This window comes from Cannabis sativa, chromosome 8 (assembly GCF_029168945.1).
Source record: "Cannabis sativa cultivar Pink pepper isolate KNU-18-1 chromosome 8, ASM2916894v1, whole genome shotgun sequence".
In the NCBI taxonomy this organism is placed as follows: Eukaryota; Viridiplantae; Streptophyta; class Magnoliopsida; order Rosales; family Cannabaceae; genus Cannabis; species Cannabis sativa.
Window position 1 is genome coordinate 14548781 of NC_083608.1, and position 71448 is coordinate 14620228.

Sequence of the window (71448 nt, forward strand, 5' to 3'; positions counted from 1 at the left end):
TATATATATATATTATAATATTATTGACTTACTGTTAGAACAATAAGGAGGAGTTCGGTGCTGTTAAGGTTTAGCTTCCAAGCATTTAAGTCTGTTTCGAAGATTAGGGCTGAAAGTAAAGCAGATTGGAGTGTTCCAATGGTGCTGTAAAACGATGCCACTTTCATCACTTGTGGGTATTGTTTCACAGTTCCAGCCTGATCACACCATTTTAATATATTATTATTATTATTATTATTATTATTATTATTAATCTTCATTATTTCTAGCTGTATATATATATATATATATATATATATATATATTATGAGTAATATATTGATACATAAATTTATAGAATAATATATATAGTCTACATAACCCTTAAAAGGTTACATATTTGACATTTAGAAGAGTTTATAAGACTGTTTAATTTATACAAGAAAATAGTTGCACGCATAGTTAGTTCAATATTTGAAGCTTATACCAACACTGTAAACATTTTTTACATTTTTAAAAATTTACTAAACAATATCATAAAAAAAAATTCTTAGATATATAGGGGTACGTATATTATTATGTGTTTTTCTAAATTTATATATATACACATCAAAATATACTCCATGTTATTTTAGAAAGTAATTTGCGGCATATATAAATACTTAAATTTAATTCTCAGTTGCAAATAAATACTTAAGTTTAATTTTTTTTTTTTTGTAATAATACTTAGGTTATAATTTTGGAACTTCTGTAGGTATCTGGTTAAATAAATTGCTACGTGTCCCTAATTGGTCCAAGTCATTAAATTTTTATTATTTAAACAAATTAGTTCAAATATACTAATAAAAAAATGACACGTGGATATAATGGCTTAACATATAACGGTTAGGTACCTACAGAGTTTCAGAAATATAATAGGTATTATTACCGCTAAAAATTAAACGTAGATATTTATAATTTGCAACTGAGAGTTAGACCTAAATATTTATGTCGCAAATTACTCTATTTTAGTTGTAAACATACTTTTCAGTCATCTAATTAATAAGACGCGCGATATTCAGAGTTTAAAAAAAGATAAATTTTGAAAAATATCAGTAGTGTCTAATACTTCTTAAAATGTCATGTATTGACACAATTAAATATTAAGTCTTATGTAATATAATATAATATCTTTATGAAATATCACTAACAAATTGGCAAGGCATCATTTCTAGGTGGTGTTTTTGTCTAATAATAATACTCTTTAAAAAATATTATGATTTTTTAATAATGTTTTGGTACCTGAAGAGTGTTCCAAAAGGCAACACATAAATTAGCAGCTGCCAGTAAAAGGCCACCAAGAAGCCAATACTGTGGATTATTTGTGGAAAAGATTAAAAATTTCTTGGCTGCAGAGAGCATAGGTAGATGGAGAGATGATGAAGAGTTTTTAATAAGTGGACCCTTGTACAATTCCACCATTGTTGCTCCAACCAATGATACTATTGTACCACATACTTTTGTTTGGAAGCTCCTACTTCTCCAATCTACTTTTGTTGTTCTGTATAATAATATTAATTAAATCACATAAATATACTATGTAAATAAATGACCTCATTGATTATAACAAAAACTAACTTTGATATATATATTTAATCTAGTTTATTATTTAATTGGGGAAAAATATAAATATATACCTGAGGAGTATAGAGAGTAAGAAAGACAAAGATGGAAAGGTGAGACCCATGGCACAAACAACAATTGGAGAACTGTAAGATAGGCCCAAAAATGCCAGGTTTTGAGGTATAGTGATCCTACAAATTAACAAAACACACACACACAAAAAATATTAGTGTAATATATAATATTTGGAAAATATATTTATATTTACTTGAAATTAAGTATTGTGTGTTAAAAAAAATAAGAATGGTTATATGTGATATATGTTGAAAAAACAAATTAACAAAACAACAAAAATATCATTAGCTAGGTCGTAAACGACAAAAAGAAAAGAAGGAAAAAAAAAAACCAATAATTAAAAGAAAATCTTATTGTTTGAATAATTGATTCACCTTTGTGTGTGATTATGTAAATATTAATTTAATAATTATTATTTTTTTAAAGAAAATGGAGATATATAAATTAATAAAACAAAGTCTATTTACATATATAATTATATACAGGGCCGGCCCTGAAAATATATGGGCCCAAGACGAATTAAATTTTGGGGCCCTCAAAAATATATAAAAAAAAAATTAAAAGAAGAGTGTCATAGGATTTGAACTCATGACCTTGGACTTTATGCCATCCACCTCAACCAACTAAGCTATAAATATTTATTGCTTATAATACACTTAAATTTTACTTAAATAAAAGCCTAATAATTTTTTTTATTTTTTTATTTCGGGCCCCTGGAAAGTGTGGGCCCTAGGCACGGGCCTAGCCCGCCTATGCCTAGGGCCGGCCCTGATTATATAGCAGAATTAATAAGAATGAAATCCTAATAGCACATTTACGGGGCATTATACTTACCGTTACTATGAAATGACGTCATATAAATAACAATGTGTATTAATCTTAATTAACTCGTGTGGTCCCTTCCTAATAATATAAATAACTAATTTTATACATGTGTATTATAAGATTGTGAAATTGAAATTTAAATATGTATCTAACATTACTTATATAAATATTAAGGTTGGTTAATATTGATCTAAATTGTTAGTAAAATATATATACATATAAAAAAGGGAAAATATCTATTTAACTTTAATTTTACACCTAGATCTAGATGTAATATTTTATTTTGATACGTTTTTGTCCTCATTTATAAGAAAAAAAAAAAGCATAAATCTATCGATGGTGATTAATTTACTCAGCTAAATATAAAAATCATTAATCGATGGCATGGGTCCAAAGGTTCACGATATCACTTGATATAAATATACCAGAATATTCATAAGTAATTAAGATCTTAATGGAATCCAATCCACTAGACTATAGCAAATATATATTACTGGAATAATAATCACATGTATTATGTATATTCTCTATCTAATTATGCCACTATTCCATGAACGGGGCCGCCAAAGAATAATAAAACAAAGTGTTCTACTCAAATTGATCAAAAAAAAGCTCTATATAATTATGTATTAACGTCAATTTAATTTGTACAGGTTAATTTATTTTCATCATCACATTATTTCACGTTTAATTTCCTCCCATTAATTATATTACTATGCTAGCTGATTTTCAGTTCATGATGATTTATAGTGCATGCATGAAATCTAGCTAGCTAGAGAGCTAGCTAGCTTACGTGCATGAATACAGTATATATATATATATATATATATATATATATAACTAACCCTGTTAATCCGAGAAGGAAGATTCTCAGAAAGAAGTTTAAGTTGAATATTGGCTCTTCATCAGTTCTGCACAAAATTATTAACAAACAATTAACAATAATACATGAATAATATATAAAACAATTACAATATATATATATATATAGAGAGAGAGAGAGAGAGATAATAAGAGGTAATACGTACTTGTCGTTGCGATGGTAAAAGAAAGAAAAAGGTAAGAGGAAAATAGAAGAAAGAGCATGTGTGTAAACCACAAAAACGAATGGACTCATCCCATTAGTGATAACTGTCTTAGCCCAAATGGTTAAGATGATAGTGCAACCCTCCATTGTCACCATTGCTCCAAATGGTATACATTCCAACAACTTTTTAATAAAATTATTACCACCTTTAATATTCCCCAACACCACCATCTTCAATAATAATATATATATATATATAATCTTATATATTCAGAAAATAGAGAGAATGATATTGTAATAAGTGGAGTTTCTGATCTAGATTTATATAACTCTCTCTATTGATTTTATTTTTTTGTGTCTTAAAGTTTATGTGTCAAACTTATTCCCTTTTATATAAATGGGTAAAGGTAGGTGAAGCTAGGAAACGTTGGTTTATGAGTACCAAAAGGGCAACCCTTCGTTATATGGGGAAGCTATTTTTTGATTTTTGAGTTTTGAGTTTTTGAGTTTTTGAGTGGATGTGGCTACTTGGATTCAACCTCTCCATCTATATAAAACAATTATATCTATTACTATGCACAAGCCTATGTAGCTATGACGTTTTCATTTTAATAATTAATAATCAGATTCTTCTGTTTCTTTTATAATATATGCATGCCAATGCCATTAGGTAGAGAATTTGTTATTTGCTATAAATCAGTGTAGTACTACCAGTCCAACACCATAATAATAAGGCGGCAATAGTATTAGTACTAATTAGTTGTTTTCTATAATAATTTACTGATTAAAATGTATGAAACCCCATGATTATACAATTATTATAGGAACACCTGTTAGACTTTTTATTTGGGCTTACATTAAATTTTATTGGTTTTATTAAAACTTGGGTTGATTGGATAGTTCTTTGCTGTGTTAGCCCATGTTGTTGGTGATCAATTGTTAATGGGCTTAGCATCTGTGAGTAAAGTCTAGGTGAAGCAGAAGTGTGGGCTTTTCTAGTTGACTGAAGCCTTTGATGAGCGAGCCCGGCCAACTAGGGTTTTGTAGCTAAGTCCCCTCCCTAACTCTATAAATACATATTGTCTCATCACAATTGTATACCTTTTGATAATCAGAGAAAATAAACTGCTTCTGATTTAGAGATCTAGGGAGGAAGACTTAGTTGATAGTATTGCACTATCAAATTGGAGTAACTGCTGTGGATCAATCAGAGATAATTGCTATGGATCAATCAGGTACACATACCTAATTATTATATCTTATTATTGTGTTCTATGTTATATACAAATAGATCTTGGGTTAATTGTTAATTTAATTTTTGAATTTTTTCAGTCTCCTTTTCTGTGAACAACAATAATGCTTCCATCCATATTTTGAATGCTTCCAACTACAAGACATGGAAACGAGATGTGGAATTTACTTTAGGCATAATGGATTTGGACTTGTGCCTACGAGAAGAAAAACCTGTCGATCTTGCGACTCCGGTACCGCCGAGAGAACTCATCATGCACAATGGGAAAAGTCAAGTCGTCTTAGTCTTCTTACTATGAAAAGATCCATTCACGAACATCTATTGAGTGGTTTGCCGGAGACTACAAATGCCAAAGAGTTTTTCAATGCTTGTAGAAAAATTATACGACAACGGTGAAAACGGCGAAGAAATTTGGACATCTTATGGATGAAATGACAACCATTAAGTATGATGAATTAAAAGGAGTGCGAGATTTTATTCTGAAATTGGTGAATATTCAGTCCAAGTTGAAAGATCATAATATTCCTCTTCCTGACTCTTTCATTATTCATCGAGCTCTTCATGCTCTTCCTGCCTCTTTCAGCCTTATCAAGACAGCCTACAACACTTACAATCAAACATGGACTATCAGCGATCTAATTTCTCAGTGTGTAGCTGAAGAAAGCAAGCTTAAAAGGGAGAAGAATGAATCTGCTAACTATGTTTCTCACCTCAAGCCCAACAAAGGAAAAGGAAAATTCAAGAATAAAAATGATGGTGCTACTAAACAGAATGGTAATGGTAAGGAGCATAAGAATAAACAGAAGAATAACAACAGAAAGTCCAAATACTCTAACGTAAAGTGTTACTTTTGTGAAAAATTGGGGCATCGGAGAACAGACTGTCACAAATTTAAGACTTGGTTAGAAAAGAAGCAAGCACAATCAGGTAATCCATTGGCATGTGTTTGTTTTGAATCTAATCTAGTTGATGTTCCTATTGATTCTTGGTGGTTAGACGGTGGTGCTCTTGTTCATGTTTCGCTTCCTTACGGGGGCTAAGGGATCTCAGGAAGCCAAGTGAGAGGGAGTCCAAGCTTAAAGTGGGCAATGATGTTGGAGTTGACGTTATCTATGTTGGAACATTTATTCTTGAATTACAGTCTCGTGATAAGATTATTCTGAACAATATTTTTTATGTTCCTACTTTTAAAAGGAATTTAGTTTCGCTTCCGCTTTTGGTTAAACAAGGATATTCTTTTCATTTTGCAAATGATAATGTTGACATTATGCTTGACTCTCGAATTATTGGAAATTGCTTTTATTCTGATGGTCTTTACAAGTTGTCATTGGCTCCTTTAGATTCCTCTTTTAATGTTGTGAATACGTGGGTAAAAGACCTCATATTAAGGAAACATCCTTATTGTTATGGCACAAAAGATTGGGTCATATTTCCGGAGAAAGGGTTGATCGTTTAATTAAATACGAAATACTTCCTCCTCTTGATGCTTCGATTGGGATACTTGTGTTGATTGTACTCGTGGAAAATTGACTAAAACAAGAAAGAACGCAAATCGCGATCAATCTTTATTGGAAATTATCCACACAGACATCAGTGGTCCTTATTCCACCACGTTGTGCATAAATAAGTATTTTATCACTTTTATCGATGATTTTTCTCGTTATGGATTCACCTATTTAATTAAAGAAAAATCTGACGCCCTTGATAAACTCAAAATTTTTCGAAATGAGGTTGAGAAACAATTAGGAAGAGTCATCAAAGTTGTTCATTCTGATCGTGGAGGAGAATACTATGGTCGTTATACAGAATCTGGACAACACATGGGGCTTTTTGCTGAGTACTTACAAGAAAATGGTATAGTTGCTCAATACACTATGCACAGTTCACACGAGCAAAATGGCGTTCTTTGAAAGGAGAAATCGCACTCTCATGGATATGGTTAGAAGTATGATGAGTAGAACAAATCTTCCCGAGTTTTTATGGGGTGAAGCACTTATGATTTGCAACTTATATTTTAAATCGTGTTCCCGGTAAATCTGTTCCCAAGACCCCTTTTGAGTTATGGGTAGGCGGAAGCCTAGTCTTAATCATCTTCGAGTATGGGGTTGTCCAGCTGAAGTAAAGATTTATGATCCTAATTTGAAAAAGTTAGATCCGAGAACAAATCGCTGTTATTTCATTGGTTATCCAATGCGCTCAAAAGGCTATCGCTTTTACTGTCCCACTCGTGGTACGCGAATTGTTGAATCTCAGACTGCTAAATTTCTGGAATTTGATGTTGCTGAGAAAATTCCTTCAACATCTCTTGAAATGGGGGAGTCCTCTAAAGGAATTTGTATTCCTATATCATTTTCAAGAGATGATAATAGTAGTCTCCATCCTACTCCAGTTGGTAATGCTCCCATTGTTGATGAATACATTGCTCCCGATATCGAAGATGATGAAGGTCCTATTATTGATGAAGGGCCTATTAATGATGAAGCTCCTATTGTTAATGAGAATCCTGTTATTGAAGAAATTCCAGTTGTGGAAGATGTTATTCAAAACAATGATCAACAAAGAGAAGTCATTCCAGAAGTACCTCCTCTAAGAAGATCTCAGAGACAAAAGAAGTCAACAAAGTGTCATGATAATTTTGTTTATCTTGGAGAAGGAGAATATGATATTGATCATTTTGTGGATCCTGTCACTTTTAGTGAAGCACTTAATAGTCCACAATCTTCAAAATGGTTAGCAACTACGGATGATGAGATCGACTCCATGAAGAAAAATGGTGTATGGGAGCTAGTTTTATTACCTGATGGTTTTAAACCAATAGGTTGTAAGTGGATTTTAAAGGCTAAAAGGGATAAAAAGGGATGATTGAAAGGTTTAAAGCGCGTTTAGTGGCTAAAGGCTTTACTCAAAGAGAAGGTATTGATTACACTGAAATTTTCTCACCTGTTTCCACTAAAGATTCATTCAGAATTATTATGGCTTTAGTTGCGCATTTTGATTTAGAGTTGCATCAAATGGATGTTAAAACTGCTTTTCTGAATGGAGAATTGAATGAGGAAGTATATATGTCTCAACCTGAAGGCTACAAGGAGAAAGGAAAAGAACACTTAGTTTGCAAGTTGAAACGATCGATTTATGGTCTCAAACAGGCATCTCGCCAGTGGTACTTGAAGTTTGACAAGGTTGTGACATCGTTTGGTTTCGTAGAGAACAAGTTTGATCAGTGTATTTATATGAAGATCAGTGGGAGTCGTTATATTTTTCTTGTTCTTTACGTAGATGACATTTTACTTGCCAGCAGTGATTTGTCACTACTAAATGAGACCAAAAATTTTCTGTCTTCCAATTTTGATATGAAAGATCTTGGAGAGGCATCCTATGTTTTGGGGATTGAGATCCATCGTGACAGGAATCGAAAAGTTCTTGGCTTATCTCAAGAAGCTTACATTACTCGTGTGCTCAAAAGGTTCAACATGGATTTGTGTAAAGCTGGTTCGTTCCTATTACGAAAGGGGACAAGTTCACTAAGCGGCAATGTCCTAAGAACGACTTGGACAGAGGAGCAATGAAGAACATCCCTTATGCAAGTGTAGTAGGGAGTTTGATGTATGCTCGGGTTTGCACTCGACACGACATAGCTTTCGTAGTCAATGTTCTTGGGAGATATTTATCGATCTGGTCTTGATCATTGGGTTGCGGCCAAGAAAGTTTTGAGATATTTGCAAAGAACGAAGAGTTTTATGCTTGTGTATAAGCATGTTGACAATCTTCGAGTTGTTGGTTATTCGAGATTCGGATTTTGGTGGTTGTGTAGATGATTTAAAGTCAACTTCGGCTATATTTTCACCTTGGCGAGTCTGCTATTTCTTGGAAGAGTATCAAACAGACTTTGATCACATCATCTACTATGTATGTTGAGTTTGTTGCATGTTATGGGGCATCTTTGCAAGCTTTGTGGCTGAAGAATTTTATTTCGGAGATACGAGTGGTTGATTCTATTTCCACACCTATGCTAATCTATTGTGATAATGATGCTGCTGTTTTCTTTTCAAAGAATAACAAGATTAGTAGTGCTTCTAAACATATGGAAATAAAGTATCTCAGCATCGAGAGACTTGGTCAAGAAAGGAGACATTGTTATTGAAAATTGCAAGACCGAGTCGATGTTAGGCGATCCTCTAACCAAAGGGTTAAGTGCCGTCTTGTTTAATAAACATGTTGTTAATATGGGCATTTTAGAATCTTTTGATCTTTTGGGTTAGTGGGAGTTTTGTTTTCTGTTTGTTTTTAGAAATTATTATTTATAATTTTCTGAATAAAGTTATGAACTACATTTTATGTTTCAATATTTTTTATTATTGAATGGATATGTTTTCAATTATGTTTTGTTATATTCTCGAGAATGATTGAATTGAAAGCATGTGGTTCATATTGTTGTGATCATTGTCTTTTAAATTTATTTGCTTATTGACAATGATATGTTGTTGGCTTAATTATTTAAGCAAGTTTAGTGACAACTTACTTATTTTAAGTGGTGTATGTTTAATTTCACTGGCTTATTTATTAAGCATCACGGTATCAGTAAAATTGAGGACTGATAAGGATATTATGTTATTTTAAATTGATCACATGTTGAACATAATTCCTTACCACACTACTAGACTTATTGACCATGTCGATTTAATACTTTGGTATTTGTGATTATGAATGTCTTTTGTTGAGCTAAAAACAATATGACTGTCATAGTTCATTATCAAAGGTTAAATTGGACCGGTATGTTGAGATGCTTTATCGAGAGAACTATCGGTTTTTAAAGTGGCCACAAATGTTTTCCTGTTGTTCAACCCATGAGTCGTTTTCAAACAAAATTATTTTGATATATAATATATATATGTATTAAAATCAATGTAGCCCAAGTGGGAGAATGTTAGACTTTTTATTTGGGCTTACATTAAATTTTATTGGTTTTATTAAAACTTGGGTTGATTGGATAGTTCTTTGCTGTGTTAGCCCATGTTGTTGGTGATCAATTGTTAATGGGCTTAGCATCTGTGAGTAAAGTCTAGGTGAAGCAGAAGTGTGTGCTTTTCTAGTTGACTGAAGCCTTTGATGAGCAGGCCCAGCCCAACTAGGGTTTTGTAGCTAAGTCCCCTCCCTAACTCTATAAATACATATTGTCTCATCACAATTGTATACCTTTTGATAATCAGAGAAAATAAGCGCTTCGATTTAGAGATCTAGGGAGGAAGACTTAGTTGATAGTATTGCACTATCAAATTGGAGTAACTGCTGTGGATCAATCAGAGATAATTGCTATGGATCAATCAGGTACACATACCTAATTATTATATCTTATTATTGTGTTCTATGTTATATACAAATAGATCTTGGGTTAATTGTTAATTTATCTAACAACACCTACTATTTGGGGGCCAAAGTACAAAAAAAAAAAATAGGAGTAATTTTAATTACAAATTTTGAAAGAAAACCCATGAAAATTATAAAAATCACACTCTATATATAATTTCATTATAAATCAAAAATTTGAGAGGTGCCAAAGTCCTAATTAACCATGTCTTGTCATCTTACTATTAGTTAACTATTATTTTTTATATCACTTATGATTAATTAAAGAGATTTTTAATTATTATACTTCAAAATATATATTTTCTTTTTACATTTTTACAAAAATTCACAGTACAATCAACAGAAAATTTAAATTGCTATTAAAATTTGCGTAGCAACCCACATAGTAGGGGTGGCAATTCGTGATTGTAGATCGTACATGTTTGTATCATATGTTGAGACCTATATATATCAGGTTTATGCTCGACTCAAGCACGATCTATTTAATAATTGTATCAAAAAAATGAAACCCAAACACGACCCATGACTTAACACGATCCGTATAATCCGTTTATAAACATATTTTGTTTAAACATATATGTCAACTAATAACACGTTTATGAAGTATTCAACACGTACATTTATAATTCATTTATGGTATATGGTAATTAAAGTATACTAAAATAACTTTAAATAGGTTATTAACAAAGTTAATTTCGTGTTAGCTGTGTCAATCTGAACATGACCCGTTTATTAAACGGGTTAGACGAGTCAATCCGAACACGACTTGAACCCATTTAATACAAATTCAAACTCGCTAATTCTCGTGCAGGTTTCGAGTCGTGTTATCGTGTCTGACACATTTAACCGGCCCACACAAAAATCACCGAAATAACTCAAACTATAAATTAAAAAAAAAAAGTTAAAAGATAATATTTAAAATAATTCCCCTTAATTAAAATATACAAAACTCCATACTAAATTACATCAATAATAATAACGTATAAAACATTTTTTAAAATGATTTAATAACTCTCATTCGATATATAAAAGATTAAAAAATTTGCAATGCGGTTTGTTTTTTGTATGAGAAATAATGAATAAGTGCGCGTGCTTTCATGTCATTCGTCTCTTTGTTATATAATAATTGTGATTTTATTAAACTAAGCTTAATTAGGTTTAATTAGTGTATATTTTAGTATAATAGCTAGTCATTAACTTTGTCTTTAGTTTGAGATTAATTTTTTTTCCTACGCAACACGCACAGTTTTCTACTTATTATTATTTTCCTAAACCAAAATGATTGTTGAAGCTAGCATTAATGTGGTCCACCAATTCCTTGGGTTGAATCAAAAAATATAATTATAATTGGATTCTAATATTAATGTGTGTGGTTCTCTTGTTAACTCATCAAGTCTCATATAAAAATAATGGGGTCCATTTTCTTGCTTAGCTACACCCTTGTTTAAAGTTTGGTGGGTCAGATTAAGATCAAATTCTCTTCTCTTCTCACCTTAAAACACCCATTAACTTAATTTAATCTTTGTTTAAAGAGAAAATAATATATTTTTTTTTTTTTGTAGTATAATTAAAATTAGTTGATGGCTTACGTAGGTACGTAAGAGATTGTGGATCTTGAAACTGTTGATGAGGCTGATGTAATAACCATATATAAATAAAGACGTAGTGTTAATTTAACAGCAGCTATATATAGTTTTTCATCTCAAATTATACTATTAATAATCTCCAAAGATTAATGGTGTTGTTATATATTATTATAACTTTGGTAAGATTACTATTTGTACTTTAATTGATTTGACTATATTACACAATTAATGGTCAGGAGATATTTTTCAATGAACTTCTGAAATTGGAATGCTGTGAATTTATAATTGTTTTATTTAATTATTATGCGATAGCACAAATTAATAATTTTAGGACTCGTTTGGAATGTAAGTCGTATTATATTATATCATATTATATTATATTGAATTGTATTTTATGTATTATTTTTATGTAAAACTATATGTGGTATTAACTTTTATGGACACCTAAATATATAATATTTTATAATAAAATTTAACATAGTATTATATAAAAATATGATATATAATCCAATTCAATATAATACAATACGACCTAATACAACATTCTAAATGAACCAGATTGAAGTATTATTTAACAATGTTATAATTTCTTTTAATATATATCTATTCTATATAAATTGTGGCTATATAACAGAATTCTTAGTTTATGAGAAATTATTGGGTGACTTTTTCTTTAAATAAAAAAAATAACAAATTATTAGATGTTGTCACGTAAAGAGTCAGCATCCATGTAGTTAGTTAAACCTAAGTATAATTAATCCACCTAAGTCTTGCAATTAATAATAAATTTGTTCATATTGTTTATTTTATTTATTAAAAATTATTTTCAAATTTTGATACTTTCATTAATTGCGAAGATAAATTTAGGACAAATAATAATTTTTTTTAATTACTATTACAAAGTATAATAGTAATTTTTGTTTTTATTTAATTTACTTTTTTGCTTTCAAATTTCAATGATTATCACTATATTGAATATTATTAATTTTAAAATTATGATATTAAAAAAAAATTAAAAACTAAAATAAAATTAACATACGTGACTTGGCACGAAATATCTATCTAGTATATTTATTCTATATAAAATGTGGCTATATAACAGAATTTTTAGTTTATGAGAAATTATTGGGTAATTTTTTTTTAAACCTAATTAATTTATTTATATTATTTTAAGCTATTCATTTAAATTATGAATTGAATTCTTCCAATTAAATAATTAACACTAATAAATAACATTAATAATAGCAGATATTAATATAAGCACCAAACACTATTTGAAAAATAAAATGATATAATATAATATAAAATAAAATGCCAAAAGAGAATTACTAATATTTCAATATAGCAGGCGGGTTTGAAAAGTATATATTTTATATGATATAATCACATTTAATGTATAAGATATTTACTGTAAGTTTAAAATTTAAGTAGCCTTTTTAAAAAAATATTATATCTAAATATGTATTATTATATATTAGAAGATTATGTATAATATAAATCAGACACATTTAATCAATATGAAGGGGACGCTGTAAATTCTGGTCTAATATATAATAAAATAATACATAATTGTCTTTTAATTAGGATATATCTCACTTGTTTTGGTATATTTTAATTAACAGTGTTTGCCTTCTTAAATTTCTCTAAATAACTTGTATTTTCCTACTTGTGTCCAATCACGCCCAATGAGTTCTTCCTCATTGGTGCCAGCAAAAGTGTGTTTGATTTATAATCTTAATGTTGTTACGAATGAATTAGTTTATTAGAGTGAATAATTATTGAATGTATAGGATTATATTGAATTGTTTAATTAAACTTTAAATTTTCTTACTTTATTAGTGCATTCCAATACAGTTGAGAAAATGTATAATGAATTAATGCATTCCAATAAATGTAGATTTATTTCTCAACTTCATTTATTTAAATTGCCATAAAACTAACAATACTAGACTCATCGCGTAATATTATCTAAAAACAGTATATATATTATTAAAAAAAATAGTATATATATTTATAGAAAAAAAAATAAATAATTAAATATACTTCATATTTCATATTAAGCATTTAATTTTTGTAAATTATTATTATGTTTAACTTCTCAGATTTTATGTTAAGTTTAGTTTATTTTTTTTTAAATTATATTTAGTTTTCTTTTAAATAATATTATTTATATTTATTTTCAAAAAAAATAATATTATTTATTTAATTAAATTATATATAATATTGTGAATATTTATTATAACAAACAAAAATTATAATATTATTTAATAATATTAAACATAAAACTAATTGTACGTGATTTTAATCTAATATATATATATATATATATATATTTATAGGGTACTCCTTAAGTGAGGGCACTACTTTTGTTTTCACATGTGAGAGCATTTTTTAAGCCCTTCATTTTTATTCAAGTGATGGTAGTTACATTGACTAAGATAGATCATCTCACATGGGAATATAATTGTTGATATTTTAATATATTTTATTTTTAAAAAAACGTGGGCATGCAGTTATTAAACTTATATAACTATATTGGTTATTTTTGGAGCTTTATTCTAGCACCCATTTTTTTTTTTATGCTTGATGAATTTCAAGCTTTCATTTGTGTAGAGGTCTATAGCCACTGTGTGATTTTTGGCTTTTTATTTCAATTAAACAAAATATTAAAACTATGTATGTTTATCAAAGTTACATATTAGTAATATACATCATAATAATCCACTTTCAAATATACAATACTAAAAATAAGAGTAATCAAATGAAGTCAAATATAATCTAGAGATAAATTTACTGAAAAAGAAAGTAGAATAAATAAATCAAATTTTGTCTCAATTTCATTTGGAAAAGGTAGAAATTTTCTTTGATTTTATTTTATTGTTATAACTAGATAAAGAATATGTAATTTTTTTATTTTTATTTATTTATTATTTATTATTATTATTATTTTTGCAACAAAAAGAAATACAGAAATTAAACAATGAAAAAAAAAAGAAAAAAGAACGAAGTCTCATACTTTTCATGAGTATACTATAAAAGAAAAACTAAAAAAATCACAATATAATTTTTTTTAAGAAAAAAATGTGTACCAAACACTATCTAACTTAATACCATACAACTATCACATTCAACCAATGAAAAGTTTAAAAAAATGCTCTTACATATGAGAGCAAAAGTAATGCTCTCACCTAAGAATTTTCCTATATTTATATATTAAAAGTGTTTATCTAATTATATTTCTTGGTTTAACAGATTTTATTTCTTTCTTTTAAATTTAACATTAAACAATAACTTTCAAAAAATTTAAAATAATAAATAAATAAAAATACTGGCCAAGTGGTTGAACTAAACTCATATTTTTCTAAATAATCAGGTAAAATATTTTTTTTTGGCTGAGGTTACCAGAATGTTTTTGTTTTCCTTAATTTTTTAAAAATGTACACAATATTTTTTTTTTTTTTGTATATTTTTAACAGTTTGTAGATATTATGAAAAAAAAATACTGTCATGTAAAGCTGCCCAAATAATATACTTTACTGCACAAATATAGTTTTAAATAAATCAAATAAATGTACTTAATTATCATAAGTAAATTTTATTTATTAAATTAATTATTTACACTATATCTTACCATCTTACATGAAAAATAATAATTTTGTCGACACTATCATATACAAATTATCCAAAAAAAAAAATGAATAATTCAATTATATGCAGATCCAGATAGAATGAAAAGTGCAAAATACAAATATTACACTGTTGTCTCGCAAAAGAAAATTGAAACTTGTTGACCGAGGTTTTCGGCAACTAATAGAATATTATAAAGTTAGAGGAAATTTGTAAGAAAATTATAGAAGGATTTTTACGTGGTTGAGGCGTTAATGAGCCTTAGTCCACGAGTCTTTATTATTTATGGATGTCTTTAATACAGAGAATGTATTTGGGGAGTGTTTCACTCTTATAAATACAGAGAATGTTCTTGGTGAGTATTTACTCTACTTGCTCATATGCAGCCCAAGATTCTCGATCCCATTTAATGAGCTTTGAGGGGGTATTTATAGTGTTTTTGGTGGGGTGATCCCCAGAATTATCCTTACAAGTGTATCTGTAAGTATCCATAAAGTTGGGCATTCCCAATGAATATACCATGGGTAATGCATGGTCAAATCCCTAGGTGCTGTAGGGTTTTTATGTGGAATGTCCTTATTGTCTTTTGACTGATGTGACTCTTCACAGTGTAGCGTCACTTAGACTTAAATGATCATTACTTTGTAGGCTTTGGTTGGAGGTTGTTCCGTCAGACTTTATTGCGTGTAGCAGTCCCAACACGCTTCCTCCCTTGCGGCATTAAATGCGACTTGATTGCTCAGGAGAAACCTGACACGTCACGGAGACGCCTTAACGTTACTTCGAGCTTCCGGGAGCATATGGGGTTCCATATGCCTTCTCCGGGAGCTATGTCCTGGAAGCTACCTTTCAGCATAAAGACTTAGCAAATATTTTGGATTGTACATTGCTTGATCCGCGTGTCCTTATTCGGTTGGTCCACGTATATTGGGAAAAATCAGGGGCAACATTTACCCCCCAAGCCTTGCTTATTTGAAAAAATAAGACAAGGCTTGCTCAAGTGCTTCGGTTGACTCCTCGGTTTCCTGACACGAGCTTTGAGCGCGTGAGGGTGTATTTAATGATGGCCTTTAATGCAGCGATTCACTTTTTGCAGAGGTCGATTCGTTTCGTGCCCATTGCTTGATACGGCGCATTAATGGTGTCAGACGGATACTCAAACGTTTCCACCGCCTTAATCGCAAATCAATCTTGTTCGTTGATTTCTGAGAATTCGAATCGTGCGCTTCCCCCACCGTTCAATTGGTAGGTGATGACGCCTATTCCGCATGCAGCTTTGCCTATAAAAGCCACCATCTTTCCTTCATTTCGGTTACTTCCCATTTCTTGCAACTTTGCTCAAATTTCCCAGAGAGAAAAATTCTCAGACCCAGAAAAACACCTTTATGTACTTTGCAGTTTTCTCCAGTTCTCCTTCGTTTGTTACTGTTAGTCCTTCTTGTCTTCATTCGACTCACAGCAGGACCCCCAGTCTCAAGACTTCATTGTAAGTTCTTTGCACCCTTTGCTTCATTATTAAATGGCATGCTGTTACTTATCTGTTTGTTCTTTTCTGGGTTTGCATTCGAAGTTTCTGGGAATGCAAGTGTTTAAATCGTTCATATAATCGGTTTGAGTTTACTGCTCTAGTGATAGGATTACTGTTATCACACATTTGTTGTTATTTTTTGTAGAAGACCATACGTTCGTCGTATAGTGGTCGCTTAGGGCATAGGATAGACGGTTTTCTTTCCATTTTCTGCCTTTTCTTTTTCTTTAGTGCGCACTGCCGTCTTCTGTGAATTTATTGCACCCGACTTTTGTCCAGGGAATCCTCCTAGGGTTTCCTGTATGACAGGTGTTTGGAGGGGGCCTCTTTCCAGCGGTTAGGGGACCCCCATTCCCTTTTTCTTGGTTTAGGGTTTGGTATGGGGCCTAGCTTCTTGGAATCTTAACTCTTTTTACGGAATCGAAACATGTACGCTTCGGCTCAAAATCATCTAAGAAGAGCGGTAAGCGCACAGCTACCCTCGAGGAGGTCTCCCTGGGTCCTGTTGCCCAGGAGGGGTACAAGTCTCGGGCGACTGGAAGGGAGGCGGCTGAGCTTCACTCCACTCTAACTTGTCCCCATCAGTTGGAGAACATCGTGGAGGTAGCTGGAATCAAGCCTTCCACATCAGGGACCTACCATCGGCCACCTCGCGACGCGGAGACGCCCAATCACAATTACGGCGGCTTTGGGGCCTGGAGCCAGACGCATTTGATGGCTAGGGCCATGCTTCCTCTTCAAGATTATTTTGTTAATTTCTTAGTTTTTGTTGGCCTTGCGCCATACCAACTCATTCCCCAAGCATACCGCCTGCTGTCAGGCTTATTTATTTTTTATTCCGCCCGGGGATGGGGCTCTCCCCGCCCGGCGGAAATATTGTATTTTTATGAACTAGTTTCCGTTCCCAAAAAGGGGGACAAACTTAAGGACGGTTTTTACGGGTTCCGGGCCCATCCTGCTAATGAAGGGGTGGTCCCGTATAATAGGCAAACTCACATTAAGGAGTATCGCCATCGTTTTTTCTTCTCCTCCGGGTTCCGGGCAGTGGACAATCCGGAGCTCCTCACTGAGTGGGTCAGGATTCCTCCTTACGAACGGACTGCACCTACTTAGGTCTTTCTTCGGAGAGCCCAGGCCTTTGCCTCTTACGACCGGGCTGATCTTGACGTCGCGGGCACAGTTACTACGGAGAAGCTTGCGGGAAGGCAAAACTCATCCTTCCGCACCAATCTGTGGAGGACTCTAACCTTTCCCGGGTTATCTGTCCCAACGTGAGGGCGCCGGTTGCGGAGAAAACCTTCCGGGATGAGATCATCACCACTGCCGAGAAGAAGTACCAGGAGTATCTCTACCGGAAGGCTCAGGAAAAGGTATACTCTAAGGCCCAGGTGGCTTCCGGGAGGTCACTTCGCGTGGGGAGCCCGGTTGAGAGGAGGAGCCAGGCGATCGCCGGGAAGTCCCTTCACATTGGGGACTCAGCGGAGAGAAGGGCTCCCAGGCCACAGCCTTTGGCTCAGGAACCGAACACTAGGGCTCTTGGTGCCAGTACTTTCGGCTCCGGTGGTAAGTCTCCTTTAGCAGTTCATTATGTCCCTTCTGTTGGCGAGTATGCCAGTCTTAGGCCCGTAGGGTTCGACGAGCGTCTTTATAGGTTTAGGATGCCGTCGACCCGGTGGGGAGACCATTTGAAGGAGTTTTATTTTTCCAACTTACGATATTTCCTAGGTCGATCCCGGATGGGTTCCAGTCCTCGGGCCGTTCCTTTAGGCCCTTCAGCTTATATTACATCCAGCTGGTTCCGGCCTTCAGACAGCTATCTCGGAGATGATGCTGCCAGCATCAAAATTCGAAACTTTGCTAGGGCCAAATTAGAGAGTCAGGGTAGGACTAGCTTGCTTGTCATATCTTGTGTTGGTGGTTTCCCACGGGTGTTCTAACACTTGCTTTCTTTTGTTGTAGCAGGTGCTCCTATGGACGCCATTTTGGCCGAACTTGTCGGGGTTCACACTCCTGAGGCTCCTCCCTTTACTTCTTCCCCGATGGCCCCCCCTCTAAAGATTTCTTCCAGTGCTCCTCCAGACACTATTGACTTAGTGGATGACGAGGAGGTCTTTGCGGGAGAAGGTCAAGAAAAGCAATGGGGCTTTTCTGAGGAAGTTGAAGAAAGTGCAGGAGGGCTCCGGGCTCTTCCTGAGGAAGCTGAAGAAGGTGAAGAAGAGCAAGAAATTGCTCTGATTCGCAAACGTAAAGGCAAAATGATTGCCCAGGAGGAGCCCAAGCGGCCTCGAAGAGCTGATACTGCGGCCCACGGTCTCGATGGTGGGGTCTCTCCCATGGAAGAACATACTGCCCCTCCCAATATTGTGCTGACTCCAGTTCCTGGAGATGAGGCGAGACAGGAGCTCCGGATAGCTAAACACAACTACGCCATGGACGAATACTCCCGAGGGTATGCTGAGGTGGAAGCCCTTAGGAGGGTCTTGCGGGTTGAGATGCAAAACACCATCAACAACCCGGAATACCAGAATCCGTGGGACCTAAATTTGGACCCCCTGTCGGACTGGTTCGGTCGCTTCCTTGGGCCCACCTTAGCTCCCTTTGCTGCGGAGATGACTGGCGAGTTTGCGTCTCAGCTTACCCGGTGTGCACCTAAGTGGTTCCCTGCTTGTGCATCCTTGAACTCCATCTACCAAGTCCAGGATCTCAGCCACTCCCTCACTGTGGTAAGTGTTTTGTAGTTTGCTTTTCCCCTTATTGTTTTCTTTTTTGGAGATTCTTTCTTATACTTGCATTATTTTTTAGCTTGTTGCTGAGGCCGGCCGTCTCTCCAAGAACATAATCAACCATGGCTTCGTCCTGTCTGATTTTGGGGACATGGACGAAGTCAGGAAGATTCTTCAGGATCTTACTGCTGAGAGGCGGCTTTACCAAGAGGCTGCTGAGCGCCGGGAGGCCGCTGCCAAAGCTAATGAAGAAGAGGCTAAGCGGAGGGAAGCCCAGGCGGAGGCAATGATCCGGGAGGAGGCCCTGCGGAGAGACAGGCTAGAGTCCAGGCACCAGAAGGAGCTGAGGGCGGAAGGCGAGGCCACTGCAAAGGCCAGGCGGGAGCTTCGGGAGGCCAGGGAAGCCTTGGATGAGATGGCTGCCAAGGTGAGGTCCTTAGAGGAAACTCACCAAGAAAACTTAGAATCTAGGGCCAGTCTGGCCGTGGAGCTGAAGGAGCTCAGGGACTTCAAGGAACAAGCCTTAAAGAAGGCAAAAAGAGCTGAGCTTCTTTCTCCCATTTCCTGCAGCCGGTGCACCAAGCGTTTTGACGATGGCGTCTTCATGGCTTGGTCTACCAACGACCAGAACATCGAGCTTACCTTCTACCCCAAACATGCAAACCAGGGTTAGCAGTTCTAGCTTTTCTTAAGATTTCGATTAAGTCATCCATGAATCTAGTAATGATTTACATTAAGTATACAACCATTGCATCATTCTGAAATTTTATTTCCATAGAAGGATTTAGGCAACGACTAGTAACTAATCATCAATATGCAACTCGAATTTCTGGGGAGGTAAGTTTGGATATAATTCAAAATCAAATTAATGATCTTTGAACTGCATATCTACTAACTTTTTCTCCACCCCTATCAGTTCGCAAGATCTTTAACCACTTACCATTGCTAGAAATTCATGAAATTTTTCAAACATTTCAAATTTCTTTTATATAAGGTAAAATCTAGAGTGATCGTTTTAAGAATACAACGAAAACTCATATCCACCCCTGAATGTTCATCCATCTGCGAATGAGATGAACTTACTTTCAGTGGATATAGGCATATTAACTCTTTGCAGAAAATGATCTTGTCAAAACCACTATGAACAAGATACAAATGCCATAGATTTATAAAATATATGGTTGTATCTTTTGATGACTTAAGTTTAGTTACATCAAAGAGTTCTTAGAATAGTGCAAGTAGATTCTGGTCACAGAATACTAAACTCATACAGTTTAAATCCATTGAAAGAAAATGGTTATGAAACACTTGTGAAAGTGTAACTGTATAATTAGTAATTCTTTCTTGGACCACCACTACTAATCTAACTCTATGATTTGCCTATACAAGTAGGAGATTTCTAAGATTGAGGATTTTTATTATTTTGGGATAGAATTTCGAGAATATAATCATATGCGTCATTTAATTTCTTAAGAGAAAATATTGAATGACTTTAAATGATTTATAGACCATTCATCCAATGATATGTTATTAAGCTGATTCGCAATGAATAAGTTAAGAGAAATTAAGATAATTTCGTTTTAAATAAGAATCCAACGATGCTCCGATTAGCGAGAGTCAAAGTAATCTAATTTATACAATCTTCTTGTTTCATATTGTAAAATACTAGTCTAAGGTGTCATCAATTGATGAACAGCTAGATGTTTCATATACAATATTTATCTTTCGAGATCTAACACTATTATGTTAGTCTAATGGTGAAAATCCATTAGGGATTTATCTCATTAGAAAAACAAACCAAGTTAGACCAACAATGAAGATTCGAAATTAAACTACAATTTAATAACAGAAAATAACATGGTTCAATACAAATTCATACACAATTCAGAAATTATTAAAGCATATAGCAAGTAGGAATGACAAGTGAAAATACTAAAACATACAATCCTAAATAATTTCCAAGGTTTTCAACAAACTGATATCAGTGTCCCGTTTAGGCGAGAGTCAAAGCTACCATCCATTGAATAGAGTTGTCAGCTCATCTAAAATGAACAACATTCTAGCAACCTTTTATTCGATCAAGATTGGAATCCGCGTTGTCCCGTTTAGGCGAGAGTCAAGGCTATTCTATCTTATGAGCTTCCAACATTGTTTCATATTCTTGCAAGTCTTATACAGTCGCCACCATTAGGGTGATCAATACTATATAAAAAACTTACAAGATTACTTATCTTTCGAGATTAAACGGTGCTAACTTGCTAATGAACGTTCCTCCATTAGGGAGGATTACTCACTAAAACAATAGCTATGTAAAACCAACAATGGATATCGAATATCCTAATAATAATAAAGCTCATTATTTAATAAAGGTTGTATTTTCTTCTAATATTTATTTTAATCAATTTATTTTAAATATATATTTATTTAATTAAAATTTCCAATTTAGAATTAAAAATTCTAAATATAAATTTTAATGTAATATTTATAAATTATACTTAGATGGATATAAAAATAACGTGAATTATTTCCATCTTAGTAATAATTTCCATAAATATTTAGAAAATTATTCAATTTAAGTTGTTTCAAAACTAATTTAAATTAATTTACAACTCAAATTTAATTTTCTATAAATATATATTGCATTTCAAAAAAAAAAAAAGAAGTGTATAAGAATACTACTTTCAAAAATGCTTTAAAATAAAATAAAAATAAATCCTGGAAAATTACTCTAATTTTATGTTGGCCCAAAATTAATAAAAATTAATTTTCAACAAAAAATATAATTTTCCTATTTAATTAAATATCTAAGAAAAATTTCAAATATTTAAGTATCATGATTAAAAATCAACTTAAATATTAATTTTCTATTTAATTAAATGCACTAGAAAATACTTCAAGCAAAACAGATAATATCTATCTAGACTTTCATGGACTAATTAATTCAATTTCTAATTATAATATATTTTAGTTCATTTATTTTAATTAATCATTAAATAAAAAATCATTGATTTAAGTTGGTCCAAAATTAAATAAATAATTTTCAACTTTAATCTATTTTTCAAATAAAATTCGAAATTTCTGCATTAAAGAAATGCAATTTCGAAATTTTGGGAAATGATTAATAAAATAAAATAAAATATATTTTGAAAATTATTCAAACTTAAGTTATTCTGAATTAAGATTCCAAACTTAAAATAATTTCCAATTTTAATGTTATAACATGAAAATAACAATATTTAAGTATCATGATGAAAATCAACTTAGATATTGAAATTTCAATTTAATTAAATGTATTAAATTCAAGAAATAAATAATTAAGTATAAAGGAAACTTAATTATTAATTCTAGTTTAATACTAGGAAAATATACTAAACTTAGATTGTACCAAAATTAATTAAGAAACAATTAATTTCACAATCAATGATATTTTCCTATTTAATATTAGAAATAATAATTAGTAATAGAAATAACTATCTAGAATATATCATTAACTAAGTGTTTTTCTAAAATTAACTTCAAAATATTAAATGAAAAATAAATTTCATATACTTTAAAAGTTAATTATGTTGCTAATTCAATTTTAATTAGGTTAGACTAATATAATTAACCCAATACAATTATTTAAATAAGGCAAATGGGCCTTCACAATTGGGGTAGTTCATGTGAGGGGGAGCTGGGTTCAGTATGTCGTACCCACTTCTATTGGCCCCCAACTCTCACACAAGGCCCAAAAGAGAGGAATTTAACCTTTAAATAAATAATTGTTAGTCATTGAATAAGCTCAAATCTAATTGGACCTAAATAAATTTACTTATGTCAAAATTTATTTTAGCAACCTAGTCCATTTACTTAGTAAAAACTTAAATGGGCTTCCTATATGCATCTAAGCCCAAAAGCAAACATATAGGCTCACACAGGTCAAATGATTTGGATGGGCCCTATCATGTTACTAGGTTTACACAGATGAAAGAAGTACAAAATTTACCTGTTACAAATTATTTATAAGATCTATCGTCAATTGGACTATGATTAAAATCAGATCATTGGATATGTCAACAAGTTAATCATAGCAATTTAGATCAGATAAATAATAGGTTTGTAAAATTTTTTTTGAATAAACAATATTAATAAACAAACATTGTCCATGTAATAGATGTAAAAATAAGATATTAATATAATTAAATTATTATTCTTAAACTAACCAAATAAAGGAAACTAATTTTAAAGTATCTAGGTTTATTTGAATCAAATTAAATTAAATATCTAATAAGATCAATGATTTGAAAGGAAAGAATCTCCAATATCACTTTCAGATCTTATAATTTAATAAAATAAACCAATTTTAAAATAGATTTGGTTAGATAATTATTATTTTAGGAATAAAAGAATAAATGAATAATAATTACCGTAATTATATGTCAAAATATCTCAAATTAAGCAATATTCAAATTTCTACAAAAATATCTATGTTATTTAAATATTCAAGATATGATTTATAAATTTCCAATAAGAAAAAAAAATGATATATATAGAAAAAAATATCATTTTTATACTTATAATTTATAAATAATTAAATATTTAACAAAATAACAAATTTTGAATTTGAAAATATTGTGGTAAGTATATCTATAAAAATATCTATGTTAATTTCAAATTTATTAATTATTTAATTTGTCATATAAGATAATTTTAATATAATATTTTAAATAAAAAGACAAAGTTATCTTTAAATTTAAAATATATTAAATATCAAAATATCTAACCTTATAATTAAATAACAAATAAATATTAAAGAAGTTAACAAATTTTTAAATCTGACCATAATAAGAAATATTTAAAATTGGAAATATTCCAAAAAGGAAAATATTTAAAATTGGAAAAATTCCAAATTGAAAATATTTCAATTTAGAAATATTTAAAAAAAAAGGAAAAATGAATTTTGGGAAATAATCCCATGAAAAAATTGGATTTTTGGGGAAAAACTCCAAAAATCACAACTTTTGGGAAACTGCCCAGGAATGGGCGTGCAACAGGCTGCACGCAGCCTTCATGCACGCGCGGATCAAAGGGATGCAGCCCCATCTGCCGAGAAACCTCGGGGGGCTGCAGGGTTCCTTGGGCGAGACTCGTGGGCGCTGGCAGGGTGCACTCGGACGTGTCACGCGAGCGCGATTGAGCACCCATGCATACCCGAAATCTCGATTTTCCAAAATTCATAACTTTTTCAATTTTTATCGGAATCAAGTTCCGTAAAAACCGAAATTACTTAATTTTTCACAAGGAATCCAAATAAAATATTTTGAAAAATCGAAAAAAAATATTTTTCATGGAAAAAGGTACTGTACAACATCAACATTCGTCAAACAACACATAAACTAACATGAAACCATCCAAATCAACACAAAAACATATAAATAATCGTTTTAATTCATATTACATGAAAGTAAATCATTACCGTGGCTCTGGTGCCAGTTGTTAGAAATTATTTTACCAGGATCTAGATTTACTAACAAGTATGTTTGATTAACATCCTAATATGAATTCTAAAACAATGAAAATAAACACATATAAAGTTAAGAAAACCTTACAGTGGGTGCAGCGGAATATTATGACTCCTTCCATTCAGATTTCTAGCCCTTGATTCCTTTCTGTAGCAGAGCATAATCAAGATCTGAATCTGGATCTTCTTTTCTCCTTCTTTGATGCAGAATTTCCATAGTCTTACATACTATGAATGAGGTACCACTTGATGTGTGTGGGCACTACTCATTCACTCAAAGGTTTCGAAAATAGAAGAGAAGAAAAGAGAGAGAAAGTGGCGTGTGGCTTTTCTCTGAAGGAAACAATGTGTTCAAAGATGTGTGTATTTCCTCAAGCCAACACTTTCTATTTATAGAAAACCCTCTAGGTTTAGGTTAGAATTGTATGACATTAAAATAATGGAAACTACAAATGGAATTTCCTATACATGTGGCCGGCCATACAAAGGGTATTGGGCCTCACTTTGCAACTTTCCCATTTTGTTATTTTCCATTTCCATTTTCTCAAAAATGCCAATTTTCCAATTTAACCTTTTAAATGCCAATTCTAATTATTTAATAACTTGAAAATAATTATTAAATAATATTGTCATTTAATATATTTATTAATTTAGACATATAAAGTCTCTTAATCAATAAATAAACCTAAAATCTCTTTTCTTTACAATTTCGCCCTTGCTTAGTGAAAATTCATATAGTGGACATAGTCTAACTTTTATAATTATAATTGATTAATCAAAATCAATTAACTGAGTCTTACAAGCAGTATGGTCTCAACTAGTATGGGAACCATGGGTCTATATAACCGAGCTTCCAATAAGTCGAACCGAATTTACCATGTAAATTCCTTAACTTATTAATTCCTCATTGAATCCACACTTAGAACTTGGAATTGCACTCTCAGTCATATAGAACGCTCTATATGTTCCATGATATAGACACTACATTAGTTATCCATTGTTATAACCCTAATGTGATCAATGACCCTCTAATAGATGATCTACATTGAAAAGGCACTACTGTTACCGCTACACCTTCAATGTATTTTATCCTTAAAACACTTAGCTCCGTATAAATGATATTTCAGCAAAGTGAAATGAGATCTCCACCATTTATTTATTTTTAGCCAAGCTCGAAGGATATCATCGTTTCACTTCTAAGTTCCTATAGAAGTTATAGATTCCATCTTTATGGTAGCGCTCCCACTCAATTATACTATCATGTTCCCAAAATGTACGTATCACCCTGACCCAAAAGTAGGCTTAACTAACAAATCAAAGAACATGTATAGTACTCTTGAGATCGAACCTACCCATATCAGGATTAAGGACATTTGATCTAGGATCAACAGGTGATATTGAATTGAATAGATATTACGGTAAGTTTTAATATATCTAATCAAAGTTCAATATCGGTCCCTTCCGATGTATACTCCATACATCCGATACTGGTAAACTTTGCCAATGTCCTGGAAAGGACATAACACTTTTCCAAGGTGTAAGAATACCTATCGCTGATTATACCATGTCAGTCTAAATCCAGTGTTCTGAAAAATCAGGGAATAAACTTTTGAACATATAATTAAGATTATATTCCACTGTGCTTACAACACTATAATCTTTAACAAACTCATATGTTTGGACTTAAAAAGAATTCATACATTATATACATATAATCATGAAATAAATCATGTGAACCATGCAACATAAAATGTTATTTCTGATCTTTATTAATAAGTAAATCTGATTATATTGAAATGAGTTTTATTTAGGGCACAAAATCCAACAAAAGAAACTAAAGGAGAAGAAAAATGCTAAAGGCAAAGGAAAAGAAGTTTGAGAAGAGGATGTTGATGTTCTGGAGCAGTCTTTTTGTAAATTTTTTTTATTTCATTTAGATAACTGGTTTTAGTAATGACAATGATACTTTACGGTTTAAATGTTTTTGTTTCTCTTTTGTTATCTTGGATGTGTTATGTTAAACACACTATGTTATGGTTATGAATGGAAATTGATGTTATATCGAAAAACTAGTTTTTATAAGTAGTGTTGCGTTAATTTTTTGTATTTTTAAAAATCTATTTTTGTAGCTAATTTATTTTTCAGGTAAAACTTGTTTTATAATGTTGTTTATTACTTTTTTAGAAATTTGTGAAAGTAATTTTTTCACTGGTTATGTATTGTGGGTGTTTTTTTTTTGTTTATTAATTTGGTTATAACTGGTTTTTTGTTTTGTTTAATGTTGTTTGTAGGATATGGTGTGTTTTGAGGGTACTAGTAGGCACATATTATTCAAATTTCAAGGTATCTATATTTTGTAATTTTTATTGTTGATGCATAACCAGTTTCTTTAATTTTATTAATATTTATAGTAAATATGATAATTATATATTATTTATCTTGGTAAAATCTAAAAAAAATTATTTTTAAGCTGCCTTAATATCAAAACATCTATTTTCCTATCTAAAAAAATCAAATAAAATAATAATAATAATAAACAATCTATTTTCAAAGCAATTTTATCAAATGTCATAATAACAAAGTAACCAGTTTGTAGCTTTTGTAACTGTAGTTTTTGAAAGCTACTTTTTTTTTTCCAAGTGTTTGTTCTATTACTTATTGTTGCTTTGTGTCCATCTTCTGTTTCTTCCGATTGGTTTGTTTGTAAATCTGTGGATTGTTGCATGTTCGTCGGTTGTGTCCAAGCTGTCCACATCTTGAGCATTTCATTACAACTTTTGGTTCTCCTCTAGATCTGATTCTTTTTTTTTTCTAGGTCTCCCTGAGGTCTTTTTTGTTTTTGGTGGCATCACAATCTTCTCCAAGCTCTCAGGTAGTCTCCATTCACTTTCATTAGGTAGAGGATGTACGGTTGTATCATATGTTGCTCTCATAGTTGATGTTTTGTAGTAGTCAGCCACATAGTCATAAGTTTTTAGTCCTCTTTTAGCAAAAACTGCTATTGCATGTGCACATGGTATCTGATCTTGTTGGAACCTTCTACATGTGCATGTCTTGTCAAGTAAGTTTATTGTAAAATCCCCTTTGTCTACCACTTTTACTTAGTATAGTATAGTAGTTATTGCTTCAACCTGTTTATATATGAAATTGTAACAAGTAAAAAAAATTATAAGCACATGTTAGTAACTGGTTTTTATGTATTAATATGTATTTTCTTTATATATGTAATAACTGGTTTCTCAACTTATTATAAATATAGTATACATACCTGGTACTTCATTCCCTTAACAAGATTATCTCTAAGTACTGTTTCAGCTTCAACAGATTCTTCTGTGAATATTCCATTAGCTTCGTTTCCATTCTTCCACACCCATTTTTGACCTAAACTTCTTAGACATTCAATCATTAATGTAATTGGCACCGATCTTGCAGCTGTGATTGCAGAATTGATTGACTCTGCTATGTTTGAAGTCATCATAGTGTACCTCCTTGTTGGGCAGTGGCTTCTAGTCCAAATATGATGTCCTATATTTTCCAGGTAAGGTCTTATGCGAATGTCAATTTTGTCTATTTCTGACATGTAATGCTCAAATGAGCTGACCCTGTATGTTTTGGCAGCTTTCACAAAGTTTATAGTGAGCTCATCTCCATGTCCACCAAAGTTTGATTTGATGTTGTTAAGAAAGTGGAATATGCAAGCTCCATGAAAGTGGTCTGGGTAAGCATTCTTCACTGTTTTTTCAATACTTTTATGTCTGTCTGATATTATTGTTAATCCTGCATGTTAAAACTGGTTTTAGTTATGTATGACATATATATATATATATTTGTATTATGTCAGTAACCGGTTTCTTCAACAGGATTAAAAGTGATTAATGATGATTTTTTTTATTGAATTTGAATTTTACTGTAACTTGTTACTATTCAAAAAAATATATATTATGTATATATATATATATAAATAAACTTAAAACCAGTTTTTGATATTGTACCTTCTCTATCACTAGATGTTTCTCTTATTTTGTTGAAAAACCAATCGCAAGAGTCATCATTTTCTGAGTCCCCTATTTCGAATGCCAATATGAAAATGTTGTTGTTTGCATCCATTGTAGAAGCTGAAAATAAAGTCCCGCCAAATGATGTTTTTAAGAAGGTTCCATCTGTGATAATGACTGGTCTACAATGTTTCCAGCCTCTTATTGAATTTGCGAATGCTAGAAACAAGTATTTGAAACGATTTTTTGTATCTGTTTCCAAGTGTGTGATTGTTCCTGGATTTGATACTTTCAGCATGTGTAAGTACATTGGTAGCTGTTGATAAGAGTCATCTTGTCTCCCTCTTGCCAATTCTAATGCTTTTTCTCTTGCTCTCCATGCCTTTTGATATCCCATTGACACCCCATAATCATATAGTGTGTCCATTACAATGTCTTTTGGTCTATGTATTCTTTTGATATCCAGGATTTTTTTTTTTTTACTATTTCTCCAATGATATTGCTATTTGCTTGTCTGTGGTCTCCCATGATTACATCCAATGAGCATTTGTGATCCTGGACATACTTCCTCACTTTGAATGTTGTTGTATTCTTGAATTTTGATGCTCTAAGTAACCAGTTACAGTTATCATTAATACATGTAACCAGGTACTCTTTATTTTAAATTGAAAGTTGTGCAATATAGCATAAAAGCATAGTGCACATTTCAGCATCTTTTTTATCTTTGTAAATTTGCCCTTCTTCAATTTTGAAAACCCTATGATCTGTTATAATCTCCTTCTCTTCTTCATTCCTTTTCTTTTTTGTGTTCTTCTGTTTTCTCAATTATAAAATCAGCAACATTGTCAGCTACCTGAAATATGTTTGACATTGATAGGAACTGGTTATTTGTTTATGATGCCTCATCTTCATATTCTATGTCTTGAAATGATGGCTGGTTTGTAATTTGTAAAACCAGTTGTTAAACATCGGTATTTTGTGTTACGGTTCCAGTGTCAGTGAATTGTTGTGGATTTAGTTGCATTGCATGCTGTTCAATTCTTGTGATGCAAAGTGGAGAGTCGCTCACTCCAAGCTGCTTCTTTCTTAGTTCAATGTAAAACAATAGTGAGTTGTCACTTATGATCTTCATTGGTAATGAACCGGGGCTTAGCTGGTAGTTCATTTCAATTGGTGTGTTGCAGTTGATCTCATTCTTTACCAATTCAACCAATTCTTTCAGATAACATTTTGTTGGTATTAGCAGTCCAGTCATTGTGTAGTCTTGGTAGTTATTGTCATCTGTCCAATATCCTCCATATTGAATAACACATGATTGTTTCCATTCCTGAATAAATTACAACATATCATTAGTTTATTTTTATTTTTTTTTTGAAAAAAACACCAGTTTCGTATGCATCTTTATAAAAAAAAAACCAGTTTTGTTTGTTGTAGTGTTATTATTTTAGTTATGGTAACTCTCTCTTTTTTTTTTTTTTTTTTTTAATTTTCATATTTTGTTTTTTTTTTAAAGTTATCTTCAGTTGTTGTATAAAATATATTGTTTAATAGTGTAGTGTATTTAACCGGTTTCGTATTTGATTTATTTCAGTATTCAATTCAAGTTTATTTGTAAATTTATTATTTTTTGTGTGATATTATATAGTACTTATATATATATATATTAAAAATTATAGTTTTACATTATTTTATATATACATTTTGTTTCTTTATAGGAAGATGATAATGAAACATGTTATGATAAAAATGAGTTGTTTTAAATTTTTACATAATGCATATATATAATCATTGAATATATCATGAAAAGATGATCATTTATTATGATTTATCTAACCTTGTAATATGTGTAGATAGGATGATGTGAATTTCTCTTGAGTATTCTTCAATTGTTACTGCCGATGATGAACATTGGAGATGAGTTTGATTGTTGTTGTCAGATTTGATTTGTGCAGATTGTTTGCTGGAGAACTGATTGATCGGTGTGGAGAAAATGTTAATCGATGCTTGCAGATTTCGATCCAAGAAAATTCGACTGCGATTTTGATCACAGGTTGAATCGCGATGGGAGAGAGAAGAATTAACAGTGAGAGAGAAGCTATCGTGAAATTGTAGAGAGAGAAAAAAAAGTGGAGAGTGTTTTTAGCTTTTCTTTTTTTTTTGGTTAGTTTTTAAATTTAAAGGAAAAAAAATCTGATTTGATTTTTAATATTTTTTATGGTATTAGACATGTCATTTCCCATATTTGTTAACTTTTTTGTTTTGAATGTCATATTTAGTGGCATTTAGTTTTCTTGCCATATATATGTAAACTATAGTATATTTTCCCATATTTATGTAAATAGCCCTAATTCTAAAATAATTGAAACCCTAAAAACTAACAATCCTAAAAAAAATATTCAATTTTAATGATGAATTCAAGTTTTTGGCATGTTCAATTTTTTAAGGAAATTTACATGATATACTGACTTTTATTATTTTTTTACAAAAATACTGCTAGGCGGTATTTTTTATTTTTTTACTGTGTATTTTTATAAGTTTCATACTGCAGTATACTGTGTTTATTTTTTTAGTTTTTTTTTTGATTTGTTTTAGTGTTGTTTTACGATTGTTTTTCATAATTTATTAATTTAACGTCGATTTCACTGTTCTTATTCCATCTTGCTGGAATTAATGATTGTTTTCTGGGTATTCTCGTGGTGTTGTGGTGGTTCTATCCATGGGTGTGGAAGATGGAGGCTATAAAATACATTCATTTTTCCTTCTCTATGATTATTTTGAGGTTATTTTTTTATTTTGATTCTCTTAAAAGTACATTTGACGAGCTCACTAGAAAATTCTTTTTGAGGTGTGTGGTTCTTTTATGTTTTTCTAAGTGGTTATATCTGCTTATTGTTTTACATTTATTTTTGTGTTGTTTTAGTAGTTTTTTTGTTTTGATTTTTTAAGATTGGACTTGCAAATAAAACTGCTATTGCATTGGGTATTGAGGTTGTGGAGAACATTTTTTAGTTTTTTTTAATCATGTTTTCCTTTCTTTTGTTTGATTTGTTTTAGTGTTGTTTTACAATTGTTTTGCCATAATTATTTATTTGACATCGATTTGACTTTTTTTTTTCTCAATCTCACCTGAATTAATAATTATTTTCTGATTGTTTTGGTATTCCTGTGGTGGTTCTGTCTGTGGGTGTGGAAGATGGAGGCCTCATTTTTTTTGTGTTTCCAGTATAAAAGAAAAAAAAAATTAGTCAAGACAGTATAAAAGTAATTTCTGTCATTTGTGGTAGTATTTTTGTAAAGATTGGGCCAAAAGTCAGTATTTTTGTAAACTTTCCATTTTTTATTATGTATCAAGGTTGGCCCTGGGTTAAGATGGGCTACATCCGCGTGTAGGGCCCACCCAACTTAGGAGCTAAAAAATGTTTTTAAAAATACATATAAAATTTTTAGTGTTTCAAAAATATACCTATTTTATTAATAAGGGCCCAAATTTTTTTATATTTCCTAAGGTCAACTAAAATTTAGGCTTATATATGAGTTTACGGATAAATGTAATAATTTTAGGGGTAAGTTGACAAATGCCTCTTTTATTCATCAATTAATCAAATTTACCTCTAATTTTATATTTATTTGAAACATACCTCTTTTTATATGTATTGTACCCAAAATACCCTTACATAAGAGAATCACATGAAGAGTATCTTGAAGTGATAAGGGCAAAATTGGTACAATATTTAAAAAAAGAGGTAAAAATGATAGATTTTTAAAAAGAAGGTAAAAATAAAAGAGGACAATATAAAAAGGGTATAGAGTGTAATTTCCTCATAATTTTAAGACTTATGGTTATGTTTGAATGTTTTAATTCTAAAATGGGCTATAACCCAACACAACCCATAGCCTAATTAGTAGGATTGGGTTATAAATTAAAAATATTTATAGAGTTAGATATTTCTAGAGAAAATTACGCTCCACAACGTAATTATTACATTATTTGTATAATTACCGCTGCTAATTTTATTGATGAAATGTTGTTAATAGTTTTGAAACATGTCCGATGTTAAACTCCTATGCTCATTACTATTCAATCAAGTTTATATATTTTTGCACGTTCTCAATTTTTTTTTAAGTGATACTATTAGCCATTCACTATTTTTTTAAGTGATACTATTAGCCATTCACTTTAATTTTTTTTAGGCACCTTTTACTTTTTCTCTCTGTTTTTGTTTTCTTTAATAAATTTAGATGTAATTCTCTCTCTCATTTTCTCTCTTTCTATTTTTTTTTTATGAGGATTCACTTTTTTTTTTCTTCAAAGGTTTAAAGAAAAATTTGGCCGCACTATTTATTACCTGAGCTCAAGAATTATACTTTTTTAATTTATTTTTCAAGGTAATTATTTTAACATATGAAAAATATATATATTTTAAAAGTTTATTTTCTATTTAGTTAACAAAATTTAATATGTCAATCAATTTTACAAGTTACTAAAACATAGTTTGATATTTCATATTTAAAAAATTTTCTAGATTATATTATACCTGAGCTTATTTTATAACAATTTTGCTAAATTTTTAAAATAACTTAAAGAAACCACGTAATATCTTATAATTCAAGACGACAACCAACATCATACATTACACTAATTTTTGTTATTTCATGTTTAAAAGTCACTAAAAGATATACTTTGAAGAAATCTATTTAATAAAGCTATTTTAATATGTTTTTTTTTTTTATATTAAGTAACCAAATAGTATTTTTTTCTAAAAAATATATATTTATCACATATTAAAATAGTTATTTTATTATTTACATATGTCTAAAATTCTGAAATAAAATTTTAATGGAAAAGTAACCAATTAATATCTTATTCACATCAAAAGCAATTAAATAGTTACTTTTTTCAAAACTCCCAAAAAGCGAAAATAAATTATACTAACTAAATTTATAGTTTACTGAAAAGTATTTTTATTTATAGGGAAATTTGTGGCATAAATACTCCAATTGTTTGATTTGTTGCTAATAAATACCCAAGTTCAAAAAATAGTGGCATAAATACCTATATCTTCAAAACAAACTGCTTTGCTGGTACCCACTTCACAGCTCCGTTAATTTTTCATTTGAATGCCATGTGTCAATATTTTATTAGCTAAAATAATAATTTTATAACAAAACTAATTTTGAGTGATTTATAAAATAAAAATTTATTAAAACTAAAGGAAAAAAAATCAGTTCTCTTTTATTTACCATCTTCTTCTACATGAACCACGAATCCAGCTCCTACTCCCCATCTTTTTCTACAAATCCTAACCCCTACAAAATTAAATGATAACTTAATAATATTATTTCTAATTATATATAAATATAAATGTATAAAACTATTTATTCTGATAATTCATTCTTTTTGTTTCCAATAAACTTATTAATCAAAATTTATAAACAAATCATAGTTTCTCTTATTAGACGAACATTTGATCTGGTGCCATCTCAAAAAAAAAAAAAAAAAAAACTTCAAAACCCAGCTCTCTAAAATCGTGATGGCAGGGAAATGATCTCGATAGACGCAACAAATCTTAGCTGAACTGAGCTAGGGAAGACGTCGGAGCGAAGGTCGTCGAGACTTTTTCGACACAAATTGACGAGGACGAGGACGTTACAGACAGTTCTTCAACGGGTCAAACGGTCGTCGGGACTTGTACGACTAGAATGACGAGGAGGGGTCTTGGCAGTGTTTGGTTGAGGAAGATTAATAATTTCATTGATTAGGAATTTTTTGGATTGAAGAAGGTGAATAAGTTTCTAGGTTTGAGATTTTTCAGGTTGAAGAAGATGAACAGGTCATTCGTTTATTTATTAATTATATATTTTTAATATAATTTATAATTTTAATCAATTTTTATTTGTTCCATAAAAAAAGAAAAGTAAATCTCTTATAAAAAAAATCATTTAAAATTAATTTTGTTTTACCAGACTAATATAATATTGACACATGGCATCCAAATGAAAAACTAACGGAGCTGTGAATTGGGTACCAACAAAATAGTTTGTTTTGAAGATATAAGTATTTATGGCACCAATTTTTGAATTTAGGTATTTATTAGCAACAAATCAAATAATTTGAGTATTTTTGCCGCATATTTCCCTTATTTATATTTCAAATTTAAAAGTTACTAAATTGTATTTTCTAGAAAAAAAAATTTTAATAGACTTCTAAATAATTTAGAAGGAAATTAACCCGTAAAAAATAATTCTAGCTATATCGTTATCGTTTGATCTCAAGAGTAGTACTATTGTGAACTATTTTTTTCTTTCAAAATAATCATTTTGATATATGAGAAGCATATAAGTTTTTTCACTTTTTGCTGGATAAATTGTTCGGAATCAAAAGTAACCTTATAGTTTCTTTTATGTTTTGTTAATGAAAAAAGAAAAAGCAATCAATAACATAAACAGAATTCAATGTGCATGTCAACTAATTTTATAGGTTACTAATTACAAATTATTTATAATTTTATATCTAAAAGTTACCATATAGTACATATTCTATATGAACTTATTTTACAGAGTTATTATCAATAACATCATAAATAACATCAAACAAGGATTATATTTTTTAAAAAAAAAAAATATATACTCATGTGCTAATATAAGCTATTTGGTATATATATATATATATTTTATTTTATTGTAAATTATTAAATTTAAAATATATTAAAAATAATGTAGAGTTGATATATAAATAAGTAAATAAAAATGTCACATAAATATAACTTGATCAACAACATTATATAATTTGAAAATAAAATTATAATTTTACTGAAACAAGTAATAAAAATATATATGAGATATTCATAAACCAATTAGTATTTTATTTAATATTTTATCTTTCTAAAATATAATAATTTATAAATATATATTTGTTAACAAGATATAAAATAAAATAAAAAATTATTTTTGATTTTGAATATTTTATGTATTTTGTTTCACACTTATTACAATGATTAATTAGAAAATAAATTGCAATGATTCTGTAGCTAGATTTTTTTTTTTTTTTTAAAAAAAAAGATCAGGTTTGTGTTAACACAAGCAAAATAAAGAAAAGAAAAATATTGGAAGTTGGCACTCACACACAAAAAAAAAAAAAGAAAAAAAGAAAAAGACACTGACGGAAGCTGACTCGAGAAAAAAAAAAACAAAACATATGAATATTGCGGTTCGATATTCATGACCCTATTTTAATGAATAAATTACTCATTGTTATTTTTATAAATATTTCGTTAACTATGTATATATTTAAAAAATCCCCATATTTCTAGGTCGATTTTAAATACATTCAATCTGACCAACTCAATGTATGTGCAGTTCTAATTTGTCATTACAAAACAAAATAAACATACATCAATAACATATAAATTGCTCTTATTAATTAAAAAATCATAAAATTACATTATATCAATCAATACCAAAAGTGTTCCTAAAAAAAATCAATACTAAAAGTCCTCACAATATTGATGATTGAAAAATAAAAAACACGATGACAATATTTTAATAAAATAATTAAAATCAAGATAAGGTGGCGGAGTTGGTGTTGGTGTCGAGCACAGTATTTTCAGCAGTAGTGGTGGCAGTGGGCATTGAGTAGCGACACAAAGGACACAAATGCTTAGTCTTTAGCCAAGAAACAATACAGTTCTTGTGATAAAGATGAGAACATGGCATCTCTACTACTTTCATATCTTCAAACAACAAGTTTTCTTGGCAAATGGTACAATTATTGTTGGTAGCAATATCACCACCCTCTTTAATATTCAATTCTTTTAGTTTATTAATGGATTCTTGTGTAGCAGGAACATTTGGAATGACACCAAGTGCCTCTCTAAATGTACTATCAATAATTCTCGATTCTTGTTCTTGTTCTAGACCAGTGACGGTGACAATATAAATATTGACAATAAAGTATTTAAAGGCCGCAAAAGGAAGATTGTTAATATGAATGTCAATGTAATTATTTATTTGGGTAGTAAGTATGGATCCTGCAATTGGATCTGTCACACCTATTCCAAATAGAATAAGTCTTGTGACGTCAGATTGATATGAAAAATATGTGGCATGACTAACTATAGTGGATTGATTTATGTTCTGAATAATGTGTTCAGAAGGACGTACTTCATTGCAAAAGTTTACCTTAAACACCAAGTACTTATTATCTTGTTCAAAGTGAAAGCTTTCTGGTGGAAGACTATTTGAGCAATCTAAATTTATACTTATATTGTAATCGGTATTTACCATCGCTATTGACATAATCAATAATTGAATAAATTTTGGAGAAGAGAATATTACTATTTGTTATCTAAGCGTGCGTTTATGTGGTTGTGAAGTTTTACGTTTTTTATCAAAATGTGTGATATATAGATGAAAACATAATATCTAATCCTATTAGGAACTAGGATACTTAAAAAAGAATAATGTAATATATTACCTAATCCTATTAGGATAATTAAAGAAATAATGTAATTTTATTTTTTGAAAGCAAATATTTTAATATTGTTAGTTTAGTTTGTTACGAAAAAAACGTTTTGATTGGTTCGATCTTATAAGTTCAAAATTAAAATTATTATTGTTAAGAAAAAAAATTATTAATGGAAAAAAAAAATCAACATAATTCATTTATTTATTTTTGAAAAAATCAAATTTTTTTTTTTTTGGCCACACCGTGGTTTCAGAAATATTTTCATTGGAAAAGCAAGATATATATATTTTTTTTGAAATATTTTTTATACAAAAATATCAATATATGCTTGGAAGATAAGAAACTATGTTGAAAATGGTATGTAATTCGATAGAGAAATTAGCTAAAGAATTAAGGAAAAGTTAAAGGCAAGTACTTACTTTGTTCCTATCATATTGGATTATGTCATGTTCTTCCACTAAAATTCTCTTTAATATCTACCAATCATTTAGCTCAATTTATTTGATAGTTTATATGATCATCTGAAGTAAAAACTAAAAACCATAAATGCATCATAATTATTTAATTAACAAAATTAGGGAACCATTTATCAAATTAGTAGTAATCAGTTTGTATATTCATAAAGCTTAATATATAGTTTCAACAACTTACTTACTCAGAGCTCAAAACCACTTCTCTGCTTCTCCTCAATTGTTCCCTTTGAGTCATTTTATTACACCCAATTAATAACTATACTCAGAGATTGCAATTATTTAAAAGATGACATTATTAGGAAAAATAAGTGTAACAGATCACTGAGAAATTTTATCAAACATTATGTGCGCATGTACCAAAATAAAGATAAAATTCAAACATGCAAAGTCAATGAGAATAATAAAGCATCTGAATTTATGTACCAAAATTTGAAAACAAATTCATTCAAGCTTGTCAATCCAATAGTTCCACCATTGGTGGCCACTGGCGGACCCAATGAAGGACCAGTGTGGGCTTAAGCCCTGAAAAAAATATTTCTTTTACTTTTTAACTAAAAAAAAATCTTTTAATTATTTTAATTGCCCACAACAAATGCGTAATAAAATGGGAGATCAATAGTTGAATGATAGTTTGACAGTATATCTCAAAAAGAATGTATTCAATGCTATTGACAACGAGCTTATTATTCATCGTTTTCAAAATCGCTTTCAAAACATGAAAAGTCATCGAGAACAACTCTAAAGATATGAGCTCAAAAATTGATATATTTACTAAAATTTTAGGATATTGAGTATGTTATATATTTTGAACATTGTTTTAGATTGCTTTTTTTTTTTTTTTTTTTTTTTTTTTTTTTCTTTCTATTAGAAGACTTTTAGTGCTCGATATTTTATATCTTTTTAGTTGAAAATTGAAATATTAAATTGTGTTTTTATATTTACTTGTTTTTTTTGGAATATTTTTATATATGAAAAAAAATTTACACCCACCCTCCAATTAAATTCTGGTCCGGCCAAGGTATTAATGGAAAAGAAAAAGTTATTTCAAATAGCGCACCTCATCGAATGTCTCTATAGTAATCGTCGATCAATTGTCTGAGATTAAAATTGTTATTAACTTCAGGAAATTAATTGGAAATTTGAGAAATTGAGTGGAAGATGAGAGAAAATGTGAAAATTGTTGTAGTAATTTGGCAAGTTGTGTATGTATAATTTAATTAATTTTTTAAAATATGATTAAATAATAGTATAAACATTATTTGAGAAAAATGTAATGTATATTGTTTATTTCGAAATTTTTAATATAATATATATAATTAATTTTTCAAAAGAATTATTAATAAATTAAATGGAATTTTAATTTTAATGCATATAAAAATTTTAATGCAACTAAAAATTTGAAATAAGTAAATCAACACTATAAAATAATAAAATAAAACAAAATATTATGAAAATAAATATGTGAAACAACTAAATATTACAAATTTAAAATAAAATAATAAAAAAAATAAACCGTTAGTATAGATACAAATAAATATAAATAATCATTTAATATATATTAAATGTAATTAAATTAGATTGAGTTTTAATTGAATTTTTAAATTGACATCTAATAACCAATGTAATCTAATTAGAATACAACTATCAAATTTTTTATAATTAAATTGGATAAATCATGTCTACTCCTACTAAAATTTATATTTTATAGTCATACAAACAATCAGTTGCATATATAATACCAAAACAAAATGATTAGTGTGTCATATGTTGTGATTTTAGTTTTATGATTATTGTAAAAATAAAAATTAAATTTGATATTTTCAATATTTTTAATATTAAAATTATTAAAAATTAAAAGTCAAATCTGAATATTAATATTAAGAGTGACTTTTATCACCTCTAATGATTAACTATTAGGCACTATAATTATTGTCAACCCTAAAAATTCTTTTAGAGGCAACTTGCGTCAGCTAAGAATGATTCTTTAGTACTATTAGAGGCAACAAATGTCGCCCTTAAAGCACCAAAATACCAAAGTTTAACCTAAGTCACAAATAGAGTATTTTTCTCCATTATCAAATATCATTCCATTCCATGTCTACTCTCCCAAAGGAGAGAATGTCCCTACCCATCATCTTCAACAAAAACAACTTAGACTCTATCTTGAATTTAGACCACTTTTCTTTATGATTGCCAAGAATGCCAACAAAAATATCAACTTTTTCTTAATTTAGATTTTAAACTTTTCTAATATATATCACTACACTAACTAGCTAAGAAAACTAATAAGGCAACAAGAGAATAATAGGTGTGAGTTTGTTCACATTAAATGCCCTCAAATAAATAAAATACAAAAATCATTACTGATAACAAGTTTGATATGAAAATATAGAACAACCAGCCATTAAATTACAAACAAAAGTAATTTCATTATTGAGTCGACATGTGTGACAACATAGCAATAAATCATCATCCAAACAAGGCCACAACCTTCTCTTTCGTTCTGGAAATTGACACTCAAACAACTTTGGTACGAGAAAGTCATGATTTTGTGTAAGCCATAGTGAATTAGCTATCTCCTTCAATTTTTTTCGACATTCTAGCATTTGGGCACTTGTTTTAATATTGCCCAATAATTGTAACCCAAGCTTAGTACAACTTTGTTCTGATTCATCATCACTTTTATGATGATCTTCTTTGCAAATATAGATAATACCCATGAAATAAGAAGCTCCAAGGTGACCAGCATTGGCTGCCTTTTTCAACAATTCTAAACCTGATTCTTTTTTCTGGTGGAAGTTTAAGTAATCAATCTGTAAATATTAACAAATAAAAAAAAATTAGGAATGGAATTAAAAAAAGAAAAAAGATCATATATATGTTTATTATTCTAATAAAACAAAATTAGATGGACTACTCACTCACCACTCCTTGTCTATACATAGCTTCTAAATTTTGACTGTGTAGGCATTTCATGAAGAGGGCAATTGCTTCCTTGCATAGGTATAGATTCCATGGATGACAAGAAAGCTCATCAAGTGATAATTTATTGTGAATATATTCATCATTATCTTTGGCTAGTTTATTGAATAATTTCCAACTGCACAAAAGAAATGACACAATACTAATTAAGTTTGAAATAAAATTATATATTTCATATTTGTATAATTTTATGCACATTATTTTTTTTAAAAAAAACAAATATTAATACAAGAGTAATTTACGGTATAATTCCAATTGTAAATAAATATTTAAGTTTTGAAAGTAATAATATTTAAGTTATAATTCTAAAATTTTTATAAGTACATGTTAAGTAAATTTTCACGTAGCAATTCTTGATTGATACATATCTTTAATTATTTTTTTTTTTAAAAAAATAGTTTAAACATACAAATAAAAAAATGACACATGAATAATGACTTGACATTTAACGATTAGATAACTACAGAGTTCCAGAAATATAACTTAAGTATTATTACCGCTAAAAATTAAACTTAAATTTTTATTTACAACCGAAAATTAAATTTAAGTACTTTTGCCTCAAATTACTCTTAATACAAATATATTATTTGTGATCTTATGTTTTACTCTTTTACTCATTTTGACTATTTTCAAAAGTATTTCGACCATGTATTTTTTAAAAAATTAAAATAAGCATAAAAAATAAATAAAAAAGAAGTTATATAGAGTTACCTTAATTTAGCATTGAAGAAATCAGAAATTGATGTAGCAGCAACATCAGCTAATATATCCACAATTAAATCATTGGGAAGCCAATTAATATTCTTTATTGAATTAATTGGAAGACCATTATCATTCACTATCAATTTTAGGTCACTTTTGCTATTTTTCTGTATTTGCTTTGTTGAAGCTATACTTATTTTTGATGAGTCATTGTTTTTTCTCTTGATCGGTTTCATTATTTTGAGCCCTACATTATACGTACAAAAATAATAAGTTAACTAAAATAACCATATTCATATCATTAATTTCAAATAAAAGGATTGCATACATTTAATATTATATCAAAATATAGTAGCCATCTTCTCTTTAATGGAGAAAAACAAAAATCTTATATATGAAACCCATAAAATCCAACATTAGGAACAGGAAGAACAACTATTTTAAGAGTTATTTTAAATTCAACCATTTAGGTTCAATTTAATATTGTCAGTGCCTATAATTAGTATAACTATTAATGTGAAAAAATACATATATATTTGTAAAGTAGATAAAACATACCTGAAAGAAACCTATGAAAATAAGCTTAGTTGAATATTGATTGAAGAGATTGAGAAGTACGAATATTTCGAAATATATATATAAATATATATATATATATATATATATATATTTGAGATTATATTGATTGAGAAGAATGAATATTATGTTCATATATATAACTTAAGTAGAGGGACTAGTTATAATTAACGTTGGATTACTCCTACTTGGAATAGGAAATGTAGAGATAATATTATAGGATTCTTTTTCCTATTATAATTAGGATTTAGTAGTTACCTTCTTTAGATTTTATTAGTTTTGACCCATTACTAAATTTACCCAATGTTTTAATTAAAAGATTTTTCTTACGAGCAAACCCGGTTTTTTATGATCAAGTTATCTAAAAAAGTTACCCTTTTCTGTCCCAAAAAACAGGAAAAAAAAGATTACCATTTTGTCCAAAAAAAAAAAGGTGTATTTATATATTTTGAATTTATATAAATCTTCTTTTGAATTTATTTGATTTTTGGAAATTTAAATACCAAATACGAAAGTAAAATCATATTTTGAATGTATTTGATTTTGGGAATTAAGTTTCTATGAGATTTTAGGAGATACCGGATCTATTATTGGAAATTAATTTGAGATATCTACAATTAAATATAACTTTTTATTTTATTTTATTTTAAAAAGTTAATTAAAGATAACTTTACTTCTTAATAATCTTATATAGTTGATTTCCATAACATTCAATCTATATCCCTCTCCTTTTTTTCACGCGTTTTATATTCTACATTTATAATAAATTAATTTATCATTATTAATTAATTATCAATATAAAATTTCTCAATAAATAAATAAATTCTTTGAGAGTTAATATAAATTAAATATGCATAATAAATAAATAATGTAATTACTTCAATTTTAAACATTAGCTACTCCCTTTTGTGAGCTCTACGTACACTTCGACTGAGATCTAAGCTCTCATCTTCAAAGACTCATTTCTTCTATATTATAATTAGGGAACAAAGCCGCGCTTCGCGCGGGTTCGACCCTAGTTTTGCAAACTTTATTTTAATCCTTTTCCTGAAGTTACTCGAGACACTGCGACATTTAATTGGCCATGAGTGAATATTTACTTAAGGAGATACAATCCGACATATTTAAGCGATTGTTCTTGACTTTTATTAACTTATGGTAAAACATAGTGCCAAAGGAAGTTGTCTTCTATTGAGTTTGAATGGCCACTTGGATTCATTTGGAAAAATGATTATTCTTGAAATAGTTACATTTTGACCAATATTTATCCCAGATATTATATTAGCTCCAATTGACCATTTACCAAGAACAATCAATCTTGTGTCATTGTATAAACGTTATGCTTGATTTAGATTTTTAAGGAGCATTACAGGAACACCTTCCTTTAGATGTATGTCATGATTGGGGATGCAATTAAATTTCAAATTATGTAAAAACTCAGCTGAATACAAAAAATCTTCTTCATTTGTGTTTATATTTGCTTTGCATATACTAAGCTGAAATAGGTGCTCCCTTCTCCCAGTATCACCTTCCTTTAGATGTATGTCATGATTGGGGATGCAATTAAATTTCAAATTATGCAAAAACTCAGCTGAATACAAAAAATCTTCTTCATTTATGTTTATATTTGCTTTGCATATACTAAGCCGAAATAGGTGCTCCCTTCTCCGGTATCATATTCATAATGACCATTTTATTTTTTGGCGTTAGTATTGCTTTCTTTCAAATATATCCGGCCACTATTATTATACAATAGTGAAAGGTAGATAGCTTCGACTATAGAATTCATGGGATAACCATATGATTTTTTGTAGATGTTTGAAGAAATTTTGATAAATTCCCTACCATTGTCATAATATAATGAACCATCCCCAATCTACAACAACCATTTATGAAAAAAAATTATTATTATTATTATTATTATTATTATTATTATTATTATTATTATTATTATTATTATTATTATTATAACCAGTTTTATTTTTGCTTTATAATTCTCAATAGTTTTTAGTTCTATTGTTTCAAATTTGACAATAATAAAACTTGTATTTAAAACAATAGTATATCTCAATTAAGACATTAATAAAATAAAAAAAGTACTGTTAAACAATCGTTAAATAATTTAAAGACTAAACACTAAGAAATTCAAATAGTCTAGAGCTTTAACGGCCACATTAACAGTAAACAAACACAAATAGCCAAAAAGCTCAATATTCAACTATAAAACACATAAACGAAAATGGCATAAACACCCAACCACCACACAAATATTTGTTTATATTGTAATTTATTATTCTCCACATTTTGAAGATGCACATATTACTTTTACAATTGCTTCCTTCGGGTCAATAAGACAGTTTCTAAAAACAGACCAAAAAATAATAATTGATTCAATAATCTTACTTGCAGAATCAGACTTTGGCAAGAATGTAATCTGACATTTCACCATCCATAACAAACCTCTTGGTAGGTGGTTCTTGAAAAACAAAAAAAAAAAAAATAACGGAGAAACTATATCATGTATGATATTGATATAGTTCAGGATTTCTCCAATTTGTAAACATTAAAAAGAAATCCAAATTATGACTATATATGACCCCTAGAAAAAAAAAATCAAACAAAATAAATAAATAAAATTAGATTCTAAGAAGAATGCAATAAAAGACTAAAAGGGTTAAGTCAATAAGATGAACGTAGATAGAATCAGATTCTATTTTCATCATCATCTCAATATGCAGAATTTTAGAAGCACTTACTGTTGAGAGTTCAGCAGATAGTTGTTCCTCGTTTGCTAAAGCAGTATCTTTAGTTGAGCGTAATTCCTAGACATGATTAGAATTATAACATATATGATACCCAGCTAATAAGGAATGAGATGCAACATAATTTTGTATCTCAATACCTCCTCCAATGATGTTACTTTGCAAGCTTTGAATCATGCTTTCTCCACAACTCAATAGGATTGTCTACTTTGGATGTAAACTCATCATTAAGCCATGCATTATGTCTTTCGCCTTTCAAAGAGTTCTTTCTCCTGCTCACATTCAAATAAATGATGAAGAAGAAATAAATGATTTAAATCACTTTATCAAAAAAAAAAAATAAATAAATGATGAAGAAGAAATAAAAAGAGTTGAAAAATAATCACACCAAAATTAGTTCAGAAATTAAAAGAATTGAAAAATAAAAACCATACCAAAATTAGTGAATAAAAACCATACCAAAATTAGTTACGAAATCAAAAGAGTTGATAAACAAAAACCATAATAAATAAAAAAAATAGAACCCAAAAAAGACCTTAAATATATCTTTAAGAGGAGTAGCACCTTCGTCCCAACTGCGAGCGATTTGCAGTGTTCTCCCTTCTATTTTATTTTATTTAAAGCACACGCACACACTCATACATTACTACAATACCTGTTTCTTTAGGATTTCAAAGAAGGTCATCTTTTATAACGTATTTTAAACATACGGATTGCGCACTTTAACCCGAACCAAATTTCCAATCTTGATGACATCCAACTGCATTTCATCGTTTAGTATTTTTATAGCCTGCATTGAAATTATAGATGAACATTTAGGTGAATACCATTGAAAGTAAGCCTCACACATCAACATACATAAAATAAAAATAAAATTATAGTTATAATACGAATTCAAGAGAGAAAATGTATGGTAATCTCTATTTGAGCAAGAGGCACACTTCTTAGTTTAAATCAAGCAATATTAGTTTAACAAAAAATAAGTGGATGAACGTTTAATTTTAGCTATACAATCTGTCAAAAAGAGAAACACACTAACCTCAATTTCTAAGCTCTCAAATTCTGCTAAGATCGCTTCTTCGTCTTCTGCTGATAATTGCTCTCGCAAATTGCATTAAGCTCCTGCAGTGAAACAAATCCAATTATAAACTAAGAACGTTTTGAGAATAATGGTAAAAACTGACACCATATATCAGCAAAAATTTATACCATAATATTAAACGACAAAAATTTAAAAAACAAAAAAACAAACAAAAAATCGTAATGGCAACTAAGGAAATAAAAAACAAATTGTTGTTATTTGAACTTTCCGGAGACCATAGGCATACTCGTCTACGAAACATCAAAAATTTGATCCTCACCAAGCACAATGTCATTGCATGAATTAACTCTGATTTTCTCTGGCTTATCAATTAATTGATTTTCATTCCCAACCAACCTTTACTTAAGCTTAATGAAGCAAATTCATAAAGCAATTGATACTAACAAAGATTAATAATAAAAAAGAAAACTCAATAAAAAAGTTAAAAGCACTGAAATTTTATCACAAGCCCAGAGCATGGCATTTGGCAGCAGGCCATTGATTACTATCATAAAGTTCCAGCTATTAACTCAAATGGGATGTAATTGAATATAGTTTTGAATGTTGCAGTTTGTGCTTACCAGAATCAAGTATGGACCTGCTCGTTACTGGGCAATTTTGTTTGTGTTTTGGTTTCTTATCTTTGGTATTTGGGCTTCTCAGACACATGGTACACATTCACCAAAGCCTCCCCTAGAGTTTGGTCTTAAGGCTTTTTAAATTAAATTTCCACCAACACCACACACACAAAGAAACAAATATCAAAACCACACAATCAACTACTTAATTACAAACAGCAAGAATCATATAAAATTAAAAAGATGATTAGAACTTGGCATATTACCAAACGATGCCATTTTGGATGCAGGGGCAGCCTCTTTCTCCGGTAATGCTGCTGTCTTAACATTATTAGATTCGTCAAATTTGGGTGGAATGGAAAAATTAAAGAGAGAAAGAGCAGAGAAGGCGAAATGAAAGGATCATTATATTCTGAAGGGTTTTTTTTCTCTGTCTAAGAAGATGGAGGCAAAATAAGAAATGAGATAAACGAAAAGACCTAAAGAAAATGAAACCTAAATCATTAAGACCCATTAAAAGTAATCAATTAATTAATAAAATAAAATTTAAATAAATCAAAAAATTAGAAATAAGTTAGAAAATTAAGAGGACAAAGATTAGAAAATAAGCATAAGTATGCTGTCACATGGAATGTTTAAAACCTTCCTTTATATATATATATATATATATATTGATGTGTTTGCTCAAACTCATAATATATAGCTTAGCTCCAAATCTTCAAATCTATCCAACTACTATAAAATGATAAAAAATCCAATAAAAGGTTTTTCCAATTATAGCACAAAAACACACCTTCTATATCTTTATCTTTATTGTTTACACAATAGGACACATTTGTAGAAGATGTGTTTTTGTGCTATACTAGTATTTTCGTTTGTAATTATGAGAGACTCTTTTCGGTCAACCTCATAAGGGTTTAATCATTAGGCTCACGAAATGTCAAAGCTATATGTGTAATTAGGTAACAAGTTCATGAAAAATCTTCCACATGTACTTTTTGAGACAGCATATATAAAAATCTCCCTTTTAAACTAATAAAGTTATTTTTTTATATATATATTGAGCAATTTAGTTCATTGAAAACTAAAAGAAAGTGATGGGCACCACAGGAGGAGGATCCCTCCCTTTGACAAACACAGCACAATGGCTAGAAAGTCTAACACTTTTTGCTAGTTCATCAGCAACAACATTGCTCGAACGATTAAAGTAAAAGAAAGAAACATTAAAAAGGCTAGACAATAACTCATATGCTAAGTAGGGGGTGTAGATCTTCTTAATAATTCGAGCATCAAACAATATAGCAAAGTTATCTCAATTATTTTTCTTTGCCCAGTACTCTAAGGCCAAAATGATAGCATGTAAATCTCCATAAACTGCTGAAATTGTATGACAAACAACAGTATTACATGCCCAAATATCACTATTAGCTTGAATCATCACAGTTGCTAGCCCTACATCGACATCCAACATAAATCAACAATTTTGATTTATCCCCACCAGTAGTGTTATCGAGGATAGCTTGTAGAAAGTCAAAGACAACACCAGAATTAATAATTGTAGAAAAGATAAGAAATGTACCTGAAAACCAAACTTCTCATGTGTAAGGACATTCTTTGAAAAGATGAAGATTATAGATTCAATGCAATCCCTTGTGATAGAGGCTAAGGCACATTCTTTATCATTGAGGAAAAGAAGTCGTTCCTTTGTGCGCAAAGCTTCCTCCAGAATTCTCCACAACACCATACTAATGCAAATCGAAGGTGAAATGTTGGGTTTCCAAATGACCTTCCAAAGGTTTTTGGGTGGGCTGAACCTACAAGATTGATTACAGAAGTAAGCCAATCTAACATGAAACTCCCCCTATAATCACTTTTATATATGGCAGTTATATATCATATATTGTTATATTATTTTTTAATATAATAATATGTAGATTAAAATGTGGTAATATATAATATTATGTGAATAATATATATTAAGTGTGTATAGTAAATAAATGTGTAACCTATAACTTAACCTACACTTTTGTAACCTACATAGTAACTTGGAGAGGAGTTACAATTTGTTGTCATTTGTAACTCTTGTGTTGATCACATATTATTAGTGTAATAAAAGGGTTGTTACACAATTTGGTTTAAGGATTTCAAAATTATGATGATATAGTTGTTACAAAATGTAATACTCATTTATGGGAGAGAAATGAGGTGGTATTTTGAATCCTTAGAGTGATCATCTAAACACTATATAAAGGAGTCTAATGTGCTCATTGAGATGAAGTTTTTTATCAAAAAAGCACATTGCTAGAAAACCCTAAGGCTTGATAATTCCTAAAGCTATTTCCTAGAGAGTTCCCTTAGTGCTTAGAGATAGGGGGAAATAAGCTTTTGGACAAAGGTGTAATACCTTGTTCAAGTCATGGTGATCCCCACTAATCTACACTCAAGGTTGTGAGTGAGTGTATACATATATATTATTCTCTTGTTATATATACATATATTATATTACATGCATGTGTTGTAATCTTCTCTTCTACCTTTCATATATATATATATATATGTAATATATAGTGTATATATATGTATTGTAACATATATTTAATCAAATCTCTTTTATTGTCCTTGTATTATTTTTACAATTGAGTTGTATATATCTTGGTTTATCTTCCATTGTAATAATATCTCTAACATATATGTCATTAATTTCCATGGTTTTTTTTTTTTTTTTTTTTTTGAATATGGAATTTCTATGGTTTGATACCCGGCCTGTTTTATAATATATTTTGTCAACAGACTTAACTCTCTAATATCAAAAGCTATTAATTTTGATGAAAATCTGGTTTCGAATATTGCCATACATATGATTTAACAGCATTAATGAATTAACCTTTCTTTTGGCTAATCATATATATTCTGTATGAACTGCTTAAAAGATTGGATCATTTGTTATATTTTTTAACTATAAAAAAGCTGACTCAGTATATATATATATTGGATTACTTTTCCTTCTGTTTAGTCTTATTATTGGATTTGATTGTAACCTTTGATTATATAATTTATATTACATTATAAAGGTGTGTGCTGAGTAGGAATTCAAAGTACGAGAGCTTATATATATTGATCCCTCAAAGTGGAATGATTGATTGATTTGGTTTGTAGCTTTCTACTAACTAATTCAATTATAATTATAGTTGTTAATTATCCTCTTTGTAATTTTTAGAGATTGATGTATTTGTGCTTAAAAATATATGCACATATATATGGTACTTATATATATATATAAATACACTCTTAATTATACAAGGGTACTAGAGGCACATATACGGTCCACTAGTTCATTATTAGGGACCCTGCATGTATACTTTTGTAGCCTCTTCAAAAATTACAAAAAAGAAAGTTTTACAAAGAATAAAAAGCCTACAAAAAACGGGCTTTATATCTTCATTATTCAATCATATATACAATACATGCACACACACGTACCAAAAACAAAACGAGAGATATTCAAAGAATCAAAGATCGTCAATCGATTGATAAAATATTATTCGATCATCATCTTGATATTATGAAGAGAAAAAAGAAAAACTACTTTATTATATATATATATATATATATATATATACACAAAATGAGGTTGCTTCGATCTTCCCAATAATAATATGAAGAGATCAATAACCTTATTATTATTATTGGACGTAATTTTGTTGTGGTTTTAAGAGAGGAGTTTTGACGTTATAATTCTCATCATCATCATCAACATCATTATGCTCTTGTGGAGGTGACTCAACATCATATTGTTTAGTATTATTACTATTAGTACTCACTTCATCTTCATGGTTTAGTTGACCCCACATCACTGTAAAGTACCCCATTCCAACTATAGCCGTTCCAATCACACTACAATAATATTATTTTATATACAATTAGTACGTACGTACGTATGCAAATTAATTATGAGAATCTTTTCAATTCATAATAATATAAAATTAATAATAATACCTTCCGTAACAAAGAGTACTAGCAGGGAGGCTAGTACCAAAAATAGTGGCAAAAACAACACCAAAGGGCTTGAACATAGGCACATATAGTGGACCTTTCATCCTCATGCACCACAGATGAACACAACTTCGGATTATACCCATAAAGCTTGCCTATATAATACGCATAATTAATAAGTCAATATGCATGCATTCTTTTATTTGCCTGAATGTGGTTGGTCAAAGTGAAACAAGTATATATATATATTATAATATTATTGACTTACTGTTAGAACAATAAGGAGGAGTTCGGTGCTGTTAAGGTTTAGCTTCCAAGCATTTAAGTCTGTTTCGAAGATTAGGGCTGAAAGTAAAGCAGATTGGAGTGTTCCAATGGTGCTGTAAAACGATGCCACTTTCATCACTTGTGGGTATTGTTTCACAGTTCCAGCCTGATCACACCATTTTAATATATTATTATTATTATTATTATTATTATTATTAATCTTCATTATTTCTAGCTGTATATATATATATATATATATATATTATGAGTAATATATTGATACATAAATTTATAGAATAATATATATAGTCTACATAACCCTTAAAAGGTTACATATTTGACATTTAGAAGAGTTTATAAGACTGTTTAATTTATACAAGAAAATAGTTGCACGCATAGTTAGTTCAATATTTGAAGCTTATACCAACACTGTAAACATTTTTTACATTTTTAAAAATTTACTAAACAATATCATAAAAAAAAATTCTTAGATATATAGGGGTACGTATATTATTATGTGTTTTTCTAAATTTATATATATACACATCAAAATATACTCCATGTTATTTTAGAAAGTAATTTGCGGCATATATAAATACTTAAATTTAATTCTCAGTTGCAAATAAATACTTAAGTTTAATTTTTTTTTTTTTGTAATAATACTTAGGTTATAATTTTGGAACTTCTGTAGGTATCTGGTTAAATAAATTGCTACGTGTCCCTAATTGGTCCAAATCATTAAATTTTTATTATTTAAACAAATTAGTTCAAATATACTAATAAAAAAATGACACGTGGATATAATGGCTTAACATATAACGGTTAGGTACCTACAGAGTTTCAGAAATATAATAGGTATTATTACCGCTAAAAATTAAACGTAGATATTTATAATTTGCAACTGAGAGTTAGACCTAAATATTTATGTCGCAAATTACTCTATTTTAGTTGTAAACATACTTTTCAGTCATCTAATTAATAAGACGCGCGATATTCAGAGTTTAAAAAAAGATAAATTTTGAAAAATATCAGTAGTGTCTAATACTTCTTAAAATGTCATGTATTGACACAATTAAATATTAAGTCTTATGTAATATAATATAATATCTTTATGAAATATCACTAACAAATTGGCAAGGCATCATTTCTAGGTGGTGTTTTTGTCTAATAATAATACTCTTTAAAAAATATTATGATTTTTTAATAATGTTTTGGTACCTGAAGAGTGTTCCAAAAGGCAACACATAAATTAGCAGCTGCCAGTAAAAGGCCACCAAGAAGCCAATACTGTGGATTATTTGTGGAAAAGATTAAAAATTTCTTGGCTGCAGAGAGCATAGGTAGATGGAGAGATGATGAAGAGTTTTTAATAAGTGGACCCTTGTACAATTCCACCATTGTTGCTCCAACCAATGATACTATTGTACCACATACTTTTGTTTGGAAGCTCCTACTTCTCCAATCTACTTTTGTTGTTCTGTATAATAATATTAATTAAATCACATAAATATACTATGTAAATAAATGACCTCATTGATTATAACAAAAACTAACTTTGATATATATATATTTAATCTAGTTTATTATTTAATTGGGGAAAAATATAAATATATACCTGAGGAGTATAGAGAGTAAGAAAGACAAAGATGGAAAGGTGAGACCCATGGCACAAACAACAATTGGAGAACTGTAAGATAGGCCCAAAAATGCCAGGTTTTGAGGTATAGTGATCCTACAAATTAACAAAACACACACACACAAAAAATATTAGTGTAATATATAATATTTGGAAAATATATTTATATTTACTTGAAATTAAGTATTGTGTGTTAAAAAAAATAAGAATGGTTATATGTGATATATGTTGAAAAAACAAATTAACAAAACAACAAAAATATCATTAGCTAGGTCGTAAACGACAAAAAGAAAAGAAGGAAAAAAAAAACCAATAATTAAAAGAAAATCTTATTGTTTGAATAATTGATTCACCTTTGTGTGTGATTATGTAAATATTAATTTAATAATTATTATTTTTTTAAAGAAAATGGAGATATATAAATTAATAAAACAAAGTCTATTTACATATATAATTATATACAGGGCCGGCCCTGAAAATATATGGGCCCAAGACGAATTAAATTTTGGGGCCCTCAAAAATATATAAAAAAAAAATTAAAAGAAGAGTGTCATAGGATTTGAACTCATGACCTTAGACTTTATGCCATCCACCTCAACCAACTAAGCTATAAATATTTATTGCTTATAATACACTTAAATTTTACTTAAATAAAAGCCTAATAATTTTTTTTATTTTTTTATTTCGGGCCCCTGGAAAGTGTGGGCCCTAGGCACGGGCCTAGCCCGCCTATGCCTAGGGCCGGCCCTGATTATATAGCAGAATTAATAAGAATGAAATCCTAATAGCACATTTACGGGGCATTATACTTACCGTTACTATGAAATGACGTCATATAAATAACAATGTGTATTAATCTTAATTAACTCGTGTGGTCCCTTCCTAATAATATAAATAACTAATTTTATACATGTGTATTATAAGATTGTGAAATTGAAATTTAAATATGTATCTAACATTACTTATATAAATATTAAGGTTGGTTAATATTGATCTAAATTGTTAGTAAAATATATATACATATAAAAAAGGGAAAATATCTATTTAACTTTAATTTTACACCTAGATCTAGATGTAATATTTTATTTTGATACGTTTTTGTCCTCATTTATAAGAAAAAAAAAAAGCATAAATCTATCGATGGTGATTAATTTACTCAGCTAAATATAAAAATCATTAATCGATGGCATGGGTCCAAAGGTTCACGATATCACTTGATATAAATATACCAGAATATTCATAAGTAATTAAGATCTTAATGGAATCCAATCCACTAGACTATAGCAAATATATATTACTGGAATAATAATCACATGTATTATGTATATTCTCTATCTAATTATGCCACTATTCCATGAACGGGGCCGCCAAAGAATAATAAAACAAAGTGTTCTACTCAAATTGATCAAAAAAAAGCTCTATATAATTATGTATTAACGTCAATTTAATTTGTACAGGTTAATTTATTTTCATCATCACATTATTTCACGTTTAATTTCCTCCCATTAATTATATTACTATGCTAGCTGATTTTCAGTTCATGATGATTTATAGTGCATGCATGAAATCTAGCTAGCTAGAGAGCTAGCTAGCTTACGTGCATGAATACAGTATATATATATATATATATATATATATAACTAACCCTGTTAATCCGAGAAGGAAGATTCTCAGAAAGAAGTTTAAGTTGAATATTGGCTCTTCATCAGTTCTGCACAAAATTATTAACAAACAATTAACAATAATACATGAATAATATATAAAACAATTACAATATATATATATATATATAGAGAGAGAGAGAGAGAGAGAGAGAGATAATAAGAGGTAATACGTACTTGTCGTTGCGATGGTAAAAGAAAGAAAAAGGTAAGAGGAAAATAGAAGAAAGAGCATGTGTGTAAACCACAAAAACGAATGGACTCATCCCATTAGTGATAACTGTCTTAGCCCAAATGGTTAAGATGATAGTGCAACCCTCCATTGTCACCATTGCTCCAAATGGTATACATTCCAACAACTTTTTAATAAAATTATTACCACCTTTAATATTCCCCAACACCACCATCTTCAATAATAATATATATATATATATATAATCTTATATATTCAGAAAATAGAGAGAATGATATTGTAATAAGTGGAGTTTCTGATCTAGATTTATATAACTCTCTCTATTGATTTTATTTTTTTGTGTCTTAAAGTTTATGTGTCAAACTTATTCCCTTTTATATAAATGGGTAAAGGTAGGTGAAGCTAGGAAACGTTGGTTTATGAGTACCAAAAGGGCAACCCTTCGTTATATGGGGAAGCTATTTTTTGATTTTTGAGTTTTGAGTTTTTGAGTTTTTGAGTGGATGTGGCTACTTGGATTCAACCTCTCCATCTATATAAAACAATTATATCTATTACTATGCACAAGCCTATGTAGCTATGACGTTTTCATTTTAATAATTAATAATCAGATTCTTCTGTTTCTTTTATAATATATGCATGCCAATGCCATTAGGTAGAGAATTTGTTATTTGCTATAAATCAGTGTAGTACTACCAGTCCAACACCATAATAATAAGGCGGCAATAGTATTAGTACTAATTAGTTGTTTTCTATAATAATTTACTGATTAAAATGTATGAAACCCCATGATTATACAATTATTATAGGAACACCTGTTAGACTTTTTATTTGGGCTTACATTAAATTTTATTGGTTTTATTAAAACTTGGGTTGATTGGATAGTTCTTTGCTGTGTTAGCCCATGTTGTTGGTGATCAATTGTTAATGGGCTTAGCATCTGTGAGTAAAGTCTAGGTGAAGCAGAAGTGTGGGCTTTTCTAGTTGACTGAAGCCTTTGATGAGCAGGCCCAGCCCAACTAGGGTTTTGTAGCTAAGTCCCCTCCCTAACTCTATAAATACATATTGTCTCATCACAATTGTATACCTTTTGATAATCAGAGAAAATAAACTGCTTCTGATTTAGAGATCTAGGGAGGAAGACTTAGTTGATAGTATTGCACTATCAAATTGGAGTAATCTTGTGGATCAATCAGAGATAATTGCTATGGATCAATCAGGTACACATACCTAATTATTATATCTTATTATTGTGTTCTATGTTATATACAAATAGATCTTGGGTTAATTGTTAATTTAATTTTTGAATTTTTTCAGTCTCCTTTTCTGTGAACAACAATAATGCTTCCATCCATATTTTGAATGCTTCCAACTACAAGACATGGAAACGAGATGTGGAATTTACTTTAGGCATAATGGATTTGGACTTGTGCCTACGAGAAGAAAAACCTGCTGATCTTACTGACTCCAAGATACCGCCGAGAGAACTCATCATGCACAATGGGAAAAGTCAAGTCGTCTTAGTCTTCTTACTATGAAAAGATCCATTCCTGAACATCTATTGAGTGGTTTGCCAGAGACTACAAATGCCAAAGAGTTTTTCAATGCTGTAGAAAAATTATACGACACTGGTGAAAACGCTGAAGCTGGACATCTTATGGATGAAATGACAACCATTAAGTATGATGAATTAAAAGGAGTGCGAGATTTTATTCTGAAATTGGTGAATATTCAGTCCAAGTTGAAAGATCATAATATTCCTCTTCCTGACTCTTTCATTATTCATCGAGCTCTTCATGCTCTTCCTGCCTCTTTCAAATTTTATCAAGACAAACCTACAACACTTACAATCAAACATGGACTATCAGCGATCTAATTTCTCAGTGTGTAGCTGAAGAAAGCAAGCTTAAAAGGGAGAAGAATGAATCTGCTAACTATGTTTCTCACCTCAAGCCCAACAAAGGAAAAGGAAAATTCAAGAATAAAAATGATGGTGCTACTAAACAGAATGGTAATGGTAAGGAGCATAAGAATAAACAGAAGAATAACAACAGAAAGTCCAAATACTCTAACGTAAAGTGTTACTTTTGTGAAAAATTGGGGCATCGGAGAACAGACTGTCACAAATTTAAGACTTGGTTAGAAAAGAAGCAAGCACAATCAGGTAATCCATTGGCATGTGTTTGTTTTGAATCTAATCTAGTTGATGTTCCTATTGATTCTTGGTGGTTAGACAGTGGTGCTACTGTTCATGTTTCTGCTTCCTTACAGGGGCTAAGGGATCTCAGGAAGCCAAGTGAGAGGGAGTCCAAGCTTAAAGTGGGCAATGATGTTGGAGTTGACGTTATCTATGTTGGAACATTTATTCTTGAATTACAGTCTCGTGATAAGATTATTCTGAACAATATTTTTTATGTTCCTACTTTTAAAAGGAATTTAGTTTCGCTTCCGCTTTTGGTTAAACAAGGATATTCTTTTCATTTTGCAAATGATAATGTTGACATTATGCTTGACTCTCGAATTATTGGAAATTGCTTTTATTCTGATGGTCTTTACAAGTTGTCATTGGCTCCTTTAGATTCCTCTTTTAATGTTGTGAATACTGTGGGTAAAAGACCTCATATTAAGGAAACATCCTTATTGTTATGGCACAAAAGATTGGGTCATATTTCCAGAGAAAGGGTTGATCGTTTAATTAAATCTGAAATACTTCCTCCTCTTGATGCTTCTGATTGGGATACTTGTGTTGATTGTACTCGTGGAAAATTGACTAAAACAAGAAAGAAGACTGCAAATCGCAGTCAATCTTTATTGGAAATTATCCACACAGACATCAGTGGTCCTTATTCCACCACGTTGTGCATAAATAAGTATTTTATCACTTTTATCGATGATTTTTCTCGTTATGGATTCACCTATTTAATTAAAGAAAAATCTGACGCCCTTGATAAACTCAAAATTTTTCGAAATGAGGTTGAGAAACAATTAGGAAGAGTCATCAAAGTTGTTCATTCGATCGTGGAGGAGAATACTATGGTCGTTATACGTAATCCGGACAACACATGGGGCTTTTTGCCGAGTACTTACAAGAAAATGGTATAGTTGCTCAATACACTATGCCCGGTTCACTCCGAGCAAAATGGCGTTGCCGAAAGGAGAAATCGCACTCTCATGGATATGGTTAGAAGTATGATGAGTAGAACAAATCTTCCGTAGTTTTTATGGGGTGAAGCACTTATGATCGCAACTTATATTTTAAATCGTGTTCCCGCAAATCTGTTCCCAAGACCCCTTTTGAGTTATGGACTGGGCGGAAGCCTAGTCTTAATCATCTTCGAGTATGGGGTTGTCCAGCTGAAGTAAAGATTTATGATCCTAATTTGAAAAAGTTAGATCCGAGAACAAATCGCTGTTATTTCATTGGTTATCCAATGCGCTCAAAAGGCTATCGCTTTTACTGTCCCACTCGTGGTACGCGAATTGTTGAATCTCAGACTGCTAAATTTCTGGAATTTGATGTTGCTGAGAAAATTCCTTCAACATCTCTTGAAATGGGGGAGTCCTCTAAAGGAATTTGTATTCCTATATCATTTTCAAGAGATGATAATAGTAGTCTCCATCCTACTCCAGTTGGTAATGCTCCCATTGTTGATGAATACATTGCTCCCGATATCGAAGATGATGAAGGTCCTATTATTGATGAAGGGCCTATTAATGATGAAGCTCCTATTGTTAATGAGAATCCTGTTATTGAAGAAATTCCAGTTGTGGAAGATGTTATTCAAAACAATGATCAACAAAGAGAAGTCATTCCAGAAGTACCTCCTCTAAGAAGATCTCAGAGACAAAAGAAGTCAACAAAGTGTCATGATAATTTTGTTTATCTTGGAGAAGGAGAATATGATATTGATCATTTTGTGGATCCTGTCACTTTTAGTGAAGCACTTAATAGTCCACAATCTTCAAAATGGTTAGCAGCTACGGATGATGAGATCGACTCCATGAAGAAAAATGGTGTATGGGAGCTAGTTTTATTACCTGATGGTTTTAAACCAATAGGTTGTAAGTGGATTTTAAAGGCTAAAAGGGATAAAAAGGGACAGATTGAAAGGTTTAAAGCGCGTTTAGTGGCTAAAGGCTTTACTCAAAGAGAAGGTATTGATTACACTGAAATTTTCTCACCTGTTTCCACTAAAGATTCATTCAGAATTATTATGGCTTTAGTTGCGCATTTTGATTTAGAGTTGCATCAAATGGATGTTAAAACTGCTTTTCTGAATGGAGAATTGAATGAGGAAGTATATATGTCTCAACCTGAAGGCTACAAGGAGAAAGGAAAAGAACACTTAGTTTGCAAGTTGAAACGATCGATTTATGGTCTCAAACAGGCATCTCGCCAGTGGTACTTGAAGTTTGACAAGGTTGTGACATCGTTTGGTTTCGTAGAGAACAAGTTTGATCAGTGTATTTATATGAAGATCAGTGGGAGTCGTTATATTTTTCTTGTTCTTTACGTAGATGACATTTTACTTGCCAGCAGTGATTTGTCACTACTAAATGAGACCAAAAATTTTCTGTCTTCCAATTTTGATATGAAAGATCTTGGAGAGGCATCCTATGTTTTGGGGATTGAGATCCATCGTGACAGGAATCGAAAAGTTCTTGGCTTATCTCAAGAAGCTTACATTAATCGTGTGCTCAAAAGGTTCAACATGGATTTGTGTAAAGCTGGTTCTGTTCCTATTCTGAAAGGGGACAAGTTCACTAAGCAGCAATGTCCTAAGAACGACTTGGAAAGAGGAGCAATGAAGAACATCCCTTATGCAAGTGTAGTAGGGAGTTTGATGTATGCTCAGGTTTGCACTCGACCTGACATAGCTTTCGTAGTCAATGTTCTTGGGAGATATTTATCTGATCCTGGTCTTGATCATTGGGTTGCAGCCAAGAAAGTTTTGAGATATTTGCAAAGAACGAAGAGTTTTATGCTTGTGTATAAGCATGTTGACAATCTTCGAGTTGTTGGTTATTCAGATTCAGATTTTGGTGGTTGTGTAGATGATTTAAAGTCAACTTCTGGCTATATTTTCACCTTGGCAGTCTCGCTATTTCTTGGAAGAGTGTCAAACAGACTTTGATCACATCATCTACTATGTATGCTGAGTTTGTTGCATGTTATGGGGCATCTTTGCAAGCTTTGTGGCTGAAGAATTTTATTTCGGAGATACGAGTGGTTGATTCTATTTCCACACCTATGCTAATCTATTGTGATAATGATGTTGTTGTTTTCTTTTCAAAGAATAACAAGATTAGTAGTGCTTCTAAACATATGGAAATAAAGTATCTCACTGTCAGAGACTTGGTCAAGAAAGGAGACATTGTTATTGAAAATTGCAAGACCGAGTCGATGTTAGCTGATCCTCTAACCAAAGGGTTAAGTGCCGTGCTGTTTAATAAACATGTTGTTAATATGGGCATTTTAGAATCTTTTGATCTTTTGGGTTAGTGGGAGTTTTGTTTTCTGTTTGTTTTTAGAAATTATTATTTATAATTTTCTGAATAAAGTTATGAACTACATTTTATGTTTCAATATTTTTTATTATTGAATGGATATGTTTTCAATTATGTTTTGTTATATTCTCGAGAATGATTGAATTGAAAGCATGTGGTTCATATTGTTGTGATCATTGTCTTTTAAATTTATTTGCTTATTGACAATGATATGTTGTTGGCTTAATTATTTAAGCAAGTTTAGTGACACTTACTTATTTTAAGTGGTGTATGTTTAATTTCACTGGCTTATTTATTAAGCATCACGGTATCAGTAAAATTGAGGACTGATAAGGATATTATGTTATTTTAAATTGATCACATGTTGAACATAATTCCTTACCACACTACTAGACTTATTGACCATGTCGATTTAATACTTTGGTATTTGTGATTATGAATGTCTTTTGTTGAGCTAAAAACAATATGACTGTCATAGTTCATTATCAAAGGTTAAATTGGACCGGTATGTTGAGATGCTATCAGAGAACTATCAGTTTTTAAAGTGGCCACAAATGTTTTCCTGTTGTTCAACCCATGAGTCGTTTTCAAACAAAATTATTTTGATATATAATATATATATGTATTAAAATCAATGTAGCCCAAGTGGGAGAATGTTAGACTTTTTATTTGGGCTTACATTAAATTTTATTGGTTTTATTAAAACTTGGGTTGATTGGATAGTTCTTTGCTGTGTTAGCCCATGTTGTTGGTGATCAATTGTTAATGGGCTTAGCATCTGTGAGTAAAGTCTAGGTGAAGCAGAAGTGTGTGCTTTTCTAGTTGACTGAAGCCTTTGATGAGCAGGCCCAGCCCAACTAGGGTTTTGTAGCTAAGTCCCCTCCCTAACTCTATAAATACATATTGTCTCATCACAATTGTATACCTTTTGATAATCAGAGAAAATAAACTGCTTCTGATTTAGAGATCTAGGGAGGAAGACTTAGTTGATAGTATTGCACTATCAAATTGGAGTAACTGCTGTGGATCAATCAGAGATAATTGCTATGGATCAATCAGGTACACATACCTAATTATTATATCTTATTATTGTGTTCTATGTTATATACAAATAGATCTTGGGTTAATTGTTAATTTATCTAACAACACCTACTATTTGGGGGCCAAAGTACAAAAAAAAAAAATAGGAGTAATTTTAATTACAAATTTTGAAAGAAAACCCATGAAAATTATAAAAATCACACTCTATATATAATTTCATTATAAATCAAAAATTTGAGAGGTGCCAAAGTCCTAATTAACCATGTCTTGTCATCTTACTATTAGTTAACTATTATTTTTTATATCACTTATGATTAATTAAAGAGATTTTTAATTATTATACTTCAAAATATATATTTTCTTTTTACATTTTTACAAAAATTCACAGTACAATCAACAGAAAATTTAAATTGCTATTAAAATTTGCGTAGCAACCCACATAGTAGGGGTGGCAATTCGTGATTGTAGATCGTACATGTTTGTATCATATGTTGAGACCTATATATATCAGGTTTATGCTCGACTCAAGCACGATCTATTTAATAATTGTATCAAAAAAATGAAACCCAAACACGACCCATGACTTAACACGATCCGTATAATCCGTTTATAAACATATTTTGTTTAAACATATATGTCAACTAATAACACGTTTATGAAGTATTCAACACGTACATTTATAATTCATTTATGGTATATGGTAATTAAAGTATACTAAAATAACTTTAAATAGGTTATTAACAAAGTTAATTTCGTGTTAGCTGTGTCAATCTGAACATGACCCGTTTATTAAACGGGTTAGACGAGTCAATCCGAACACGACTTGAACCCATTTAATACAAATTCAAACTCGCTAATTCTCGTGCAGGTTTCGAGTCGTGTTATCGTGTCTGACACATTTAACCGGCCCACACAAAAATCACCGAAATAACTCAAACTATAAATTAAAAAAAAAAAGTTAAAAGATAATATTTAAAATAATTCCCCTTAATTAAAATATACAAAACTCCATACTAAATTACATCAATAATAATAACGTATAAAACATTTTTTAAAATGATTTAATAACTCTCATTCGATATATAAAAGATTAAAAAATTTGCAATGCGGTTTGTTTTTTGTATGAGAAATAATGAATAAGTGCGCGTGCTTTCATGTCATTCGTCTCTTTGTTATATAATAATTGTGATTTTATTAAACTAAGCTTAATTAGGTTTAATTAGTGTATATTTTAGTATAATAGCTAGTCATTAACTTTGTCTTTAGTTTGAGATTAATTTTTTTTCCTACGCAACACGCACAGTTTTCTACTTATTATTATTTTCCTAAACCAAAATGATTGTTGAAGCTAGCATTAATGTGGTCCACCAATTCCTTGGGTTGAATCAAAAAATATAATTATAATTGGATTCTAATATTAATGTGTGTGGTTCTCTTGTTAACTCATCAAGTCTCATATAAAAATAATGGGGTCCATTTTCTTGCTTAGCTACACCCTTGTTTAAAGTTTGGTGGGTCAGATTAAGATCAAATTCTCTTCTCTTCTCACCTTAAAACACCCATTAACTTAATTTAATCTTTGTTTAAAGAGAAAATAATATATTTTTTTTTTTTTGTAGTATAATTAAAATTAGTTGATGGCTTACGTAGGTACGTAAGAGATTGTGGATCTTGAAACTGTTGATGAGGCTGATGTAATAACCATATATAAATAAAGACGTAGTGTTAATTTAACAGCAGCTATATATAGTTTTTCATCTCAAATTATACTATTAATAATCTCCAAAGATTAATGGTGTTGTTATATATTATTATAACTTTGGTAAGATTACTATTTGTACTTTAATTGATTTGACTATATTACACAATTAATGGTCAGGAGATATTTTTCAATGAACTTCTGAAATTGGAATGCTGTGAATTTATAATTGTTTTATTTAATTATTATGCGATAGCACAAATTAATAATTTTAGGACTCGTTTGGAATGTAAGTCGTATTATATTATATTATATTATATTATATTGAATTGTATTTTATGTATTATTTTTATGTAAAACTATATGTGGTATTAACTTTTATGGACACCTAAATATATAATATTTTATAATAAAATTTAACATAGTATTATATAAAAATATGATATATAATCCAATTCAATATAATACAATACGACCTAATACAACATTCTAAATGAACCAGATTGAAGTATTATTTAACAATGTTATAATTTCTTTTAATATATATCTATTCTATATAAATTGTGGCTATATAACAGAATTCTTAGTTTATGAGAAATTATTGGGTGACTTTTTCTTTAAATAAAAAAAATAACAAATTATTAGATGTTGTCACGTAAAGAGTCAGCATCCATGTAGTTAGTTAAACCTAAGTATAATTAATCCACCTAAGTCTTGCAATTAATAATAAATTTGTTCATATTGTTTATTTTATTTATTAAAAATTATTTTCAAATTTTGATACTTTCATTAATTGCGAAGATAAATTTAGGACAAATAATAATTTTTTTTAATTACTATTACAAAGTATAATAGTAATTTTTGTTTTTATTTAATTTACTTTTTTGCTTTCAAATTTCAATGATTATCACTATATTGAATATTATTAATTTTAAAATTATGATATTAAAAAAAAATTAAAAACTAAAATAAAATTAACATACGTGACTTGGCACGAAATATCTATCTAGTATATTTATTCTATATAAAATGTGGCTATATAACAGAATTTTTAGTTTATGAGAAATTATTGGGTAATTTTTTTTTAAACCTAATTAATTTATTTATATTATTTTAAGCTATTCATTTAAATTATGAATTGAATTCTTCCAATTAAATAATTAACACTAATAAATAACATTAATAATAGCAGATATTAATATAAGCACCAAACACTATTTGAAAAATAAAATGATATAATATAATATAAAATAAAATGCCAAAAGAGAATTACTAATATTTCAATATAGCAGGCGGGTTTGAAAAGTATATATTTTATATGATATAATCACATTTAATGTATAAGATATTTACTGTAAGTAAAATTTAAGTAGCGTTTCTAAAAAAATATTATATCTAAATATGTATTATTATATATTAGACGATTATGTATAATATAAATCAGGCACATTTAATCAATATGAAGGGGATGCTGTAAATTCCGGTCTAATATATAATAAACTAATACATAATCGTCTTTTAATTAGGATATATCTCACTTGTTTTGGTATATTTTAATTAACAGTGTTTGCCTTCTTAAATTTCTCTAAATAACTTGTATTTTCCTACTTGTGTCCAATCACGCCCAATGAGTTCTTCCTCATTGGTGCCAGCAAAAGTGTGTTTGATTTATAATCTTAATGTTGTTACGAATGAATTAGTTTATTAGAGTGAATAATTATTGAATGTATAGGATTATATTGAATTGTTTAATTAAACTTTAAATTTTCTTACTTTATTAGTGCATTCCAATACAGTTGAGAAAATGTATAATGAATTAATGCATTCCAATAAATGTAGATTTATTTCTCAACTTCATTTATTTAAATTGCCATAAAACTAACAATACTAGACTCATCGCGTAATATTATCTAAAAACAGTATATATATTATTAAAAAAAATAGTATATATATTTATAGAAAAAAAAATAAATAATTAAATATACTTCATATTTCATATTAAGCATTTAATTTTTGTAAATTATTATTATGTTTAACTTCTCAGATTTTATGTTAAGTTTAGTTTATTTTTTTTTAAATTATATTTAGTTTTCTTTTAAATAATATTATTTATATTTATTTTCAAAAAAAATAATATTATTTATTTAATTAAATTATATATAATATTGTGAATATTTATTATAACAAACAAAAATTATAATATTATTTAATAATATTAAACATAAAACTAATTGTACGTGATTTTAATCTAATATATATATATATATATATATATATATTATAGGGTACTCCTTAAGTGAGGGCACTACTTTTGTTTTCACATGTGAGAGCATTTTTTAAGCCCTTCATTTTTATTCAAGTGATGGTAGTTACATTGACTAAGATAGATCATCTCACATGGGAATATAATTGTTGATATTTTAATATATTTTATTTTTAAAAAAACGTGGGCATGCAGTTATTAAACTTATATAACTATATTGGTTATTTTTGGAGCTTTATTCTAGCACCCATTTTTTTTTTTATGCTTGATGAATTTCAAGCTTTCATTTGTGTAGAGGTCTATAGCCACTGTGTGATTTTTGGCTTTTTATTTCAATTAAACAAAATATTAAAACTATGTATGTTTATCAAAGTTACATATTAGTAATATACATCATAATAATCCACTTTCAAATATACAATACTAAAAATAAGAGTAATCAAATGAAGTCAAATATAATCTAGAGATAAATTTACTGAAAAAGAAAGTAGAATAAATAAATCAAATTTTGTCTCAATTTCATTTGGAAAAGGTAGAAATTTTCTTTGATTTTATTTTATTGTTATAACTAGATAAAGAATATGTAATTTTTTTATTTTTATTTATTTATTATTTATTATTATTATTATTTTTGCAACAAAAAGAAATACAGAAATTAAACAATGAAAAAAAAAAGAAAAAAGAACGAAGTCTCATACTTTTCATGAGTATACTATAAAAGAAAAACTAAAAAAATCACAATATAATTTTTTTTAAGAAAAAAATGTGTACCAAACACTATCTAACTTAATACCATACAACTATCACATTCAACCAATGAAAAGTTTAAAAAAATGCTCTTACATATGAGAGCAAAAGTAATGCTCTCACCTAAGAATTTTCCTATATTTATATATTAAAAGTGTTTATCTAATTATATTTCTTGGTTTAACAGATTTTATTTCTTTCTTTTAAATTTAACATTAAACAATAACTTTCAAAAAATTTAAAATAATAAATAAATAAAAATACTGGCCAAGTGGTTGAACTAAACTCATATTTTTCTAAATAATCAGGTAAAATATTTTTTTTTGGCTGAGGTTACCAGAATGTTTTTGTTTTCCTTAATTTTTTAAAAATGTACACAATATTTTTTTTTTTTTTGTATATTTTTAACAGTTTGTAGATATTATGAAAAAAAAATACTGTCATGTAAAGCTGCCCAAATAATATACTTTACTGCACAAATATAGTTTTAAATAAATCAAATAAATGTACTTAATTATCATAAGTAAATTTTATTTATTAAATTAATTATTTACACTATATCTTACCATCTTACATGAAAAATAATAATTTTGTCGACACTATCATATACAAATTATCCAAAAAAAAAAATGAATAATTCAATTATATGCAGATCCAGATAGAATGAAAAGTGCAAAATACAAATATTACACTGTTGTCTCGCAAAAGAAAATTGAAACTTGTTGACCGAGGTTTTCGGCAACTAATAGAATATTATAAAGTTAGAGAGCTGTAAGAAAATTATAGAAGGATTTTTACGTGGTTGAGGCGTTAATGAGCCTTAGTCCACGAGTCTTTATTATTTATGGATGTCTTTAATACAGAGAATGTATTTGGGGAGTGTTTCACTCTTATAAATACAGAGAATGTTCTTGGTGAGTATTTACTCTACTTGCTCATATGCAGCCCAAGATTCTCGATCCCATTTAATGAGCTTTGAGGGGGTATTTATAGTGTTTTTGGTGGGGTGATCCCCAGAATTATCCTTACAAGTGTATCTGTAAGTATCCATAAAGTTGGGCATTCCCAATGAATATACCATGGGTAATGCATGGTCAAATCCCTAGGTGCTGTAGGGTTTTTATGTGGAATGTCCTTATTGTCTTTTGACTGATGTGACTCTTCACAGTGTAGCCGTCACTAGACTTAAATGATCATTACTTTGTAGCTGCTGGTTGGAGGTTGTTCCGTCAGACTTTATTGCGTGTAGCAGTCCCAACACGCTTCCTCCCTTGCGGCATTAAATGCGACTTGATTGCTCAGGAGAAACCTGACACGTCACGGAGACGCCTTAACGTTACTTCGAGCTTCCGGGAGCATATGGGGTTCCATATGCCTTCTCCGGGAGCTATGTCCTGGAAGCTACCTTTCAGCATAAAGACTTAGCAAATATTTTGGATTGTACATTGCTTGATCCGCGTGTCCTTATTCGGTTGGTCCACGTATATTGGGAAAAATCAGGGGCAACATTTACCCCCCAAGCCTTGCTTATTTGAAAAAATAAGACAAGGCTTGCTCAAGTGCTTCCGGTTGACTCCTCGGTTTCCTGACACGAGCTTTGAGCGCGTGAGGGTGTATTTAATGATGGCCTTTAATGCAGCGATTCACTTTTTGCAGAGGTCGATTCGTTTCGTGCCCATTGCTTGATACGGCGCATTAATGGTGTCAGACGGATACTCAAACGTTTCCACCGCCTTAATCGCAAATCAATCTTGTTCGTTGATTTCTGAGAATTCGAATCGTGCGCTTCCCCCACCGTTCAATTGGTAGGTGATGACGCCTATTCCGCATGCAGCTTTGCCTATAAAAGCCACCATCTTTCCTTCATTTCGGTTACTTCCCATTTCTTGCAACTTTGCTCAAATTTCCCAGAGAGAAAAATTCTCAGACCCAGAAAAACACCTTTATGTACTTTGCAGTTTTCTCCAGTTCTCCTTCGTTTGTTACTGTTAGTCCTTCTTGTCTTCATTCGACTCACAGCAGGACCCCCAGTCTCAAGACTTCATTGTAAGTTCTTTGCACCCTTTGCTTCATTATTAAATGGCATGCTGTTACTTATCTGTTTGTTCTTTTCTGGGTTTGCATTCGAAGTTTCTGGGAATGCAAGTGTTTAAATCGTTCATATAATCGGTTTGAGTTTACTGCTCTAGTGATAGGATTACTGTTATCACACATTTGTTGTTATTTTTTGTAGAAGACCATACGTTCGTCGTATAGTGGTCGCTTAGGGCATAGGATAGACGGTTTTCTTTCCATTTTCTGCCTTTTCTTTTTCTTTAGTGCGCACTGCCGTCTTCTGTGAATTTATTGCACCCGACTTTTGTCCAGGGAATCCTCCTAGGGTTTCCTGTATGACAGGTGTTTGGAGGGGGCCTCTTTCCAGCGGTTAGGGGACCCCCATTCCCTTTTTCTTGGTTTAGGGTTTGGTATGGGGCCTAACTGCTGGAATCTTAACTCTTTTTACAGAATCGAAACATGTCTGCTTCTGGCTCAAAATCATCTAAGAAGAGCGGTAAGCGCCTGGCTACCCTCGAGGAGGTCTCCCTGGGTCCTGTTGCCCAGGAGGGGTACAAGTCTCGGGCGACTGGAAGGGAGGCGGCTGAGCTTCACTCCACTCTAACTTGTCCCCATCAGTTGGAGAACATCGTGGAGGTAGCTGGAATCAAGCCTTCCACATCAGGGACCTACCATCGGCCACCTCGCGACGCGGAGACGCCCAATCACAATTACGGCGGCTTTGGGGCCTGGAGCCAGACGCATTTGATGGCTAGGGCCATGCTTCCTCTTCAAGATTATTTTGTTAATTTCTTAGTTTTTGTTGGCCTTGCGCCATACCAACTCATTCCCCAAGCATACCGCCTGCTGTCAGGCTTATTTATTTTTTATTCCGCCCGGGGATGGGGCTCTCCCCGCCCGGCGGAAATATTGTATTTTTATGAACTAGTTTCCGTTCCCAAAAAGGGGGACAAACTTAAGGACGGTTTTTACGGGTTTCGGGCCCACCCTGCTAATGAAGGGGTGGTCCCGTATAATAGGCAAACTCATGTTAAGGAGTATCGCCATCGTTTTTTCTTCTCCTCCGGGTTCCAGGCAGTGGACCATCCGGAGCTCCTCACTGAGTGGGTCAGGATTCCTCCTTATGAACGGACTGCACCTACTCAGGTTTTTCTTCGGAGAGCCCAGGCCTTTGCCTCTTATGACCGGGCTGATCTTGACGTCGGGGCCTGGTTACTACGGAGAACTGCAGGAAGGCAAAACTCATCCTTCCGCACCAATCTGTGGAGGACTCTAACCTTTCCCGGGTTATCTGTCCCAACGTGAGGGCGCCGGTTGCGGAGAAAACCTTCCGGGATGAGATCATCACCACTGCCGAGAAGAAGTACCAGGAGTATCTCTACCGGAAGGCTCAGGAAAAGGTATACTCTAAGGCCCAGGTGGCTTCCGGGAGGTCACTTCGCGTGGGGAGCCCGGTTGAGAGGAGGAGCCAGGCGATCGCCGGGAAGTCCCTTCACATTGGGGACTCAGCGGAGAGAAGGGCTCCCAGGCCACAGCCTTTGGCTCAGGAACCGAACACTAGGGCTCTTGGTGCCAGTACTTTCGGCTCCGGTGGTAAGTCTCCTTTAGCAGTTCATTATGTCCCTTCTGTTGGCGAGTATGCCAGTCTTAGGCCCGTAGGGTTCGACGAGCGTCTTTATAGGTTTAGGATGCCGTCGACCCGGTGGGGAGACCATTTGAAGGAGTTTTATTTTTCCAACTTACGATATTTCCTAGGTCGATCCCGGATGGGTTCCAGTCCTCCGGAGCCCGTTCCTTTAGGCCCTTCAGCTTATATTACATCCAGCTGGTTCCGGCCTTCAGACAGCTATCTCGGAGATGATGCTGCCAGCATCAAAATTCGAAACTTTGCTAGGGCCAAATTAGAGAGTCAGGGTAGGACTAGCTTGCTTGTCATATCTTGTGTTGGTGGTTTCCCACGGGTGTTCTAACACTTGCTTTCTTTTGTTGTAGCAGGTGCTCCTATGGACGCCATTTTGGCCGAACTTGTCGGGGTTCACACTCCTGAGGCTCCTCCCTTTACTTCTTCCCCGATGGCCCCCCCTCTAAAGATTTCTTCCAGTGCTCCTCCAGACACTATTGACTTAGTGGATGACGAGGAGGTGCTGCCGGGAGAAGGTCAAGAAAAGCAATGGGGCTTTTCTGAGGAAGTTGAAGAAAGTGCAGGAGGGCTCCGGGCTCTTCCTGAGGAAGCTGAAGAAGGTGAAGAAGAGCAAGAAATTGCTCTGATTCGCAAACGTAAAGGCAAAATGATTGCCCAGGAGGAGCCCAAGCGGCCTCGAAGAGCTGATACTGCGGCCCACGGTCTCGATGGTGGGGTCTCTCCCATGGAAGAACATACTGCCCCTCCCAATATTGTGCTGACTCCAGTTCCTGGAGATGAGGCGAGACAGGAGCTCCGGATAGCTAAACACAACTACGCCATGGACGAATACTCCCGAGGGTATGCTGAGGTGGAAGCCCTTAGGAGGGTCTTGCGGGTTGAGATGCAAAACACCATCAACAACCCGGAATACCAGAATCCGTGGGACCTAAATTTGGACCCCCTGTCGGACTGGTTCGGTCGCTTCCTTGGGCCCACCTTAGCTCCCTTTGCTGCGGAGATGACTGGCGAGTTTGCGTCTCAGCTTACCCGGTGTGCACCTAAGTGGTTCCCTGCTTGTGCATCCTTGAACTCCATCTACCAAGTCCAGGATCTCAGCCACTCCCTCACTGTGGTAAGTGTTTTGTAGTTTGCTTTTCCCCTTATTGTTTTCTTTTTTGGAGATTCTTTCTTATACTTGCATTATTTTTTAGCTTGTTGCTGAGGCCGGCCGTCTCTCCAAGAACATAATCAACCATGGCTTCGTCCTGTCTGATTTTGGGGACATGGACGAAGTCAGGAAGATTCTTCAGGATCTTACTGCTGAGAGGCGGCTTTACCAAGAGGCTGCTGAGCGCCGGGAGGCCGCTGCCAAAGCTAATGAAGAAGAGGCTAAGCGGAGGGAAGCCCAGGCGGAGGCAATGATCCGGGAGGAGGCCCTGCGGAGAGACAGGCTAGAGTCCAGGCACCAGAAGGAGCTGAGGGCGGAAGGCGAGGCCACTGCAAAGGCCAGGCGGGAGCTTCGGGAGGCCAGGGAAGCCTTGGATGAGATGGCTGCCAAGGTGAGGTCCTTAGAGGAAACTCACCAAGAAAACTTAGAATCTAGGGCCAGTCTGGCCGTGGAGCTGAAGGAGCTCAGGGACTTCAAGGAACAAGCCTTAAAGAAGGCAAAAAGAGCTGAGCTTCTTTCTCCCATTTCCTGCAGCCGGTGCACCAAGCGTTTTGACGATGGCGTCTTCATGGCTTGGTCTACCAACGACCAGAACATCGAGCTTACCTTCTACCCCAAACCTGAGGAGATGATCGCCAAATTCTGGGAGAAGAAGAAAAAGCTTGATCCCATGGTGGAGGCACGCATCGGACCTCGTCTCCCTCCGCGCATCGATTAGGCCGTTCTAAGACTAACCCAGTACAACCAGGATTTCACCCACTTCTCTTTTTTTTTTTCTTTATATATATTTGTTTATATACAGTTATTTTAATACAATAATTATATAGCTGTTTTTTACTTAAAGGGGAAACAATTTCTAAGGCCTGTCCCCAGGCCATTTGTATATATTTTG

General features: G+C 31.0%; 4 protein-coding genes and 1 long non-coding RNA gene across 6 annotated transcripts in view; all 5 read right to left on the bottom strand.

Moving 5' to 3' along the window:
• LOC133030415 (WAT1-related protein At1g70260-like) overlaps positions 1-3739 on the bottom strand; it is a 4330-nt gene extending 591 nt beyond the window's left edge. The window contains exons 1-5 of the mRNA XM_061103152.1: positions 3510-3739; positions 3327-3392; positions 1656-1772; positions 1261-1519; positions 33-197 (exon numbers count right to left, since the gene is read on the bottom strand). Of these exons, the coding sequence (XP_060959135.1) occupies positions 33-197; positions 1261-1519; positions 1656-1772; positions 3327-3392; positions 3510-3739 (837 nt within the window). The remainder of the gene's footprint in view (positions 1-32; positions 198-1260; positions 1520-1655; positions 1773-3326; positions 3393-3509) is intronic.
• A 24450-nt stretch (positions 3740-28189) lies between these two features.
• LOC133030416 (uncharacterized) lies at positions 28190-29510 on the bottom strand. Its single transcript, XM_061103153.1, has 3 exons — positions 29081-29510; positions 28357-28865; positions 28190-28219 (listed from the first exon to the last, which is right to left on the bottom strand). Exons 1-3 carry the CDS (start codon positions 29508-29510, stop codon positions 28190-28192), a joined length of 969 nt encoding a protein of 322 aa, XP_060959136.1.
• A 9979-nt stretch (positions 29511-39489) lies between these two features.
• On the bottom strand, positions 39490-42327 carry LOC133030027 (uncharacterized). The gene is made up of 3 exons (XM_061102262.1): positions 41714-42327; positions 40946-41120; positions 39490-40833 (listed from the first exon to the last, which is right to left on the bottom strand). Exons 1-3 carry the CDS (start codon positions 41938-41940, stop codon positions 40381-40383), a joined length of 855 nt encoding a protein of 284 aa, XP_060958245.1. The 5' UTR covers positions 41941-42327; the 3' UTR covers positions 39490-40380.
• Positions 42328-44180: 1853 nt separating this feature from the next.
• On the bottom strand, positions 44181-47235 carry LOC115700701 (uncharacterized). 2 transcript variants are annotated; one of them, XR_009684013.1, is made up of 7 exons: positions 46968-47235; positions 46705-46835; positions 46082-46164; positions 45578-45832; positions 45183-45314; positions 45037-45102; positions 44181-44879 (listed from the first exon to the last, which is right to left on the bottom strand). It is a non-coding gene; the product is annotated as an uncharacterized LOC115700701 (long non-coding RNA). The 2 variants fall into 2 exon arrangements; XR_009684012.1 differs by having other exon boundaries at positions 44181-45102; positions 46968-47233.
• A 3106-nt stretch (positions 47236-50341) lies between these two features.
• On the bottom strand, positions 50342-54677 carry LOC115700733 (WAT1-related protein At1g70260). Its single transcript, XM_030628365.2, has 7 exons — positions 54436-54677; positions 54243-54308; positions 52577-52693; positions 52180-52438; positions 50963-51127; positions 50698-50849; positions 50342-50595 (listed from the first exon to the last, which is right to left on the bottom strand). Exons 1-7 carry the CDS (start codon positions 54663-54665, stop codon positions 50385-50387), a joined length of 1200 nt encoding a protein of 399 aa, XP_030484225.1. The 5' UTR covers positions 54666-54677; the 3' UTR covers positions 50342-50384.
• Between the last annotated feature and the right edge of the window lie 16771 nt (positions 54678-71448).

What these genes read in the sequence shown, in the direction of transcription:
- LOC133030416 (XM_061103153.1), bottom strand. Translation starts at nt 29,510, where the DNA reads ATGGACACACTATATGATTATGGGGTGTCAATGGGATATCAAAAGGCA. An exon ending in AACATCTAGTGATAGAGAAG is followed by an intron (nt 28,866 to 29,080) that starts GTACAATATCAA and finishes TTTAACATGCAG; the next exon opens with GATTAACAATAATATCAGAC. An exon ending in TTAAGGGAATGAAGTACCAG is followed by an intron (nt 28,220 to 28,356) that starts GTATGTATACTA and finishes ATATATAAACAG; the next exon opens with GTTGAAGCAATAACTACTAT.
- LOC133030027 (XM_061102262.1), bottom strand. Translation starts at nt 41,940, where the DNA reads ATGAAACCGATCAAGAGAAAAAACAATGACTCATCAAAAATAAGTATA. An exon ending in TTCTTCAATGCTAAATTAAG is followed by an intron (nt 41,121 to 41,713) that starts GTAACTCTATAT and finishes TCTTTTGTGCAG; the next exon opens with TTGGAAATTATTCAATAAAC. An exon ending in CTATGTATAGACAAGGAGTG is followed by an intron (nt 40,834 to 40,945) that starts GTGAGTGAGTAG and finishes TAATATTTACAG; the next exon opens with ATTGATTACTTAAACTTCCA.
- LOC115700733 (XM_030628365.2), bottom strand. Translation starts at nt 54,665, where the DNA reads ATGGTGGTGTTGGGGAATATTAAAGGTGGTAATAATTTTATTAAAAAG. An exon ending in TTACTCTCTATACTCCTCAG is followed by an intron (nt 52,439 to 52,576) that starts GTATATATTTAT and finishes ATTATTATACAG; the next exon opens with AACAACAAAAGTAGATTGGA. An exon ending in AGTACTCTTTGTTACGGAAG is followed by an intron (nt 50,596 to 50,697) that starts GTATTATTATTA and finishes ATATTATTGTAG; the next exon opens with TGTGATTGGAACGGCTATAG.